General features: G+C 40.0%; 4 protein-coding genes across 6 annotated transcripts in view; 1 reads left to right on the forward strand and 3 right to left on the reverse strand.

The window, feature by feature from the left end:
* Nucleotides 1-1,697, reverse strand: part of tmem255b (transmembrane protein 255B) — a 10,149-nt gene extending 8,452 nt beyond the window's left edge. Inside the window, exons 1-3 of the mRNA XM_076303789.1 lie at nucleotides 1,640-1,697; nucleotides 1,314-1,456; nucleotides 522-584 (exon numbers count right to left, since the gene is read on the reverse strand). Of these exons, the coding sequence (XP_076159904.1) occupies nucleotides 522-584; nucleotides 1,314-1,456; nucleotides 1,640-1,697 (264 nt within the window). The remainder of the gene's footprint in view (nucleotides 1-521; nucleotides 585-1,313; nucleotides 1,457-1,639) is intronic.
* A 17,602-nt stretch (nucleotides 1,698-19,299) lies between these two features.
* On the reverse strand, nucleotides 19,300-28,669 carry grk1a (G protein-coupled receptor kinase 1 a). The gene is made up of 7 exons (XM_076302555.1): nucleotides 27,968-28,669; nucleotides 23,300-23,427; nucleotides 22,971-23,128; nucleotides 22,617-22,700; nucleotides 20,993-21,117; nucleotides 19,861-20,062; nucleotides 19,300-19,592 (listed from the first exon to the last, which is right to left on the reverse strand). The coding sequence occupies exons 1-7, from the start codon at nucleotides 28,667-28,669 to the stop codon at nucleotides 19,300-19,302; spliced, it is 1,692 nt and encodes a 563-aa protein (XP_076158670.1).
* A 2,578-nt stretch (nucleotides 28,670-31,247) lies between these two features.
* Nucleotides 31,248-37,620, forward strand: LOC143141853 (potassium-transporting ATPase subunit beta-like). The gene is made up of 7 exons (XM_076302556.1): nucleotides 31,248-31,359; nucleotides 34,781-34,909; nucleotides 35,037-35,150; nucleotides 35,582-35,793; nucleotides 36,682-36,744; nucleotides 36,830-36,922; nucleotides 37,462-37,620. The coding sequence occupies exons 1-7, from the start codon at nucleotides 31,248-31,250 to the stop codon at nucleotides 37,618-37,620; spliced, it is 882 nt and encodes a 293-aa protein (XP_076158671.1).
* Nucleotides 37,621-44,342: 6,722 nt separating this feature from the next.
* Nucleotides 44,343-60,353, reverse strand: slc9d1 (solute carrier family 9 member D1). Of its 3 annotated transcripts, none has more exons than XM_076302885.1 (13): nucleotides 60,272-60,353; nucleotides 56,932-57,504; nucleotides 56,129-56,308; nucleotides 54,134-54,331; nucleotides 53,514-53,642; nucleotides 53,176-53,268; nucleotides 52,503-52,689; nucleotides 51,853-51,970; nucleotides 48,297-48,492; nucleotides 47,758-47,908; nucleotides 46,725-46,804; nucleotides 45,673-45,822; nucleotides 44,343-45,113 (listed from the first exon to the last, which is right to left on the reverse strand). In XM_076302885.1, exons 2-13 carry the CDS (start codon nucleotides 57,391-57,393, stop codon nucleotides 45,000-45,002), a joined length of 2,058 nt encoding a protein of 685 aa, XP_076159000.1. In that variant the 5' UTR covers nucleotides 57,394-57,504; nucleotides 60,272-60,353; the 3' UTR covers nucleotides 44,343-44,999. The 3 variants fall into 3 exon arrangements, with proteins under 3 accessions (XP_076159000.1, XP_076159001.1, XP_076158999.1); XM_076302886.1 differs by lacking the exon at nucleotides 60,272-60,353 and adding an exon at nucleotides 60,147-60,265 and having other exon boundaries at nucleotides 45,736-45,822; XM_076302884.1 differs by lacking the exon at nucleotides 60,272-60,353 and adding an exon at nucleotides 60,147-60,265.
* Between the last annotated feature and the right edge of the window lie 595 nt (nucleotides 60,354-60,948).

Raw genomic sequence — 60,948 nt, forward strand, 5'->3', positions numbered from 1 at the left:
ATGAGCCAAAGCACAGCTTCAAACCATGCAATAACTAGAGAGAAGAAGCTGTCAGCGGGTACTATTCTGTCTTTATAATGGAGTTTTCCAAGTGGCCTCAAACTTTTGAATGCCATTGTATACATGTATCGTTCATCTGCACCTATCTTGATTAAATGCTTTTAAACATGATTAACAAATACAAACTCATAGTCTAAGCCAGTGGTTCTCAAATGGGGGTACGTGAAGGCACTCCAGGGGGTACATGAGATTTTAAAATGTAAAATATACATACATATATTAATATTTAGCAGTTCCAAAGTTTAATAAATTAGACACTGATGGCACAGTGCTCTGTTTTAAGTCTTTTTTTCTCAACTAAAAATGCTTTGCGCTGGTTAGGGGGTACTTGGCTGAAAAAATATTTCACAGGAGGTACATCACTGAAAAAAGGTTGAGAACCACTGGTCTAAGCCATCATCGGCATCTTCCTTAGGGACTTTTAAAATGCATCACAACAACATGAAGTAAATAAGACTCACCATGGGTCTGCGATTCTCCATAAGCTTAATGCCAAGAATACCAAGGAAGGACCCAAAGCTCAGCTTCGGAGTGAGAGAATAAGTGAGTGGTGATTAGAACTCAGCATTAGAACTCAGAGATTATGGAATGTTGACTAAATGACTAATGTTTCCTAAGCCTACTCCTTAACATGAATGTTATTGGGGAAAAAAAGAATTCTTAATAAAGAAAGATTTATTCCCCCTCTCAACCATTTAGTTTAATTAATGAGTATCAATTGTCTCACAGCATGAGATTGCAGTCCATATTTTCATCTACCATGCTGGTGGTGCTGCAATGACCAACCTAGTAGGCTATTTGTTGCAGTGACATTCTTATAAACTTCTAAACTCAGCATTTTGTCTCATCTGTTGAATAGTTTCAACCACATTTCTTAGTCAACTTTGATACTTGATATTGATAGGCCTATCACTATTATTGTGATATGATATTATTAGCCTACTAGGCATAGTAGGCTACTAGGCCCAGTTTAGTAATAGGCCTAGTGAATGTTTTCGTTTTCTTTTAATATGTGTCATATTCTTATACACACTTTGTTTTTGTCATGTGTAGGCCTATTCTTTACTTTTCTCGTTATTGTTATTCCTCTCGTTTAATCAAATGAATTGCTTTGGATAAAAATAACGGCCTATATCTTACTTCGAGTTTGCAACATAGCCTAATAACTCTGTTTCAGTCTGGCTAAAAACGAGACTGCTAACAGTTTGACATGAAGATGGAATGTGACGGCAAACTCATCGGGTGGCACTTACAATGATTCCCGGGTAGAAGCCAGCCACAGCAACATTGTCAGTGCGCGTTGAAGCCACCAAACCAATTGTTAGAACGACCAGAGACAATGCAAGGAGAGCCAACGTGCACCCGAGGGCCGCCCGTCTCCGCTTCAGGTAATATTCTAACATGGAGGAAGGAAAACGTGCACACAAAAGCTTACAAACGTAGGCTACAAGTGGCCAATGCAACGGCATAAGAATATTTTTCTAGGAAACACCTTGGCTAAATTGCTGGTGTAGGCTAGCAGTTACTGAATGTTCGTTTCTAAATTGGTGACGAAAATACAGTGACTTTTCCATCTTACCCGCAGGGTCGGAAGCACCTGTCCCGGGTGGAACTGGAGGAGTAGGCTGTGGCTGCATATCCCCCCAGAAGAGTTTTTGCGTCCAGCGCAAATATTATCCAAAGGAAATAAAAGAGGAGGTAGCCTATGGCCCTTTCCAGTGGTCAATAAGACTAGAAACCAAACAAACACCTATTGGTTTGTCACAGCATCTTTTGTGGGCCACTAGTTGTTTGGCCACAGCTTAACATGACCGCTCCGACACGGGGAACACGACACCGTTGGTTAGAAATAGATAGCCTGTAGCCTTCTACATTTGTCTACAAGAATCATCTTTCTTCCGCAGTCGGTGGTGGACTGTTATGTTTCACACGCAGGTGTTAGTTGGTTGATTTGTTCTGATAACAACAACACCAACAACAACCATCATAATACAGTAGTCATAATAATAATATGATGCCTTGTGATTGACATAATGTTATAACATTATTATTATGATTATTGCCTATGATTTACATTATTGTTGTTGTTCGACTATTATTAGGCCTACTATTAGGCTATTACTTTTATGGGGGCAAACTAGACACCCTAGGCACCCTAAATGTAGGACTAGTGTAAGTGTGTGGCACCTTAAGTGTAGATTACATTTCTTATAGCTGCCGAGGAAGTGAGCTATTTGCAACCCTTTCATGTACAACTTGAGATCATCTGAAAGGGGAGATTCCAATTGTGTGGTGAAAAGCTGTTGGGAGAAGGGTGAAATATGCAGAACAAACACTCTTAAAACGAATGTGTTGAAAACAACACAACTTGCATTGTTTTTACATCTCTGTGTCCAAATAGGGACAACACAGTGTTGTTTCCTTTTTTTATTTGGGGTGGGGTTTGTTGGAGCTAAAAACATCATTGTTGGTATTATATACCGTCCCCCTGATCAGGCAATTAAAGATTTTAACGAAAGTCTGGAAAATTGTCTTGATAGGATAAATAGAGAGGGTAAAATTTTTTATATCCTTGGTGATTTTAATATTAACCTTTTTAAACATAATTCAGACACCCTTACAGATGAGTTTCTAAATACTCTTTATTCTAGTTATTTTTCCCTCTTATATTTAAAGCTACTAGGGTAAAAGACAATTCATTAACTCTAATTTACAATATCCTAACAAACTCTCTGAGTGAAGAAATGAAGTCTGGGGTTTTGTGTGTGGATTTGTCGGATCATTTCCCTATTTTCCACTTATCTAAAATAAATATTGGTCAAATCAGACAAATGGATAATTCAATGCATAAAAGGTTTTTGTCTAAACCAAATATACTTAAATTTAAAGAACTGCTTGCCAGGGTTTCCTGGGATGATGTATATGAGGATGGTGATGCTGAGTCTGAATATGAAAAGTTCATGAAAATCATTGGCTCTCGTTTCAATGAGAGTTTCCCCTTGGGCAAATCTAAAAAACTTACTAAGGATTTTAAGAAACCTTGGTTTACAACTGAATTATGAAAGCAATTAAGGAAAAAGAATAAACTTTACAAAAAATATATTTCTAATCCTTCTCCTTTAAATCATAGTGTGTACAAATCATATAGAAATACTTATAGTCACTCAATTAGATCTGTAAAAAACAATATTTTAGTGAAAGATTTGTGCAGTATTCAAGTGATATTAAGCTGCTATCAAGGCAAAATTCCACTGCGGGGTTACCAGAGTTTCATGATGGTGATAGGTCTCTTAAGAATCCTTTGGATATAGCTGAAAAATTCAATGATTTTTTGTCAATATTATGCAGGAACTGGCAAATAAAATCTCTGATTGCAACGGGAGTCCCTTGGACTTTATTCCAAAGATATATCAAAGGATTTCTTCTTTAAAGCCCCCTGACCTTGAGGAAATCAATGAAATAATTGACAAGCTAACAACTTCATCAGCAGGTCATGATGGTATTCCAACTTTTCTTGTCAAGGAGGTGAAAAAAAAAATACTACAACCACTTGTCCACATTTTCTCCTTGTCCCTGAAAACAGGCATTGTGCCTCAGGACTTAAAGATTGCCAAGGTTATTCCCTTGTATAAAACAGATGATACATGTTGCTTTAATAACTATAGACCAATATAAAGTCTGCCTTGTTTCTCAAAAGTACTGGAAAAACTGATTTACAGGAGGATTATCCTCCATTTAGATTCTAATGAAATTCTGTATAAATACCAATATGGTTTTCAAAAAAATCATTCAATTTATATGGCACTTCTTCACTTGATAGACAAGGCAGTGTTTCCCATACATTGACTAATCTGTGGCGGGGCGCCACAAAATAAAATTCGGCCGCCACAGATTAATATTTAATTAATTAATTAATTTAATTTAATTTAAATTAAATATAAGGTCCAATCCTTGCATTGCCATTGAGCTGCGCTTTTTACGCACGCAGCCTTTCCTTGCCCCGCCCCGCTCTCTCTCGTAGCCCACTGCCACTCCTCTGCATGTGCATTTAACAAAATATTCACGATTGTTGAAGGATTGTTGTTGCCACATAGAAGCATGGCATAGAAGATATCTGGCTAAATTGCTATTAAATCCGCTTAGCATCGTGACCATGCTGCGCAAATTTGTTCAAAACTGCTGCATTGAAGTGAACTCTGCTAAGTAGTCCATGAGCCCAGAGGCGATTCTAGGGTCTGTGGGGGCCCCAAGCAAAAATTCCAAGGGGGCCCTACCGACAAGTGTTATCACCATTATGTTATATTACTATTAGGTTATTATGTTAAATAATAAAAATACAAAAAGCGTATTATAAAAATTCTTATATTTTGACATGTATCTCACAAAATATAATTTTGAGTGCATGGTGTATGCACTCATAATGATTCTCTACAACATCTTTTTACTGCATTGCCATGAACAAAGTAGAGGCAAAAGAGGGGTTTCTTTGTTGAACAAATTGGGATGCAATGTGAGCCTTGAATTGGATGTCATGCAGGAATTAGCTAGGATCTCAAAAACGAATTATGAACATGCTTTGCCATAGAGAAACACACGATAGCGTTGGATTATAAACATGCTTTGCCACAAAAACAGACAGAAAAATCGTAAACGTGGGGGTAAGTCCAGCTATATGAAGTTATTTTGTTATTTTCAGTTATTTTGCCGTCACTTCGTCTGTTTTATAACCCAGAAGGATGTACTTGATATCAAATGATCCTCTTTCATCTGACGTACGTGGCATATCTATCCGATCACGGGTCCGCGAGTAATTCAAACAAGAGTAATGGGTGTGCAGCGTTGGTTTGTGTACATGACATTATTTTGCAGTTACTTCGTCTGTTTTTATAAGTCAAAAGGATCGATATTCATGGTACTAGTGGATAGCCCTGTGTCTCCTCTTTAATCTGATATGCTTGCCATATCTATGCGATCACGGGTTTGCGAGTAATTCAAACGATAGTAATGGGCGAGCAGGTGAACGCAGAGTATAGACTGTAAATATGATGCAATTTGATTTAATTTCATGATTTTCTTTTATTTTCATACTTGATCGTACAGACACGTGCGTAGTCTCGTTGGAAAGCCCCACTTCTGCTCTGTCACACAATAAAAAAATTTATCTCGCTGCAATGAACAGTTCCGGAGCAATGTAACAAAGAAGAAAGGGTGTGTTTTTTGACGCACTTTGCGTCAATCGGGCAATCTAACAAATCGCGATCAACATGTTATGGCTGACAGCCCTAATACAAACATAACGTTAACCATCTCACTAGTTGTAACTGCCGCTAGCTAGCTGAAGTTTACTGTCGTATAGATGTAGCAAACCATGTTCAATCTTTCTGCCAATTAACATTAGCCTACTATAGCTTCATAGGCTAAAATCCGATGTTGATCCGTCATCACTGCACCCTCAATTGACATTTACCACAGTTGCCTAAATATGTGCAGATTCTTTGAACTTTTTTGAACACAGATCCGCTGTTCATAAGGCCATAGCATAGGGCCTACATATGTACAGATGTAGCCTACTGTTTGTACAACAGGGCAGGAGCACGCAAAATACATCATTCAATCTATGGACGAAATTCTCGCTTGACCCACCGGCAAACGCGCTGAGACCAGGTCGGGGCCCCCTAGCGGCTCGGGGCTCCAAGCAGTTGCCTGGTTTGCCTGTTGACAAGGTGCGCCTCCACAGGCCCAAAAAGGGGCGTGTCACTACCACTTGGGGGGGCAAATTCTCACTATATTTTTCTGAAAGCTACATATCTCTGGAGTATAAAATGGTATGATAGCAAATTGGATCTTGTAGCTTTGTGGCTGTACAGGCCTTCAAAGTTGACCTCTGATTTGAAAAAAGAAAATTCCGCCTATTGGCTTTTTTTTGTTAAACCACTCATAAGAGCCCAGAAAATCATTCAAACCTCATTATTACTGATGCATATGTGGTGTTTGATGTTGGCATACATATTTTGAATCATGTGATTTTGCCCTTCATTTTGGTTGATAAAATTCAAGATTTATGTGTAATAATGAGCAAATCTACATTTTCAGAGACACAACGTGTTGCAGCACTAATTGAAATGCCCACTACCTCATTAATCAATGTATTTATACCTTCCTACCTCCCAGCAGAGACTTGAAATACAAATGATTACATAGGTCTGCATTGCTATGCTATTTACTATTTGTAAATGTACTATTCAGAAAACACCCCAAAATTCAGTAAATTAGTATTTTATTGAAACTACCCATAAGAGATATTACAAGAGGTCAAAACATCATGATTACCAATCACATATTACCTTTACATTCAAGGAATACCATATGAAAATTGTTCACATCGCCACATGTACCCAGCTTAACATAAATATAATAATTTTATAATGTCCAGGGCACATGAAATACATACAGTAATTTCCTGTGTATTAGCCGTATTGTGTATAAGCCACAGGACAGTGTTTTATGCAAGTTAAAAGAAACGAAACCATATACCATATTAACTGCCCCCGTGTATTAACAACATAGCTGAAGAAATTTAGCAAAATCATTGTATAAGCTGCAGCTAATAGTTGGGAAATTATGGTAATTGCATCACAGGTGCTAAAATGATCTACATTATACATTTCAGTTGTACTTTTGACTAGTAAGAATGTGATGGGAATGAGATGTAGATGAACTGGTTGGTGAAAATATTCATACTTTACACATTGTTATCATTATGTACAATTATTATTATTATTATTATTATTATCATACTTAACATTGATGTTAAAATAATTTCCATTAAAAAGAAATAACAACTATTTTCCAAGACTTGATCTACAAGTACATACATTTACAACAGTTTTAAAAATTTTACACAGTTAGATCTGATGAGACAGAAACTGAAATTGGATCAATCCATTTTCAGAGAAACATGAGTTCATTTGCATATCTACAGCAGGCAAAGCAACACGAGGTTAGGGATGATCTGATTCAGGCTCATACTACAGGCAAAGATCATGACATAGAGGCTGGAGTCAGATACACCTAAGCACAAATTCCATGATACATTGACAAAGCAAAAATTAAATACATTTACGAGCATGAGTCAAAAAAGAAAACACAGGCACATGGCAAGACCATCATGTTAAAGACTGGACACGAGAGAAGTCTTTTGTCACCCTTTGGACCTTAACCATGGTCATTGGCGACACCTGAGGGGACCCCAAGGAAAACCTCTAAAGCAGCACTTGCAAAGCATTTGCAGAAACTTGCATCACTATCAGATAATCTTCCAGATGAATATAATACAGCAACAATCATTGATGGAATGTCTCTGGTCCAGAAGGTCAATAACAATGTCTCAACTTATGCAGACATTGCTACTGCTATTCATATATCATATATACCATGATCCGTAAAGAGGCAAAGCAGAGGCAGATCATTTTAGATTAAATTAGATTAGATTTAACTTTATTGTCATTGTGCAGAGAACAAGTAGCCTGGCGGGCCATCCTATATCATTGACATGTATAGTCTGGCATCGAATCATTCACCTGCTTAATCCAAGGGGCGGGCAGAGAATTGTCTTTCAAACTGCCTAGGCATGCAATAGGCCAGCGCTACCACCATATCCGTATCCGGTCGGCAAAACGGCAAATACATCCTTCTTCGAAAGGAATGACTTAAGTGCATTGTGTTGATCTACTTTCAAAGAAAAACACAAGTCCAACTCCTCCAAAGTTGACGCCAACGCCGATTCAAACAACCACTCTTCGTTCGCCATAGCCACCTTCCTTGTTGTTTACCGTCGCAGGATGTCGTTATCCTGTTAAGCCCACCTTAAGACTCTCTAACGAAATAGAGCGCTGTGATTGGCCGTCATCCACGGTGTTAAGCCAATAGAAATTCCTATGGTTCGATACTAGACGTACAAGCTGAGCAAATTAATTTGCCGCCGCTAGGGTGCGTCTAGATTTCTAGGCTAGAGAACAAGTACAGAGACAACGAAATGCAGTTTGTGTCTAACCAGAAGTGCAAAAAAGCAGAAAAGTATAATGTGATATACACAGTATACAGTAGGTGTCACGGCCCACAGACTCAGGACAGGGAGGTAGAGTTCCAACAAGATAGTCTTTTTTCATGGGTAAACCAGAGGTAGGTTGTCAAATCCAGGCCAGTAACAAACAGAAGCTCCAAAGAGTCCAAAACACAGAAGAACTAACTCTGGGGGTGACTCGAGGGGTCTGATCAGGAGGACCCTAGAACTGGTAAGGGGAATCCAGGATGAGTACTCCGTGGGTAAGTCAGGCTGGTGGATAGCACCTTGGTGTCATCACTGACGAGGCCAGACAAAGACTGAGGGGAGATGGGGTTTAAGTAGGGAGTGAGTAGTGAGTAGTAGTAGGGAGTGAGTAGTGAGTAGTAGTAGGGAGTGAGTAGTGATTAGTAGTAGTGAGTGAGTAGTGATTAGTAGTAGGGAGTGAGTAGTGAGTAGGGAGTGAGTAGGGAGTAGGGAGTGAGTAGTGAGTAGTAGTAGGGAGTGAGTAGTGAGTAGGGAGTGAGTAGTGAGTAGTAGTAGGGAGTGAGTAGTGAGTAGTAGTAGGGAGTGAGTAGTGAGTAGGGAGTGAGTAGTGAGTAGTAGTAGTGAGTGAGTAGTGAGTAGTAGTAGGGAGTGAGTAGTGAGTAGGGAGTGAGTAGTGAGTAGTAGTAGGGAGTGAGTAGTGAGTAGTAGTAGGGAGTGAGTAGGGAGTGAGTAGGGAGTAGTAGTAGGGAGTGAGTAGGGAGTAGTAGTAGGGAGTGAGTAGTAGTAGGGAGTGAGTAGTAGTAGGGAGTGAGTAGTGAGTAGTAGTAGGGAGTGAGTAGTGAGTAGTAGTAGGGAGTGAGTAGTGAGTAGTAGTAGGGAGTGAGTAGTAGTAGGGAGTGAGTAGTGAGTAGTAGTAGGGAGTGAGTAGTGATTGGGAACAGGTGCAGGTCATTAGTAGACTGGGGAGTAGGGAGTGAGGCTGATTGGGAACAGGTGCAGGTCATCAGTAGACTGGGGAGTGAGGCTGATTGGGAACAGGTGCAGGTCATCAGTAGACTGGGGAGTGAGGCTGATTGGGAACAGGTGCAGGTCATCAGTAGACTGGGGAGTGAGGCTGATTGGGAACAGGTGCAGGTCATTAGTAAACAGGGGAGTGTGAACGAGTGAGGGGAGCTTCAAGAGAGTGAGCAGTGGGTGTGGCTGGAACAGAACCTGAGGGGTATTTCACAAAACCTAGATAAGGGATTAAGCTGGGATTTTTTGGTTATCCTGGATGAATTTAGCCTAGACTTGGTTTCACAAAAGAGATGGCACATAAGTTACTATGGGGATTTATTCTCTGCACCTAGCCTGGTCCCGACCAGGCTAACAGCCAAGCTAAGTTAATTCTAATGGTAATTATGTGGTCTTATTGGTTCAGCTAGCTGTCATTCACATCAGACCTCCGTGCTCATTTTTAAAGAGCTTTATTCCATTTATACACTATTTGCTAAATGTATTTGCTCGCAAAACAAAAAGGATTGTCTGCCTACTACCATATGGTTATTATTTTAATTGTGATAGCCTTATAATTATTAACATAGGACTAGGTACTCATTGTTTGCTTATTTTATTAGACGTTTGATGAATAGCCTACTGTAGTTGATTGGAAGTGGAGGGGCAAGTTTTCGAAGGTGTTTTCAACTATAATATAAAGGTATATCATACTATGTGCATCTTTGTAATGGAAAGCGCTTTTTTTTAATGACGTTGCGTGTCGAGACAAGGAAGCATTCACACGTGGGTGCATACGTAAATTTGCATTCAGTTGGTCTACCACACCTACTCCTGCTGTTGTACAGAAATAGCCATGATTCCCCATTCCAAAAAGGACAACTTTACTTCATTGTTAGTCTATATCAAAAGCGGCTGTTCACTTTGTGAGAATGACGCTATTTTCCGCGTCTTTTTTTATTCCAACCGTGAGTTCTTTGGGGCAGAAACGAGAACGCGCACACATCCTGAATTACTTACACCTGGCTTGACATAGTCGCTCCTACTGATCCTGGATTGGCGTTAGTGAAATGAGTTGAGCTAGGATGACCAGACAACGCTATGTCAAACCTCGCTTTATCACTTATCTTGGATGTCTTAATTCTGCCTTTGTGAAATACCCCTCTGGTGTGACTGTGACAATAGGCAGGTGGTGCATAGACAGGACAAGAAATATAGTGCAGTGTAGACACTAGCAGTTGTTTTGCAGAAGGTGGTTTAGAGTAGCATAAATTAAATATAAATATGTGCAGTGTATTAGCAGTTACCTTATAAGAGCAGAATAAATATGGCTATGTACTGTAATATGAACAATGTATGAAAAACATGTACAGGTATGTGCAATGTAGTGGCGGTACCATTATAGTAGTAGTAAGAACAATATAGATATATGCAGTATTAACAGAATATATTACAGAAAAACTGAATAAATATGGATATTTAGTATGAACCATATAGACAGATAGGTACAGTATGTACAACTATGTGCAGTGTGATAACAGTACCATTGTAGTGCAGAAACAGTAACACTACAATAGTATTAATAATAAGTGTATGTGCAGGATGAAAAGCAGTAGAATATGGCTATGTACAGTATAAGTGTAATTACAGTATGTACATTTGTAAATAAATAGATGGATGGGATAGATGGGTGGGATAGGGTAGTGCAGTTGTGGGGGGGGCTAGGGGATGTCCGCCTCCTTGTTGTCCCTGTCAAGGTTGCCATGGTCGTGGACATGTCAACAGGCACAGGCAAGGAGGCATCAGGCGGGGGCGGGGCAGGGGGTGATGGGGGCTTAGTTGGTTGGATGTCACCGGGATGCAGAGCTAGAGTTCAGTAGGGTGACAGCCGCAGGAAAGAAGCTTCCTCTGAACCTGCTGGTTCGGATGCGGAGAGACCTGTAACGCCTCCCGGAGGGGAGTGGGGTGAACAGTCTGTGGTTGGGGTGAGAACAGTCTTTGATGATGCGCGCCTTACGCAAGCATCGATTGCCCTGGATGGCTTCGATGGAGGGGAGTGAGGAACCGGTGATGTGTTGGGCAGTTTTCACCACCCTCTGCAGTCAGGGATGGATTACTGCACGGGCCTACCGGGCCCAGGCCCAGGGGGCCAAGTGGTCAGGGGGCCCTGAAGCCCAAGCCTTTGCATGGAATCATTGCCTCAATATCAACAAATCAGGATGTAGGCTATGAATCTGATTGAATTTATTATTGGCAATCCCCAACATGCACCAGAATACAGGAAATCACATCAAACAAATAAAAAAAATTCTGGGGGAGGGCCCCCAAACCCCCCCTCCCACATATACGACAATTAGTGGGGGGCCCTTAATACATCTGGGCCCAGGGCCCCAAAAGTTCATAATCCGCCCATGTCTGCAGTGCTTTCCGGTCGTGGGCAGAGCAGTTGCCATACCAAAATGTGACACAGTTGGTGAGGATGCCTTGATGTTGCAGCGGTAGACGTTCACCAGGATCTGAGGAGACAGATGGACCTCAGAAAGAAGAGACGCTGGTGAGCCTTCAGGGTAGAGGTGTTGAGGGTCCAAGAGAGGTCCTCAGAGATGTGGACACCCAGAAACTTGAAGCTGTTGACATGCTCCACCTCAGTCCTGTTGATGAAAATGGGTGTGTGTGTGCTAGCTTTAGACTTCCTGAAGTCCACAATGAGCTCTTTGGTCTTCTTGGTGTTGAGAGCCAGGTTGTTATCAGTGCACCACAATGTTAGGTGCTGGACCTCCTCCCTGTAGGCCGTCTCATCGTTATTGCTGATGAGCCCAATCACCATAGTGTCATCTGCAAACTTGACAATGGTGTTAGAGCCATGTACAGGTGTGCAGTAGGTGAAGAGGGAGTAGAGGAGAGGGCTCAGCACACATCCCTGTGGTACACTGGTGTTTGATGGTTGAGGAGGTGAGGTCTCAGGTGAGACTGAGGTCTGTTGGTTAGGAAGTCCAGAATCCATAAGTTTGGTTTTTCTTTTATCACATACACATTGGTAGATGTTTTTTCTTTACCTTGACATGTTTCGACGTATACTTCCGTCTTCATCAAAAGGTCACACGGTGGAGTAGTGTGACGCGTGTTTATCAGCTGATGTTGTTACGGAGGTGTGATCCACCTGTCAGTTTTTTGACAGGTGGACCACACCTCCTGCATGCCAGTCATTAAGCAGAAGAACAACCGATACCACCGCTGGATAAAGGAGGCGATTGAAATAAGAAAGCGGAGCCCAAAGACGATGAACAGAGATGAGGGAGCATATATGCTCGCCCATACCTGGAGTGCCGTCCTGGGGGGCGGCTGACTGACAGCAGGAGGTGTGGTCCACCTGTCAAAAAACTGACAGGTGGATCACACCTCCGTAACAACATCAGCTGATAAAAACAAGTCACACTACTCCACCGTGTGACCTTCTGATGAAGATGGAAGTATACGTCGAAACATGTTAAGGTAAAGAAAAAACATACCAATATATGTGTATGTGATAAAAGAAAAACCAAACTTATTTATCTCAATGAATGCAATACAAGTAGTCCAGAATCCAGTTACAGAGAGAGGTATTGATGCCCAGTTCACTGAGTTTGGTGATCCGTTTGGAGGGGATGATGGTGTTGAAAGCTGAGCTGAAGTCAATGAACAGCATTCTTACATAGGTGTTGCTATTGTCAAGGTGGTACAGGGCAGAGTGAAGTGCCATAGAGATGGCATCCTCTGTGCTCCTGTTCTGACGATGAATTCAATGAATAGATTAAAGATCCTTTGTACTCGTTTCAGCTACAATTTAAAAAACATTTCTACTGCAGACCTATGTATGTCATCATTTAACATTAATTTCAACTCGCAATTGAAAGTAAGGAAGGTAGAATAGTAATGATCAATAAGGTCTGCATTCAGGTATTACCATAACATGCTGCTCTGAAAACTCAAATTAGCTTTTTTTTTGCACATAAATCTTGAATTTTATCAACCAAAATGAAGAGCAAAATCACATAATGAGTCAAAATATGTATGCCAACATCAAACACCACATATGCATCAGTAATAATAAGATTTGGATTATTTTCTGGGCTCTTATGAGTGTTTTAACAAAAAAAGCCAATAGGCGGAATTTCCTTTTTTTTCAAATCAGAGGTCAACTTTGAACGCTGTACAGCCACAAAGCTACAAGATCCAACTTGCTATCATACCATTTTATACTCCAGAGATATGTAGCTTTCAGAACAATATAGTGAGAATTTGCCCCCCCAAGTGGTAGTGACGACCCCCTGTGGCTCATGGACTAAAGGTCTTATCACAACATAGTAGGCTACATTTAAGAGACTAAACTAAGTTAAGTTATGAAATCAAGCAGTATCTCAAAGCTAACGTTAGAATACTGTTTGGATGTCGAATTTAGCATGCTTAGCCTACTTACAGCTGCTTGCCAATTTCGTTGAAGGGCTCATTTTATTGACTCTGACACTGAATGTTTGCAAAATCCCGATGTAAATGGAAAAGTGTTTTCCAAAATTCAAAAGTGCTTGTCCCCAGGAGAATTACGTAAACCTTTATTTTAACTATGTAGAAAACGTTATAAATTGCATCCACACATCAGCAGCCTTTCCACTGTGTCACAATTGCAAGGGTTCCCTCAAACGTCTAAAAATGACAGGCACTCAATTAGACCTATTAGACCCCCCCCCCCCCCCCCCCCCAAGTCCAAGTCAGCTACCGCCACAAATTCAATCCAATTCTGTGGGAAACACTGGACAAGGTTACCTTGGCTCAAACCAAAAACGAATACATTTGTAGTATTTTTATAGACTTGTCAAAGGCATTTGATACTGTTAATCATTATATTTTATTGGAAAAACTGCATAAATATGGCTTTTATGATCTTACATATAAGTGGCTAAGTAACTATTTATCTGATCGAAAACAGTTTGTCTGTGTAAAGGGTTGCAATTCCAACATGGCTGGATTACCCTGCGGTGTTCCACAGGGTTCTATCCTGGGACCTTTATTATTTCTTGTTTATATTAATGATTTGGCCAATGTTTCTAACCTTCTTTCTCCTATTATGTTTGCAGATGACACTACCTTGATTCTTTCACATTCAAATTTCAGTGTTTTAATGAAAGAGGCAAATGCTGGCTTATCTGAATATGCCACTTGGTTCAAATTAAATAAACTATCTTTAAATCTTAAAAAATCTAATTTCATCATTGTTGGAGGTAAAAAATTATACCCTAATGACATATGTAAAATTAAAATTGAGTCTACAGAGATACCGCAAGTTTCATCAACCAGATTCTTGGGAGTTATTGTTAATGAAACCTTAAAATGGAAGGATCAAGTAGACTGTGTTAGTAAAAAAGTAAATAAATCAATTGGGATAATTAGGAGGGTTAGTCATCTTGTCTCTAGAAAATGCCTCCTCACTCTTTATTATAGTTTAATTTATCCATACCTTTCATATTGTAATTTAGTGTGGGCAAGTACTTTTCCTTCAACTATTCACAAATTACTGGTCCTTCAAAAGCGTTTTGTTAGAATTGCAACCTGTTCTGAATGGTGTGCTGCATCTACTCCGTTATTTAAAGAATTGAAAATCCTTACTGTGAATGATATTAATGTACTTCAAACCTGTGTTTTTATTTATGAAATATATAATTGTAATGGAAAGATTCCTGAGCACTTTAAGTGCTATTTTAAAACTAATTCACAGGTTCACTCATATGGAACGAGGCAAGCTAATGATTTTCACCCTCCTCAACTTAAAACATGTCAAGCTCAATTTTCCATACGTTATAGGGGTGCTAAAATATTGAAAAAAAATTCACATCTGGCCTTGAAATGTTTTACTACTAATCATTTTAAAAGTTGCCTAAAGGCTAATTTAATTGTTGGTCTATAGCTGGTTCTCCTGAAGACTTCTGTCATTGTAGTTTCTTCTACTGTAGTGCTTACACTGTTTGTTCATACTTTTTCTTTCTTTTTCTTTTTTTTTTAATTCCTTTTCATTTATATTGTTTAGATACTTTTTGTGGCTCTTGTTGTTATGTTACTTTTTTAGGTGGAGGCATCATATAAGCCTGTCTGGGCTTACTGCCTCTTCCTGCACGGATTTATTTTCTTTGTTTGTTCTCTGATTCTGTCTTTTTACAAGTGCTAAATAAAATAATAAAAAAAAAATAATAAAAAAATAATAATATTTGTTACAATATGTGTTGAAAATAACATAACTCATGTTATTTTTTAACACATGTCTGTGTCTAGCGATAGGGACAACACATTCGTTTTAAGAGTGTACTTCGTGAAATCAGTCCCTTTAAACTATCATCACTGTTATGATATTTAGGCCTACTATCTTTTTCACAGCAATGTAAATTAGGCAGTGCACCTGCGAAGCATTTTGAAGGAAATATGATGGTCTCAGGCTGTGGTAGGCCTTTATCACAGCATCTGAAGCAGGGCTGTTCAGTTTCCTGTTGGCAGGCAAACCACAGGTGTTCCTAAAAACATTAACGAGGCCTCTGGTTGAAGTAACTGTGGCCGAATCTGACACTTAATTAGAAACACCTGTGCTCACACAGGAGCAGGGCTGTTCACTTCCTACTTCGGCTGCCGTGATAAAGGCCTATTAAGTGAGATTAAGTAATGGTTTGACCCAGATCCATTTTAATGTGTGAGGAAAGTGTATTACATGTAAATCATGCGAAGCATTGAGTTTGTGCATGACTGCAGGCAAAACTGTTGGACAAAAATAGATTAGGCCTATATACGGTAGATATGTCTCACACAGCAAAGGCTCTAGTTCTGATGTCCAGAAGAGGCATGTCTTCTCAGTGACAAATAACACCAAGTTCCCAGCGCAGACGAAGATGTGAAGGGTTTTAAGGTGAGTCTTAAAAGTTGAAGACAAAACTCATTTTAGGTACGCTAAATGATCACAACATGAAAATATGTTTTTTTCTGGGAAAATATTTATTTGAATATACAAAGACTATCAATATGGGGATGCTATTGAGTATGATACAGAATTTCTGGAACTATACATATGAGCACCTCTTTTACTCAACAATGCTTTTGTGTGAAGCAAAACAAAACAAAAGTGCACTCAGCAAAAAAGTAGCAATGCATTTAGAATGGACTGTCTCTTAGCAACACATTCCAACGTTAACACAAGGCATTTTACATTTTCTCCAATCAAAACAAATTACATCTGTTTGCATTACCTTGTAAGTACCTGTTCCATGTTTCACAATTAAACCTTGAATGAATGAAAAGTCATCAACTGAACCAATTGAAATGTCAATATGGTTGCCATGCAACACAGATCAGAAGACCACAGGTGTCAAAATTACACCACACCCCTTCTGCAAAACTCACTTTCATGGAACAATAACAATTGATAAATTTATCTGTCAATTTTTTAACTGTTGTAATATTAATGTTCTTCAAGTCGCTTTGGACAAAAGCATCTACTAAATACTATTACTCATGTCTTGGGACATGGACATACTCTTAGGCTTGGGAATCGGTTCCAGGTTCCGGTTTGGAACTGGTTCCAAACGTTCCGATCCATCGTCCACACGTTAACGATTCCACTAACGATTCCGAACGTTCCGTTCCGTCCATTTCCGCGTTGCGGTATGACGTCACAGTATGTGAAATTTAGACATTTGAAAGCATTCAACTTCTGTATTGATATTGCACACTTGGTATTCATTCTTTAAAACCACTTTAAATTAAACATTCCAAGCCAACAACTCTCAAAGCCATCCTAAAAGTGTTCAGCAAATGGTACAAGAATTGATATGGGAATCGATAAGGAATCGCATCGATAAGCAGACTCGACAATGGCATTGATATTGATAATTTCTTAACAATGCCCATCCCAGTGTTCTTATTTTGATTTTCGTCCCAAATCTTAGAAACATATTCCTTGAGACAGATCAAGGAAACTAAAATTGCTTTGGAGACAATAATTTTGTTATTCGGGGTGAGCCAGCCATCTTCAGGTAAAGTGGTACACCATTCTTTAAGAAATGAAAGAAGATAGTATAATTCACCTTAATGGTGCAGTGTTGATACAACTCTTGGTGGAGGACCTTCACACCATGCTAGGCAAGCTGATGACTGATGACGGAAGGGACAGGCACTGAGTTGCACTCCATTTCCTCCATAAGACTTCTCTCACTCTTACAGGGAATATGTTCAGCTCCTCCTCTGGCTGGGGCAAACTCTGTACGAGCACCACTGAAGCAGGTTGCGTGTAATCTCCAAGATATGTATAGAAGGACCACTTCATTTGAACCGCTCAAATCTAAGTCAGAATTACTTTCATCCCCCCTACCATTTAACCTACCATGTGTACAAAAAAGCCCTCTCAATCACGCTATCCTTTTGACCTTCTTCCTTTTCTAGAGCTCATCCACACTCTCCCCATGCATGCTCGCTGTATCTCTATTCAACTGCAAACCCCATTTAACATCATTTTACGTTTTACAAATACACTTAAGCATAGCGTAAATTACTGTAAATATACCCTTTTTGACAAGTTATGCTGCTCTACACCTGATCAGGAGTGAGGGGGACATGGAAGTTCACAATATAATTGGTCAATGGATATGCCTCTCTTTAGTTCTTATTCTTCCTCCCATGTTATGCATCTCCCTTAGTCTTGCCCTCTGTTCTCTTCTCCTCTCCTCTCTTCTCCTGTCCTCTTCTGATCTTTATCTCTATCTCTTTCATGGGCCAACCCTGGGCATACGTCCTCCCTTTCTGAGCTTGTCCTTGATCAAGATTTCTGAAAGTTTTAAGAGTAGTTGACAAATATACTTGAACTGAGGTTTAGGCTTTGATTTCTATAATACAACTTATACAAAAATGTTCATTGTTAATAATATTATATGTGTATAACAAAATACAGTGAAATTGGTGGAGGCCTAATGGCCAAAATGTTTGTTTGTAACCTCTGTCGCTACTAAAGGAAATATCAAAAAGAAAACAAAAGTTTTTTAAGTGCAACCTTTTTGGATTTTATTAATGTTATAGTCGAGGAGACCTTATTGGAATTTAATTGTTCAATTCTATCAGTTTAGAGCCCAGAGACCTGGTGAGACCTTGTGATGTATGGGTGCCATATTGTCTTGTTCTCCTTGTCCTCCAGACACATAGAATGCTCAACAGGAAATATCAACATGACCGATATGATAATTTAGTCCAAATTATCATACTTTTCAGAAGGAAAGGATTGTTCATTTTGCACAGTTACTTTAAGAAAGCTGATATGAATACTGTTTAACAATCAACCGCTTTATTCATTTAATGCGGTCAACAAAATGGGGTCATTAATTCTAGGCACAAATATTCTACTTCCCTAATTCCCTAATATCTAAATTAACACTTAAATGTGAATAACTTTCACAACACCAGTAACAATAACGCTCAACTAAGTCAACTTTGTTCAACTTTTGTTGTATAAGTCAAAATTATGTCATTTTGCCAAGTGTGTGACAGTGGAGGTTTATTTTTCTGTGATTAAGAGATTACATCTTTTGCTCTCCTTTTTTTTTATCCACTTTCCTTTGTTTACTGCTTGGGCTTTTCTGAACCACTGATTATTTAGAACACATGTGATGGTCTCAAAACTCAAAATCAGGACTGTAGGTCGTCTGGGGTTCCAAACAAAGTTCCAGAAATGTCACCATGGTGACATGTTGTGGTAATCACATCTGAGGGTTCTGAAAGGGAATATGCTGACTCCATGCCTCCAACTAAATAATTTGCACAGGGCAACCTGTTGAGAGGCCACAGCCTTACAAATCACAAATGCAACTTGTTACCAAGTTTACCTGCTATTATTTCCAGTTGTTTTCTCTCTGGAGCCCAGAATCTCCATTGTTGATTGTGTCACATAAGTACAATTTTAATTTTGTATTTTCAGTCAGTATTCTTGGCTGTCAGCAATATACTGTTCCTCTACTAGGACCTATGAAGAAAATAATATTACCTCAGAATGAAAGATATTTCAACACGTTCCACATTGATACAACCAATCCCCCTCTCTCTCCAAATACAGTAGATGGATGAGATATATATATATATATATATATATATATATATATATCGTAATGACAGGATGGAGAGTTCTGCTTCTATAGTGCTGTTTAAGACACACAGCAGGTAGAGGACTTTGGTGGCAGCTCGTGGATGGACTCGCGGCGGAGGTCGTTGGGCAATGCTCCATCTGCACCCCAGATGTTCAGCTCCCCATAGATGCCAGTCTCTAGCATCTCCTCTTGCCATGGAATAGAAATGTTTCCTGAGGCAAACTCGTCAAAGAACTCCTTGTCTGGTTCATCAAGAGCCACGCCCTTGACAGTGGAGAAGGCCCCCACGTCATCTAGGTCCTTGGCATAGACGGTCTTAGAGCACGGCACGAATGGAGGTGGAAGGATTCCTAGTTAAGAAAAAGAAACTATTTTATGTTGTGCTGGTGAAAGACTAAGAAAGAATCAGATGACACTTATGTGCTCACTTTCCTACATTGAGAATTTCTCGTTACAAATTGTCAGTCACACACGGCTATTTAATCTTACATAAAGCCTAGGCGTAAGGTAGTGTGTGACACACCTCAACCACACCTAGTCTAGTCTTAATTAGACTTTAGACTTTGTACTTTACCCAGCTTTTAAATGAAGGCCCCTAGGAATCTATCATCACAATACCTGCATCCAGTTTCCTCCAGTTGATTTCAGCGAAGAAAGGGTGAGCACGCAGCTCATCACATGATCCATTTTTGAATCCCAAGCGATCGTCTACAGACTTGGCCAGCAGTCCCTCACATATGGACTTGGCGTTCTCACTGAACTTCTCATTGTAAGTGACTGGATCGTTTAGTATTCTGTTTTTCACCTCTTTGTTCTCCACCTGCGCACAGAATGCAGAATCAGAATGTCAGAACCCTTGGGAAGACCATAGGCAGTGAGTGTAATATCTAATATGAAGCAAGCAGCTCGGGTATGATTGTCATTTAAGAAGAAAAAGGCCGCACTTTGCATACAAAATGTGTAATAAACACGTTTGTATGCATGGGCGGATTATGAACTTTCGGGCCCCTGGGCCCAGATGTATTAAGGGCCCCCCGCTTATTGTCGTATATGTGGGAGGTGGGTTTGGGGGTCCTCCCCCAGAATTTTTTTAATTTGTTTGATGTGATTTCCTGTATTCTAGTGCATTTTCCGTGCAGTAATCCATCCCTGTTTGTATACAAAGTGCGGCCTTTTTCTTCTTTTCTTTCTACTTATACGTTTGGCCAAGCACTCTAAAAAAGAAATAGGAAGCTGAGTGAAGCCTGCTCCTACCACACAATTCTATGATTATATTTTTGCCTACATATCGCATACAAGTAAAATTCCACCCATATCTGTCCACAAGGTGTAAATGGAGAAGAAATAACACTACAGAAACATAGCCACAAGGAGGCACTATTGAATCACTATTTAATGGCTCAACGACAAAATAAAAAGTGCTGCCAGAGAGCTGAAACTGGCTGTTTTCCAATTCCAATCACTTGATACATTTACACAGCAGTCAGCTATTCATGAAATTTGTCACCTACAACACAGTCACAGAAGGAGCTACATAGCCATTTCACCACTGAGAGAATGGTGCAGAAAATCTAATCAGCGAAGCGCAATTCAGTGAAACACAGAGATAGTAAGTAAGTATGTTTTTATTTATATAGCACATTTTTTATGTGCTCCACACACAAACATCAAGACACACACAAACGAACGATCAAATAATTAGACAGGAAGGTAAGAATAACATATTGCAATGAGAAAGAGAGCAGGTTACCTTTTCACCTCTAGTTCTGAAAGGGCCTTTTGCAGCGATGAACTCGAATAGTGTGACGCCCAGAGTGAAGTAGTCCACAGAATAATCATACTCTTCCTTTTTCAGCAGCTCCGGGGCCATAAACCCTATGGTGTGCAAGCCAAATGGGTCAAGGAATAGCCTACGTAGGTACCTGTATTTCATGAGCAAATAAAGAACTAAAAGTCTGCCCGTTTATAATCCATATCCAGTTTTCTAAATGTCTAAATGAATGTTTAAATAGGAGATTGGTGTGCCTGTTGCTACATGTAATCATTGCTGTGCTCAAAGACAGAATAGCTTTCTTTCATCAGTAGTGCCAATGATGCAAAAAAGGAGGAAAATACAGTATGACTGAGAGTCAGGATTGGGGTGCAGCGGAGGGCATCAACACTTCACTGCAGCCTAGCAGCCATGGAAAGTAGATGTCACTGTTTCGAGGGCGTTGGTGTTAGCACTCAAAGTATTGATGTTAAACGATCAAAGATTAGCCAAAATATGAGCTCACTTTCCATTTGGAGACTTTGTTGCAGTGCCCCAATGTGACAAAATGGTTTACTTTTTTACACAACCCCAGGCAAGAGGCCCTGGGTCCATATACCAAGTTGAAATATTTTAATAGACTTTTAAACCTTTTGATTATAAAATAATATGGCCACATCAATTAAACTGACATAAGAAGTTACCATGTCTCAGCCTGGGAACCTCCAGCAATACTACTATATATACTGTAATAATATTTTTTTTAAGAATGAGAGTTACTAGTTATGATAATGATTTTGATCAGCATCCCTTAGTCCTGGTCAAATAATGCCAATCATTTTGTATGTGCTTCCTCAAAATGGCCATCCCAAGTCCACACACTAAGTTTTGTTTTGATGCAATAGCTCGGTTTACAGTAGCCTCGTTTACACTGGGGGCAACCAGCACAGGAGCTTGAGCCAGGAAGTGTGTCTGGACTACAGCCACCCGCAGGGATACTCAGTTACTGATGGGTTTGAGGGCCATGTAATCAGCAGCCAAAGGAGCGCAGCGCTCTAGAGTCTTTAGCCAGAATTGCTGCCATAGAGACACTGAGCAACATTCCATGCTCACATAAACAAAATGGGGTGTGTGGAAAGTATTACACATAAAACAGAAATCTTATTTATTACAGCCATCATGTACACTGCACACTGAGCCTGTGATACACTTTTGGCCTCTGGGGAAAATTCTGGTGCTGTTGCAAGTTTCCCTTTTCTATTTCCCACTCAACATGTTTTACCTCATGATTCTGGAGGCCGCCATAGACTCCAACAACAGAGGGTGTCTACTAGAAACTAGAAACTGTTTGGCCCCTATTGACTAAAAAGACTTGTCTTACCATTGTGAAAAATAATATTTTTCTTTTACAAATGTACAAATTACTCATATTAAGCATTATGTTGTTGCCACATGTAAATGTAAATAAGGTTTCTTGGCCAAGTATACTATCCCATCCGTGAATTAGTGAACACACAGAGCACACAGTGAGGTGAAGCACACACTAACCCGGAGCAGTGAGCTGCCTTGCTACAGCTGCGCTCTTCTAGAAGTGAGTGTGAAGGTGAGAGTGTATGGATCTCACCTGGAGTTCCGGCATAGCCCTTGGTCTTATTCTCCCCATCCGGTAGCTCCACTGCCAACCCAAGGTCAGAAATACGCACGTGACCTAGAAGCAAACAAGAATCCAATGACGGAGACAGAGTGACGAGTGTGTGTGTGTGTGTTTGACCAATATGTACATTACAAACAAAAACCAAAGATAAGTTTGATAAGCCTTCATACTGTCCAATATAACAACAATTATATTAACGCAAAAAGGTCACGGAGCATTCCTTTAATAGTGCATGTGTGGAGGATTATAATAATTTAAAGGAGGAAAATAAAGTGTATGTGTTTCTGTTTGTGTATAGACTATACTAGGGCTATGTCTCTGTACCCTCATTGTCCAACAGAACATTTTCTGGCTTCAGGTCTCTGTAGATGATCCTCTTCTGGTGCAGGTGCTCCATGCCCTGGATAATCTGGGCAGCATAGAAGCATGCCCTGGGCTCATCAAAGCCTGGGTTGTTCTCATCCACGTTATATATGTGAAACCTAAGAGACATGAAATCATGATCAATTTTACATTTTACGTCTGGCTGTGAGCAAGACATTGTACAATAAAATCGGCTGGATGACTATTCATATAACGGTGTCTGTTATCTACATGCCAAGGATTAGGCATGATTACACTCATGCATCCAGCAAATGGCCACACTTGATCACCTTAGGTCTCCTCCATTCATGATGGTCATGACTAAGCATAATTCCGTCTTGGTCTGGAAGGCGTAGGCCAGAGACACGATGAATCTGCTATGGACACGTGCAAGAATCCTCTTCTCTACCATTGCCCCCTACAGAAAAAAACACAATAGAGTTGGAAACAGAGGGCCCATGCCAGGCAACACAACAACAATACTAACAAAAATAAAATAAAAACAATAATAATACTAATCATGTATATTCTTAACATGATAATAATAATAGTATTAATAATAATAATACATATTTGTTTAATCTAGATAGATAGTAAACTGGGATCTGATATACAAATGACAGAGTAATTTGGAGGAATGTATGGCTAGTATATTGTATAGACATGAGTCATGAAATTTAGTTACACAGGTGCACTTACAGTTGGGTGGTTAGAGACAATTCAAAAAGAAAGAGAAGTTCAAGGGCACAGCGGACAACATCAAGCAACCATTTGAACTGGCAATCCTCCAATCGACAGGCCAGCCCTTCAGTTAGAGCTATCTGCTATGTGCTCTACTGGTACACTTCTTACTTTGCACTAATGGTGCAAGCTGATTTTTTTTTTACCAAACCCCATTGGCAGTAAGGCAACAATATTTTTGGCCTCGGTGAATGACTAAACACACCCTTACACATCTGACTTCAGCTCTTTGATGTATGATGTATGCTAGCATTGCTACCACTGTTTGTATTCCTGCGTCTACTGTAGCTCTACAGCTACTGCCATTGTTGTTACTACATTTCAAACAGAAATTTCATTTCAACGTCATCAGACTTAACCAATCTCATGGGTTGCTGATTGGTGGGTCCCTAAAAATGGCCCATCATTTGGGGGGCAATGTCATGTAACTTATTACAGTGCCGTACCATATTCAGGTTCGAGTTCGCCCATCTTTACATCAGTTCCACACAATGAAAGCTGAGTTTGGAGCAATAGGTAGATGGAGCTTTGAGTCAGCTGATGTGGTGGCTGATCTGTAAACATGCATTAGTGAATTACCACTACAGGGCCACTATAGGGATGCAATTGGAAGTGTTGAACAGTGCAGTGGCACGTGTCCTCTTTTGCTGACTGGCGACTCCTGCAGAGGTCAAGACAGGGGTGACCATCATGGCCTGAATGGGGAATTGAGCAGCAACTCTAGCCATGTTTGACTTCTGGGCTATATCTGTTTACTGTAAACAGCACAAGTCAAGTCTGACTTTGATCTAGGCATATTGTCCAAAAATTGGACACAGGCAAAAATCTGGGTGTGTGCGTCAACATGTGTAAAGTCAACATTAAATGTTAAACTACTTAAACACAAAATTAACAGTGAAAAACACTGAAAGTGTTGTAGGCAATTGTTATTTTTACGGCAATTGTTATACGGGATAATGAGAGGTTGAAAAAGGTGCCAGTCTCCTCCATCCCCACAGACGACACAAAGTGTTGTCAGAGACTTGTCATTGTTGATTTTACAGTATTGTTTTTTATATACAACCCCAAATCAGAAAAAGTTAGGATTTTGTGTAAAATACAAATAAAAACAGAGTGTGATAATATACAACTCTTGTAAACCCATATTTAGCAGCAAAAAGGACATAGACAAATGATCAAATGTTGTACATGAAAATTTGGACTATTTCATGGAAAATATATGTTCTTTTGAAGTTGATGCCAGCAACATGTTTTTTTTTTTTTAAGTTGGTACAGGGAATGTTTACCACTGTGCTGCCTCACCTCTTTATTTAACAAAATTCTGTAAATGTTTAGGAACTGATAAGACCAGTTGCTAAAGTTTTGATAATGAAATGTTGTCCCATACTCCCCGATATAGGATTTCAGCTGCTCAACAGTATGAGCCATTTTTAGTCATGTTTTTCACTCCATGATGCACCTAATTTGACAAATCTGGACTGCAGACAGGCCATTTTAGAACTCCTCCTCTATGGAGAAATACTGTTTAAATATGTGCAGAATTCATTGTTTTCCTGAAATATTCAAGACATTGCCAGGATGGCAGTACAGTATGTTGCTCAAAACCTACTGTAGGCTATATACATCATTCAGAATTGATTGTGCTTTGCGAAATGTGCAAGATTCCCATGCTGTAGGCACTAATGCTCATCCACACCGTCATAGATGTTGGCTTTCGAACTGAGCACTAAAACAAGTTGGATAGGTTGGATACTTGGATAGGCCCTCTCCTCTTTAGCCCAGATGAGTCAATGATTTCCAAAAAGAATGGGAAATTTTGATTGGTCTAACCACAGGGCCCTTTTCCATGTTACCTCAGTCCATTTTAAACAAGCTCAGGCCCAGATAAGACGGTGGTATTTTCTGTATCATGTCAATACAATTTTGCTGTTACAAATTTGGCTGCAATTTTTGAATTGAGTATCAAACTGTGCACATAGACAATGGTTATCAGAGGTTTTCCTAAGCCCATACAATGGCAGGTCTGGAAACAGGTCTGGTTTTGATGCAGTAACATCTGAGGTCCAAAAGACCATGGCCATTCAATTTGTTTTTCAGCTCTTTCCCTTGTTTGCAACATTCTCTGAATGTTTTAATAATATTATGTCCTGTGGATGATCACTCCCCAAATACGTCGGAATGTCATGTTCAAGAAGCATTAAGATAACATTGTTTCATCATTTGTGCACACAGTGATGAATACCTAACATCTTTACTTCTAAGAGACCCTGCCTCTCTGGAATGTTCTTTTTCATACCCAGTTGTGTTGCCAGTTTCCTTAATTACTTATGAAACATTCCTCCTTTTGAAAGAATTACTTATGAAACATTTCCAACTTTTCCAGCATTTTGTTACCCCTGTCCCAACTTTTTGTGAAACATGTTGCTGGTACCAAATTCAAAATTAACATATATTTTCCATGAAATAGTCAAATTTGTCATTTTCAACATTTGATATGTTGTCTGTGTCCTTTTTGCAACTAAATATGAGTTTACAAGATTTGCAGATTCTAACATTCTGTTTTTATTCACATTTTACACAACATCCCAACTTTTTCTGATTTGGGGTTGTAGAAAGAGGTTGAAAAAGTCCCCCAGTCAAGGTAATAATGTTCCTTTTGATTCATTGTGTTTGTGCTGTCTGTTCTCCTGCCCGTCCTTTGGCAGTCACATTAAATCTGTTCCATATATAAATATGTTGGAGTTAGCACTTCCTAATGAGCTCAATAGCAGCGCTAATACTAGGCTAACAGCACACATGCTAACGCACACTTGCTAACACCATTTACTGCACTATCTAATGAGCTCAATAGCAGCGCTGATACTACAGCACGCATGCTAATGCACATGCTAACGCCGTTTACTGCATGGTTCTAACTGTGAAGGCATGCTACTCATGCAGACTTTCTTCAACAATTTTGAATTGTTAAAAAACATTTTTCATTCACTTGTGTTGATGAAATGAGCTTATATTTAGACTATAGTCAATTTACCAGATGTAAATAAATCTCTATTTATTTATTTTTTATGATTTTCAGAACACTCATAGCTCACTCACTCACAGCACTGTTTTAATTACATCTAATGTGTGTACATAGAACATCATTTTATTTTGGAAATATCTAAACTTTGTAACATATTTAACCAGATTTAAAGCTAATTGTTACCCTGTTACCATGCATAACATTCTTGAAATTATCTTAACAATGTGCCTTTCAAAGTCTTTACACAGCTGAGCTAATCATAAGCTAGTAGGCTACTGATTTAATTTTCTTTAAATGCTAATTCCCATATAACATAGGCTACCTACTGATCAGTCACCTCTGGCTGAATATTGCTATGAAGTAATTTCCAAAAACAAGAAATAATTTAATATTTTAATGAAACAAGATGAGTCATTCTGATAATTTAAGGGAGGCGTGTGCAGTATAGGCTCCAAAGTCTAGGCCTACAGACCTTTCAGTTTTGCTCAGGAAACAGCTACAAATCTTTACAGGGTCTCATGTCAACCATTTCTGTTTGTGACCTATTTATGACCGAGTTACCTCATTATGACCGAGTTAATATGACACCAAATTAATAACTCATATCAGAGTGTGTCTGTTAGATAACTGGATACAAGTTCCCTCCGAAACGATTTAAGTCTTATGTAAGCATGAAACGTAATCTGGGTGCCAGTGACATTCAGATGAAGGTGAGCGGCTTTGGTTGTGAAAATATCCCAGTTAAGTGATCATATGTTTCTGGAACAGCCAGGATCAGCACATATGGATCATCACATGTGATCTTTTTAGAAGAGCAGATATAGTAGTAGTAGTAGTAGTAGTAGTAGTAGTAGCCTAACAATCGCTGACTGATCTTTATAGAATGGTAAATGGACTGCATTTATATTGCACTTGACTCCGAGCACTCAAAATGCTTTGCAGAGTAATGCCTCACATTCACCCGTTCATACACCGATGGCAGAGGTTGCCATGCAAGATGCCAACCTGCACATCAGGAGTAGTTTGGGGTTCAGTGTCTTGCCCAAGAACACTTTGACAGCCTCGAACCAGCAACGACTCTTCTACCCCAGATAAATTGTAGCACTAGTAGTAGTAGTTGTAGTAGTAATAATAATAATAATAATAATAACAATAACAATGCCTACCCAGTGCACATCTGAAGAGCATCTCTTACCTCAAATCCTTTTCTTTTCTTCAGTCGCTTCTTGTTGAGTTTCTTGCAGGCGTACATTTTGCCTGTGGCCTTCATCTGGCACGCTGACACCTCTCCAAATCCTCCCTTTCCCAGCACACGAAAGTCCAGGAACCAGTCTTCTCCCATAGGCTGCATCTCCAGCCACTTCCACTGGAGGAAGCGTTTGAGGTACATGGTCTCCAGATAGAATGTGTATGGAACCTCTTTAAGGAAGTCCATTACACAGTTTTGGGTCTGGTGGAAGAGATCGTCGCACGCTTCCTGATGTTTCTCCTTCACCTTGGTGATTTCGTTCTCAGGTAGAAAGGGACAGTAGTATTTGGCAGTAGGCTCCATGTAGCGTTCGATGATCTTAGACGCCTTCCTCAACCTGTCTTTGTCCTCGGCTGTGTCATACTCTTCAATGTCCTTCCACAGGCGACAGGGTCCTTTGTATTCGTTGGCTGTCTCCAGGTACTCTTGAAAGAGACGCTTGCCGATGGGTTGCTCCACACAGATGCTCTGAAACGAGAGGTCTAGCGTCTCACGGAGGTCCTCGCACACCGTGATGTGTGGCAACTTCAGCTTGGCATGGTACTTCTTGTCACGGCTAGTAGCTGGGTTGGCAGAACCATCGAAGCTGCCACGTGCAGAGATGTAGGCCGAGTTTGCGACCACTGTGGTGAGGCTGCCCATATCCATGGTGGCAACAAAGGATGGAAAAAAGGCTTCAAAAAAAGGAAAAGACGAGAGTACAGACTATGAAAGAGGTGTTTTTCACACCTCACGGGCAGAACAGAAGAAGGGTGCCCTGAGTGAAGAGAAGACAGAACGAGATGGCATAGAAATATGCCACTCAGAATGCCCCACACAGTGAGGGAGGGGCAGAGAAAAGCAACATGTGTTACGTTCAAAAACCAAAGAAGGGGATAGTCCGAGGATTACTGTCCCTTGGCTTCGAATACTGGGAACACACGGGCCCCCCTGGACTGATAGAAATCAAAACAGAACGTGTTAGAGAAAGAGACAGAGAGAGGTTGTGGCCAGATACGACACTGTAGGACTTAGCTGGGCACGGCATACAGTCCCACACATCCCCCTGACTCAACACCTTTCCCTAAAGCCTTTATCTCCTAACGCCATAATACCTTCCCCATGTTAACCCTTCATAAGTCTTATACAAGAGAGAGCGAATGCAGATAGATGTTCATTGTGGGTTCTTCTTTCCTAAGCGAGACTGATGGTGAGAGCTTCTCTGAGATGTTTAACTAATCAAGATCGCTATGACAACGTCAGTGATGGTTTGACAGAACTACTAGAATCTCACACAAATTTCCAAATTGATTACTCACCGTACTGAAAAACATAAACTGCCTGGTATCACAGGGCCTTTTCTCTACTGTTTATCAATACATTGACCAAATTAATAGTTAATTAGTAATAGATATCTAAACATTTATAAACAACAAAAAGCACAATGAATCAAACTAAATCTATTCTTGTGTTAAACAAAAATGTAAAATGTCCAAACAACCTCTCATTTTCCATTAGACTACGCTACAACCCCACTCATACCCCCCCCCCCCCCCCCCACACACACACACACACACACACACACACATGCTCTAAACTCTACTTTGGGATGCTGCTGCAGTCTTCCCACCAAATCTACTTGCCTGTGTTAACTATGTTTATGGCTACCTACTACTGCTATCAAACCATTATGCACAAACTCTGCTCATAATACAGCCTATCTGATCATAATACTGCCTATCTATCCATCTTCGAAACGAATGCCATCATAAGGACACTATACCCACTAAACATACATATAACTAGGGTACTGTTAAACTAGGGAGTCTGCTAAATCCATAACCATAACAATAACCATAACCATACTATGTAAATATTTAAATATTATTAAATGCATATTTATTAATACATCACTAAATGCCACTCAGACCAAAATACCTCTCAGAAATGTTTCAGCAACATACCTGCAAGACCTTTGATCGGTTGTCAATACCATAAGGAAATATGTCAAAGTGCCTTACTGCTGCTGGAGGTCTGTTGGGAACCAAATTACTCATGACATCAAAGGTGTACAAGCTGTAGTCACTGGCCAATTCCAAAATTAGACTCGAAATCCAAATCATCTTAGATGGGTACAAAAACAAAGGAAGTTCTGGATGAAACAAAAAGTAAACACACTGTCAAGATTTAACTCTTTAATATTCAAGAAAGCATGTCACAAGAGTTGAAGCTTGACAGTGCGTTTACTTTTTGTTTCATCCAGCATGAAGTGCTCTGGTAGAAGGCTGCATTGACCCTGGACTTGATAAAACACAGTGGACCAACACCACCAGATGACATGTGATAGAATCTGATCGGAGGACAGCTTGTCAAAGTTGCAAGCGCCTCATGATTAATCACCCACTATGTGGATACTGTTTTTAGGCTTGATTTAGATTTTGTGTTATTTAGTATAATTTGTATTTAAGTATATTCTTTATCTTCTACTACTTGCTAAGCAGTGTTTTTTATATTATATACTTTTAATTACTTTTTTCTGCTGTTAGTGAATGTGTGTGTGATGTCTGTATGCTACTGAGACCTTGAATTTCCCCTTGGGGATCAATAAAGTATCTATCTATCTATCTATCTATCTATCTATCTATCTAAAGTTATTTTCCCACTAAATTGTCCCAGCTATGAACTATGTAATTTTAATCTGCTAATTTGTAAAGCAATATACTGTATGATTTATCAACATACTGTTTGTGTTACTCCCTCTTGAGAGGAGGACACTAATCTTTGAAGTCTTTTGAGTAGGCCTATGATATGGATTGGGAAGGATTCTGAGATAAGACATTTTGATTTCAGGCCCTCTGTAGTTTGGTGTGTGGCGATCGTATGACGGACTGGAAGGACAGCACAACCCTCCAAGGTTACCTCCACCGCACTCGCCTTCTCAACAGCCGCTTCAGCCCGCCCAGTCTGTGCGTATGGAATTGGTCCTTATCAGAGCATATAAAGTTGTAGTCTGTGGCCAAAGACATGGCAAAGGCATTCACCAACGTGCTCAGAGAAGAGTACAGAAAGTGGACATCTATCTCAAATTAAAAGTGGGTAGGAGTGGTAAAATAGCAGTATGGGTTAACAAATATATATATATATATATGTATGGATGGAATATATGTATGTATGGATGGATGTATTTATGATATGACAGTTAGATTGCTTGTTTTCTCTTTTTAAGATATAAATCTGACCAGCTAAGATGGCCACACTGAAGGAGAAGAGAACGTGTGGGCAGCGATGTGAGGACTTTGGGCGGTTTGTGTGGAACCCAGACCAGGGAACCTTAATGGGCAGGACCCCGATCAAATGGGGTAGGTATGACCGAAGAGAGTTCAGATAGAAACTGTATAGAATTTGAGTTTATAGAAATGTAAGTGACAAGTCATGAGTACTAAATTACTGTCATGGGCTTGAATTTCCAAACAGTCCTACGATGATGTTAGGTTAAAAAATAATTTGATTGTGTAAGTCAATTTACCTTGCAAATACCTAAATGATTTATTCCATTTAGCCATACTGTAGGCTAGCATAAATCAGTCAGTAAATACAATGGCATATGCTCCGTAATCCCAATACACAAAAATTAAAGCTGCATTATGTTTTTTTATTTGTACTACTGATGAATCCTAAATACTAGACACTACCATTTCTACTAAAATAGATTTCCATATTCCAAAACCACAATGTGCCTCATTCCCTAATATCTTCAACAGTGGCGTCATGCCCATTGAAGTTAAGGGGGCACGTGCCCCATCGGATTTTTCGTCCCTGATAATTTTTTTGATCATAACTTTGTTCCTATTATGCTTCATAATAAGCTAGAGCCTATAACGACTCAAATGTATTCTTTTAAATGTGTAATAAACCGTAGCAAAATAGCTGAAGACCAGTCAACAGCCCTTTTCCTAAAATTGGTGTCTGTGTATGTTCCCATAACAACTCACACGTGCATTGAGCTCGCAATGTTTTGCTTGTGTTGAACTGTTACAGTTCACTTTAGGCTACAGTTTGAACAGTTAAACTGTTACAGTTACAGTTTAAACAGATACAGTCAATGGTATTGAAGTGGTAAGTAGTCTAGCTAAGCAATAAAAAGTAGTGGAATTATTTGTAGTTGACCAGGAAATTTTGACTTGATGATCAAATAGTTAGAACTATGGATTTGATGTTGGCCGCGAATTCAGAGCATTACGTTAACGTTGGCCTACATGGTGTCAGTATAACGTAGCCTAGGCTCTTACAAATATTACGAATATTTGGCAAAGTCTCCTGGTTCAATTGTTTCCAGTTTCATAAACGAGGGTGTTAGATTTGCAGTGACTACAAAATCCAACCTAATAACATTAGGCCTACCAAGGCATTGCGTTGGATGTTTCTCCACTTGTTCTCTTCACGTATCTGGCTGCTAATCCATGTAATGAAAAGGGATAGGCTACCCGTTAAAAAGGAGGCTTAAAGTTGTTTTATATAATTAGGATCGCTATGACCGTGATGTAGAGGGCAAGAAAGTATAATAGTCTCTCTCGTGCTCATAACTTATTATCAGGTCACTTGCTCATGATTTGCAGATAGCAACTTACAAATGAGGTAGCCTATTAATAATATAATGGTCATGAAAAATATATTAGGCTACTAGTAAAATATTCAAATACTTAGGGTTAACCTTACTCAGCACTGAAACCTGTCAAACTTCTTTCAAAGTCCTTCATCACATGAATTAAGATTAAAATAATTTAATTTCTGAGCACCACAAAGTCAGACCTCAGCAACTTTTTTAATGTAAGATTGTTCTTAGGTCACATATCAATCAAATCATAACAACTGCAATTATGCTGTTTTTAAAATCATGTGTAGTAGGCCTAAGTGTAAATGTGTGTCTAAACATGCTTTAATGAGCTGAATTTGAGCTTATAGTTCTTTCACCAACCTATGTGTTTTACATTAACTTACAAAATAGATACTTTAGCTTAGTCCTCAGAGAGGATGGTTGCTGCTTGCTCTGTTAAGGTATTTCTGTCCCTCCCAAACTGCATTGAAATTGTATGTTTAGCAGCCAGAATTTCAAAATCTCCTGGGGGAGAAATCACCGGCCCCCCTCCCCCCCCCCGAAAAAAATTGCCTGATTGTGTCCCCTCTGAATTTTGCCTTCCATGACGCCCCTGATCTTCAATTTGTTCTGAAGAAGTTACCACAAAAACTGGAAAATAATTGTAACGGCTTTTGCTGTTTTTACTGAGGCGCCACAATCTTTGTTTCTATATGCACAAGAACATTTGATGACCATGATGATGATGGCTGCTTTAAAGTGGAGGTACTATGCAGGAAGTGAACTGCCACATTAATTAGTGTCAGTATTGGGTATACAATTTAAAAATGATGCACATTTGGTGGGAATTGAAGTGTTATTTGTTGTGTTTATTTAGAAGATAATGCTTTGTAAAATGACGAAAATTAATATTCAAATTATTTGACATTTAATTCCCATAATATTTTACATCTGCAGAAACAATAAAAATGCAGTAACCAGTTATTTTGCACAAATATGTCAGCTCTCAAATGTGCACGAGAGTGCTGTTGAGTGTGGTAAGGTTTTTACCAAAGGACACATCCCAGATAAGAAGACTGTGTAGAATGCCAAAATCTTTGTGAAAACTGTGTTTTATGGTTAACATTCTTAGTTAGAATGGTTGGTAAACGAGGTCCATCCTTTTTCTTGTACTCTCCATCTCTGTTTAGCCTCTGTCAGAAAAGTGTTGTCCTAAAGGTATATGAAATATGAGTGCTTACTTTAAAGTTTTCATTCATCAACCAACATATCAATGGCCAGTGGCAGTTCTTGTTCGCTTGGAGCCACAGCAAACATACTGTAACATTGTCGCAACCTTGTGATAAAGACCACTTCTCCTTATCACCATTACAATGTTTAAAAGGTGTGATAATAACTGTTAAGTAATGACTGACCAGTGTCCTCTGAGCAATACAACAGCAGAGTCCTCACCTTGGAAGAGGACAGACTTCGGGCTCTAATTTAATTAATGCTGAAGGTCAGGTATTTAGCAGACACTTTTAATTGATAACATCATACAGAGACTCACAGCGTTCGGGAATCTAAACAATCACATGCAAACCTGCAAAGTTAACCACTGTACCACCACACAATAATGTGGCAAAATAATGTTGCTAATGTGTGTCAGTCACATGCTTTGCATTGCTTGCTGCTTTGGTCATGAGCAAAAACATTTAATTAGGGCCCACTATCAATAAAGGGTTACACTTTACTTGACAGTATCGACATAAGAGAGACTGACATGACACTGTCATGAACGTGTCATAAACAAGTCATAAACGTTTATGACATAACATTTCTGTCATTAAGTGTCATTCGGTTTTTGTCATAACAAGTTAGGGTTAAGATTAAGGTTAGGTTTAGGGTTAGGGTAAGGGTTCATGTGTCATGACAATGTCATGTGTTCATGAGAGTGTCATGTCACTGTTACAGTATGTCGATACTGTCAAGTAAAGAGTTACCCAATAAAGTACCAGTTGGCCTCTTAACAACTAGGCCCCCACATGTGATATCAGCAAAATGGTCACCTTAAACTATCCACTCTTTGCTTGTTGAAGATGATGGTTTATAAATGTTTATACATGTTCCTTACAAAATGGCTGCATGCTCTTCATAGCCTACAGTATATGTCTGTCATAATTAATAAATGATTTTCCCTCTGCCAGTGTACATCAGCCTCTACTATGTGGCATTTTATGTGGTGATGACAGGACTGTTTGCTCTGTCCATCTGGGTATTGATGTACACCCTGGATCCATATGCACCAGATTACCAAGACCGGTTACGTTCGCCGGGTGAGTACATAACAAATATAAATCTTTGTGAGCTAAACTGGAGAGTAAAAATGGCAATACCATTATGCTTATAGTTCTGTGAGGCACTTTAATAAACCTTAAATGTCTTAAATGAATTCATATTTAGGCGTAATGGTTTGGCCGGACTCATACAACGAAGAGGACCTTGAGCTGGTTTACAACATGTCTGAGAAGAACAGTTGGAGGAAGATGTCCAAGTGCCTGGAAGACTTTCTCATCCGTAAGGGTCAAATTAGTAAATGTAATGACTTAAAGGAACACACCAAATTTAGGGGAAATTAGCTTATCTGTCATCTTCCCCAAAGTTGGATAAGAGGATACAGACCCAGACTAATACTGTTAGCCTAGTTTGCAAATTATCTAGCAGCGCCTCTGACTGGAAGTAGGTTACACCTGTTAGCCTGTAGCTAAATGGGAGCTGCAAGCTAACTGGTATAACCTACTTCCAGGTGTTCCAAGCACAGAAAAGAAAAGGGTATGTATCCTCTTATGCTGGGGTAGATTCATCCTGAACTTGCCTTTAGCTTCATTCACATAAAATGGGTATATTATATTGTTGAATGAATTTAGCCACATGAAAATACATAGTGATATCTACTAACTTGATTGTTATGATTCATTTTATCCTTGTCCAAATTTTTTGTCTTACAGCTTACAATTACACCAAACAGGAACACTGCAAAATGATGAACAAAGACTGCAAGAAGGGCACATACTATTTTCAGAAACATTTCGAGGCTCCTGATCACAGAAAGTATTCTTGCGTCTTCAACCCAACTGTGCTTGGAAATTGCTCTGGTCAGGATGATGATACATTTGGCTACAATGGAACACAGCCATGTGTAATCATCAAAATGAATAGGGTATACATGGATTTCTATGAAACGTCACGAAAACATGCGTGCGCAACCAAGAGGCAGAAAGCACCACAGAACAGCATAGAGCAATGCAAAAGAGCAAAAGAATAAAATTAGTTTTTGTGCTGAAAACTGCACCAATTCAAAATCACGATGGTTAGAGAATGTTAAATATGTTCAATATCCCTAACGGAATGCATGTCTTCACCAAAAATGACAAAATACGATGTTATATTAATAATGCAAATGAACGGCAAACTTTGAAATATAGTCTAAAATGAGATGTTATTATCATTGAGACAACAGGGGTATACAAAAAAATCCGATTATAGCTAACAGCAGCCGACTATTTAGGTTAAGTTTATAACGTTGTGGACGGCCACCAAGCGTCTTCTGCCCCACGGCTGCGCGCGCATCTAGTTTTGTTGGTAAACGGGAAACCCGTGTATACAACAACATATCAAGATACCACAACAAATTGTAAAGGATAGTTTTACAGATAAGTGAATATAATATTTTAAATCAAGGGTAGCATTCAACAGTAGTCTACTTTTTAATCGATACATAGATGTTTCGGGCCAGACGCCCTTCTTCATTGTGCGCTGGTTTAAAAATAGTCTCTGGCCTGAAACATCGGTGGGGCAATTCAAAAGTTGAAAAAGACTGTTGAGTGTGATCGTTGATTTAAAAACGTTATAAAAACTTTATATTCATTACCTAAAGGATTTAGTACCACGTATAGGTGTTGAGTGTGATTGTTTATTTAAAAACATTATACATCCATTACCTTAAAGAATTTAATACCAAGTCTAAATGAGATTAAGGTATTTAGTGCGATAGTAAGTGAAGAAATATACTGTTTCAAATAAAAGAATTTGTGTTGTTTTCCCATAGATAATTAATTTCCTGCCCAACAACGGAACCAACATGGCACCCTATGTCAACTGCACAGTATTGGTGAGTGTGGTGACAATGAACCGTTTTCTGTACACATCTTTATTCAAGAGTTATATATAGAATGTCTGGAACTGTTCCAATACAGGAGGGACATGAGAATGTGGGAAACATTGAGTACTTCCCGACCAATGGAACATTCGACCTGTCCTACTTCCCTTACTATGGACGGAAAGCACAGGTAGATGCCATCTAAATCAATAATTTTTTCTTTTAAAAAAAGTATATTTTTTGGACGTTTTGCCTTTATTAGACAGGACAGCAAAGCTCGACAGGAAATGAGTGGGAGAGAGAGACGGGGTGAGATAAGGAAATGTCCACAGGTCGGATTCAAACCTGCGGGTCCCTGTGGATATTTGGACCCTCGCATGGAATGGCTGCTGTAGCCACAGTTTTCTGAGTGCACATACAGCAAATGGACTGCGAGGAGCAATTTGCTGAATTTATCAAAAAGTGTATTGGATGAGACTGTGTCATAAAGCATGATTAGAATAGAGCTCTCAGCCTTAATTCTGTCACTCAAGCTCGTAGCATGTACTTCCAGCTGTAGCAAAAGAAATCCTGAAACTTAATGAAGACCCTGCTAGTTTCCATCAATACAAAATTCCTGTTGAAACATCCATATTGCATGTATGTAAACACAGGTCACAAGTAAACACATCTGAATCTCAGATTAATGGTTATAAGACGTACTGACGATCTCTTGTTCTTTTTCTGTAGCCAACTTATTTGAATCCCCTAGTGGCCGTGAAATTCCACCTGATTGAGCAGCGTTCGGCGAAGATCCAGTGTAGGGTTGTGGCCCACAACATCTTCTACGAGAACTTCTATGAGCCTTACGAAGGCAAAGTCATCTTCCGCCTTGAGGCCACAAGCTAAACCCTGGTGACAACTCACAGCAGTGACACCTGTTAATGTAGACTATGCACACATTCACATGTAAATTGTACTTTTGTAAGTCTTACATAATATCGTAAAAACTCGATTAAAAGCCTAGTCCCAATTAACTGGCCTGGTGTGGCTACAGATTTGGACAAATAAAGGTAGGTCCCAATCAGAAGCCTTGTCTAGTTTTTATGGAAGTATATGAAGTGTTGTATAAAACCTCTTATCCCATCAGATCTACCGCTTCAGCTACTGTAGTTCTATGCTGTTTCGATCACACACACACAGAAGTTAGAGTAGATGGCCCTGTCTCTGATGAAAGGCAGGCAGTGTTAGCCAGAGTTCCTAATGTTTAAACTTCTGTCTATATGGACATGCTGTAAACATTGTTAGATCGGTTTGATTCTCGATTGGTCAGTTCATTTTACATACATACCACGAGCACCAAAGTAGAGTACAGCCAGATTTACCAGTACGGTAAAGAGAGGCGAAAGAAAGTGCCGACTCCCTACATTTGGTGGCCATAAAGTCTGAATATGTGTCTATTCCTCGACTATTTATACCGTAATCAATTCGATAGTATTTAAGTTAGTTTTGTGGGAAACTAGTTAAAGGCATGGCCCATATAGACATATGTCCCAAATATAAGGTTGAATTCAGTGATTGAGGCAAATAAAAGCTACTAATCAGGCCATTAATCGAGTTTTTACAGTAACTGCATATTTATCTAACAAACATCACAATGAAATAGTCTGATACTCTTCTGTGTTGTTTTATTGTATCCTGCTGGTTTGTGTTTTAGTGCCTCTTAATTACCGTAGTTCAGTGTTTTAGAATTCAGTCTAGTAAACAAAAAGTAACTTCATCATCTTCACTGATAGTTTCTGATTTTCCTGTATAGTAATGTTGAACTCCTTCTCTTTAATAATCTTTTTTTAAGTCTGTATATAATTTGGCTGACTCCATTACCTAAAGATCGAGTGTTAGATCTTGTGTTATGACATCAACCATCAAACTCCCTTTTAAAACATAAACATCTTCAGTGTGTTGTGGTTCATTGTGCCTGCGTGTTCAATATGTAATATTTTAAATAGGCCTATTAAATATTTTTTATTTTCTTATATTTTCTTTTTAATAATTGATCATATTTCTATATTCTGCAATAACCCTCTAGATGCGAAAATGACAGTAGGCAGTGCCGCCGCTAGTACCACCACGCACATCACACACTGTGGGTAGGCTACCAAGGGACAGAGGAGGCACCAACATTTAGCCAATAAATAGCTTAACTGCAAACTGCTTTTTAATCTTCTTAGAGAACGTTTACAATGTCAATATGTACCAGCAGCATGTTACATAAGGATAATACTTTTCGGGTTCTCTCTCAACCTACATTAAGATCTCACTTGAACGTTATGCTACTCCATTTAATTGGGAATGCGTTTGAGCGTGCAATGCCCATTATCGCTGCAAATGTAGACTCAGACGCAGGCAGTAGTTCTTGACTACTTCACTCACTGGCTGTATGCAGGCCCTCATTTCATCTGGCGCATAGATTGATAAACTTAATCTGTATGGGATAGGCCTATGCATCAACAGTTGCATAGGTGGGTTTAGCCAAAAGATCATTTGGGGCAGAGGGAAACACTGACCAATCACAATTCACAATCGGTTAAGTTTTGCACAAAGCTGTTATGGAAATCCAGCTAGTGAAAAAGGATGGAATTCAATACTGGATGCTGAGCCAGTTGAGGGAAGATTCTCAATATTGCAGCCACTTCCGGTTTGGGACAACTAGGTGAGAACAAGCATGGACAACTGAGGTGAATTAAAAAATTACACATATTATTTGGGTCATTATTCTGTCATATTCCCATCCCACAACCAGGATTCCAGGATTCCACAACGTGCCCCATAGTGTTTTATATAATTGGAATCTTTTATAAGTCTCCAGCTGATCAGGCTCTTCTGCTTTACAATAGTGCTGTGGAGTGGATGACACTCATTGTCCAAAATGTTGATCAGTTTGTTCAGGGTTCTTTTGTCAGATATTGAAGTGATGCACTCCAGTTCAGCTCCCACTACAGAGCCAGCTTGAGTCAGTTCAGCTCCCACTACAGAGCCAGAGCCAGAGTGCCTCTTGTCCAGATCAATAGAAATGAATTTAGTTAATTCGTTTTACTGGACCTAACTGTTGTATAAGTAAAGATAATTGAAATGCTCGGTGTAAAACTAACTTGGGTCATTTTTGGTTATAACAAAATGAACCCGAGCATAATCGATTGTGGTAGATGACATGGTCTATCAGTGTCCTAACGTTATGCCATTCAAACTTACCACTAACTAAGCAGATCAATGCTCTGAGCAGCATTTGATCTTCAGATGAAGGCACTCTTACACAAAAAGCTCACAAGAAAAGGACGACAAAGAGAGTGACTTGTGTATCGTGTCTTGAGCCAGACTGAGGATTGCAGTTTAATTGAGCCTCATCTTTCTTTCCCCTTACTCCTCCTCTTACCTCCCACACTCTGCAACTATGAATGTGGGTGTTGAATTAGATCTTAACCAAAGAGCCTCAGCCTCCGATCCCACAGCTGAGTGTAGCCTGTTTCATTAAGAGGATGACAGTGATGATGTGCGCGTAATCCTGCTGACTGCAGCCTTTTTCTGAGCAGCTTACGTAGCCAGGTCATCCTACCCCCCAGCAATGATAATGAAGATGTTAATACCCATGGAAACCTTATGCAAATCTAGACCAGGAAACCCTGCATGAGTAACACTTAAGATTGTACCATAGAATTGGATTTATATTGCTGTGATCTGTCAACACAGTCTGCAATTCCTCTTACTTAATTAGAATTTGGCAAGCTGTCATTTTGTACAAAATGATTTTGTAATGATTTTAGAGGTCAGGTATTAAATACTGTACATGTCATGCATTTCACTTTTAACCCTTTGTTTAGCAGATAGGTATTGTGTGGAGAACTCTTTGAAAAAGTTCAGTCTAGGTCATAAATATGAATAATTCCCCCCTTGTTATCAAGTTGTTAATTAAATACATTTGTTTATTTACATATAAATTCAAATTTCTACCAATATTGTTAGAGTACCGCAGTAGGCCTACTTAAAATCATCATGACATCAGTGCTTAAAATCAATACTTAAAATCATCACTGTAACCTGATATAACCTTACATTTATTTAAATAAATTCATTTTTGTTTGGTAATGCCCGTAAGAATAGTACACCCATTTATCTGCAGGAGCTGCTTTACTGAATGAGACCAGACTGGCAAACCCAGCAGTGACAGAACTTGATGCCAGTTCTCACCAACCACCAAATTCCAGCACCCTGCTGTGAAATCCTAGCCTGGGTGCCAGCCGAACTTAGTCCCGCCCACAACATTTGAGGTCGGGAAGTTCGTTCTGGCATTGCTCCATTGCGGAGCAACTATGCTCGCCTAAAATCTGGCGGACCAATCAAATCGGCTTTACGATGATGGACAGGTGAGCAACAGTGGCTCGTCTTTCACGTCATTGGGGCACGCTTGATTCTGTTTGCAACAAAAGCGCTGTGGCTAGAAGGAGACAGATGGCTTCTAAGACCCCATATGGAAAATGCATATTATTTCAATGAGATTTTATCACTGAAAACGATTATTTCTGAAAACTTTGGCCAAAGTTGAGATGTGGGAAAACTCATGGTTTCACTTTCATTAGGGGAAAACAGCGTGTTGCATTGTGACATGTTGTTCCCTCATTCGTTTGAAATCTCTGATTGACCACCTGTTCGAGGGATTTGCGACAGCCTTTCCCAGCTGTTTATAACAGTATTTGTAGCATATCAATGTTCAACAGAATTATTTTTAAAAACGGAGGGGAGTAGCCTACCCTACTATGTATCTCTTAGATTTCGCTAATGAGTGTTGTAGGAGATATTGACGGCACAATAACTTTTACAAAAGACCAGAAAACAATGTTAGGGCATTTGTGGAGAAGAAAGATGGTTTGTGTGTTCCTCCTACATCTCACGTAAGTTATTTCGTTGCTCTGATTGGTTAGGTCTATCCAATTGAGTGCAGAGGCATTCCCCCCCTGTATCGGTTGAAACACGCCCCATAATTACGTCCCAATGGAGCAGTATCAGACTCATATTCTGACTAGAATTGAGTATGGCTACGTCAGGCTAGTGAAATCCCGTTCATTCACCTACAAGAACCAAGTAGGTTATGTTTGATGATGTGTAGCATACCCTTAATCTATTTTTAACTTCCCTTCATGTTCCTTGTTCAAAATTACATACACCAGAAAGCCCTCTATAGGCCACGCATATGGTAGGCCAGTCAATCTAACCCAAAGAGACAAAAAATTTGCAACAGAAATGACTCATAGTTTTTTATTGGTCCTGAATCATATACTAAAAGTCTACCGCTGTAGATGGAGTGGAACATATTATTTTCGAGATTAAAGGCCAAAGCTGTGCCCAACACTCTTAAGTCAATTGAGGAGAATAGGCCATAGGCCATATGCCTATATATGCATATAGCCCTATAGCTCTCATATAGTACTCTTCAGCCCACATTTAGCCTTCTATAGCCCTCATTCATCTATCATCAGCTGTGTTTGCAGTGGCTCTCCTGCGTCAGAAACCATAGACTGTATAGAACCGGACAGTGTGGCTGCATTCAGCAGTGTTCTATGGAATTGAAGCCGCCGTGGCGACGCCATATATACAGTCTATGTCAGAAACCCTCAACTCCTCGTCAAGGACACTGATAGGACACTGTTTGGAGTGTGTCTGAAGCTCTACCTTACACACAAAAATCCAACAGGAAGTAACTTGATTTCATTTTTCAAACACAATCAAAATTCCACACTTAATCACCAGTTATTCACTCAGTCCCTTAATGTAAAAACACTCATTACTTTACTGAACACCATCCGATCATTGCCTTACAATACAGTAGGCCTATGAATAGATATAGAGTGTACTCTTGGGAAATTTGGGAAAAATCACTATTTTTGGTTTCAATTGCTTGCATGTTTACTGTGTATTTCAACTTCTCTCTGTAGATGACTTTCACTCTTGTATGGAAATATACATATAAAGCCTATAAAAGACATAAGAGCTTTAGGTTTTGAGCAACAGTGTGTACATAATGTATCCTAAATGTCATATTATGACAAAAGTGTTTATAATGTGAGGAATGTTTGCTTTAGGGATGTGTTTAAGACTATTTTGAATTCAATTTTGTTATTCAATTTCAATTCAATTTATTGTGCTTATAGAGCGCCAAAACATAACACATGTATCATGGCGCTTTACAGAATGTAGGCAATCAGAGAAAGAAGGAAAGAAAGGAAGAAAAGAAAAGCAAGAGAGAGGCCCATGGGTAACAGGGGCGAGGAAAAACTCCCTAGAATTGGAGATATATACAGGAAGAAACCTCGAGCAGATCCACGACTCAAGGGCCTGACCCATCTGCCTAGGGTCAGTACATGTTATGTGTGATTTTGCTGGAGATTTGAGGCATTTTGCATTTTGTGAGTTTTGTGTGTAAAGTTTAGAAAAATAGACAGTCTTGAAAATGGAGTTGTAAAAACGTATACAAATCTGTAACAACACGCACACATTATGCTGCCATGAATATCCGGCAGCTAAATCTTTAGCTAAATATTCATGTGTTTGCAGAATTTAGTGTGTGATGTCTTATGGCAACTACAGTGTGCTATAACTTTTTCTATCTGTCTTAAGGGGCAGTGAAAACAGTTTATACCTCATCTGACTGTAACATGCCAGTGGCAACTGTGTTGCAGAACAGTTAGGACAACAGGTCATGATATCTTGCACCACTATGCCACTTGCTTACTTAGGTCAAACAGAACTACCTCAGCCACTTATTGGCCTGACTTTGCACTATTGTATTGACTGTCTATGCACAATTTCAACCCAATTTTGCTGCTCTTATTTCTTCATTGTATGTGCCTTCTTATTTACTCATTTATTGTTTACTTGAATGTTATGTTTGTCTGTGGACTTGGTAAATTGGTAAAATATGTCTCGTCTTCACCGTGGGATAGTGAGAAACGTAATTTCGATCTCTTTTTATGTCTGGGCATGTGCATGTATGTCTGGGCATGTGAAGAAATTGACAATAAAGCAGACTTTGACTTTGACAAGAGAACATTCTCAAGCAGCAGGACAGAGACAGTTTTCCTTTGGCGACCTCTGCAGGTCAAAGCGTGCAATTACACTATTGAAGGTCTGGGCATTCAATGTCAGAACTAGCCTAGAAATCTAGACGCACCCTAGCGGCAACAAATTACATTTGCTGCCAGGGCTAGTCTAGCAACTCTCCGTTGGCTTGTGAGCTCGAAAAATTAAACTTCTATCAGGCCAATCAAATTGTGTATAGAGTCGTTAGGCGGGCTTAACATAATGATTGATGGCAGAGTTGCAACGGTTTGGCTTGAATTCCCTGCTACTTGAAAACAAATAAGATAATGTTGCTGTTGGCGAACAGTGTGACACGAGTTAAGCTTTTATTAAGTTGGCAAAAGTTTGAACTAGCCAACTAGCTCTGTTGGTGGGAAACGCATGGGACTCATAGCGCCGTCCTATTGCGTGCAGATGGAATTTGAAAGACAACGATTATCCCGCCCCTCGGACTGAGCACTGCAAACGGTGAATAAATAAACAAATAGATAGGTACACAGTTCTATGAATATATGTCACTGGCCTTTTTAATCTGATTCCCAGTTAGATTCCCATTTTATTTCATATTTACATACATTTGGAGGTATTTCTCAGGGGTTCACAAACTTAACAGTGAGCAGCAGCTGTACATGTATGACTATGGATACTGGCAAAGCTACAACTGTATTCACGGCTATAAATAATATGTTAACATACAAGTTATGCTAACATACAACTTAATAACAGTTTTAATGACCGGGCCTTTATTTCCAAAAAATGTAACCATTTATGTCTTGAAAAATGATCTTAAACATCTTTTTTGAAAATAAATCACATACTTCTGTGAACAACTGCTGAAACACAGCATTGACCAAATTAAATATAATAATAATAATAATAATAATAATAATAATAATAATAACATATTTTACCCATTTTACTCCTTTTGACTTGACAGAGCCAGATTTGTCCAGGCAGTGACCTTCTCTGTACCTGAAGGGCGGGGAGCATCTCCAGTTTTACCCTTACTTGCAGATCATGGCATTCCCAATCTCTACTCTCTGGCATTCCCAATCTTCACTGTCTGGCATTCTGGCGATCCTTACTGTCTTAATAAGGATGGACCCATCTTCCCAACTGCCACTGCACTGGCCACTTCTGGCCAGCAGAGCAGAAGTTCAGGTGACCATCTTGCGGTCCATGTGAGGTATGAAGCGAAGCCTGGCGGCCCACCATAGCACTGGGGCCAACAGGAGGCTCAGAGTGGTCACGCTAAGGACCAGCAGGTAGACCTGCAGGAGGAGACGAAGGGAGATAAGGACGGTTCAGATTAGTAGTGTACGGGGGGCGCTCTGGCGCAACTGGTTGGTCACCCCATCTCTCTCTGCCACTTGCTTCCTGTCACTCTCTCTACTGCCCCACCCCCCCCCCCCCACCCAGCCTCCCCGAAAAAGATTATTAGTGTACACTGTGCAGTGACCAAGAGGCTGATAAGACAAAAATGGCTGCAAAACACTGTAAAATGCATCTGATGCACTATACTATAATAGCATACTATAATGTACTATAGTACTATAAACACTGAAGAGAAAACGGAATGAGAACACAGAGAGGAGGGAAAGAAAGAGAATCTAGTCGATAGCTGATGTGATTTTCATGTGTTTTATGTGTTGCAGAACAGGAACCTGCTGTAAACCAGTTTAAACTCAATCAGGCCCATTCCACTGTAACTGAATCGTAACCTTGAATTCTTTCCTGTATAAGAAATGAAATGAAATTCGATATATAGGATATCAAATAGGATATGATGATGATGATGATGATGATGATGATGATGACGCCGCTGCTCACCTCTCGTGAAATGATTCCTGTGCGACGGGCTTGGCTGCCGAGCACGAAAGAGAACTCACTGACCTGCGCCAGGCCCGCTGAGACCAGCCAGCAGATGTGACGAGAGCCGCGCGGTAACAGGGTGGACAGAACAACCACCGCCATGAGAAACTGTGTAATCACCAGGGGGAGAGGGACAAACAAGGATGTTAGCTGAGCAAAAGTAGAAACTGTTGTTAAAGTCTAGTTATTATGCTGTGCGCAAGGCATGCTGTACCGTGAAGGGAAAAACAAGGATATTCAATTAGGAAAATAAAATATTTTAGTAAAATATCTAGTTACTATACTGTGCGCAGGCCATGTTGTACAGTGAAGGAAGGCCTGTGCGGGTCACGGGTACAACATGGGGCACGTTTGGTACAACATGGGACATGTTTGCGACTTGGCAACCATATGCTTGGTTGTTGATCGGCCACTGTACCGGAACCCTGTAACCCTTAAAGGGAAATTTTGCCATTTTTAACCTGGGTCTTCATTTTGTCATCTTTTTTCCAGCCTGGTCTATTTCTGTAGGGATTCCTTCCATGTTGTCAGACACTTTATGATTCTGATGGTCACTGTGCGTCAGTCCCACCGCGTGCATCACACAGTGTGTACTGTAGGGCATCGACTGCCGGAGGGGTAATACAAATGTCTTTATTCACATTCACACAGCACCTGTCCGTAACAGGCTGCTTTGGTGACGTAAAATACTGTAGACTACTTCAGACCCTGCATTGTCTATGCACATTCTATACTGTGTAACAAAGCTTTGGTTCAGCTGATGTAGTAATATTATTAACAGTATATTATTTTAGGAGTTTTAGCATTTTATTTTAGTTAACACATGATACCTCTCTGTCTGCATTCCAAAGCTACATTAAAATAAATTAGATGGGATGAAAAATATTAAGTTAAGTTTCAAAACATGAATGAAATGTGAATGAATTTGCCACTATTTCAACAATGAGTGGGTTCACTATGGTTCAGTAGCAAAGGCCTTGTATCGAAGTGCAGTCGCAGAGTTTACTCACCTTTAAAATGACCAGTGACAGAGTTAACACCAGCAGGATGGTCAGCTCATACAGCACAAAGGTAGGAAACACATGGAGGCCTGCCAACAACAGAATAAATTCACCATCATAGAGATCTAATCTAAACACATGGAGGCCTGCCAACAACAGAATAAATTCACCATCATAGAGATCTAATCTAAACACATGGAGGCCTGCCAACAACAGAATAAATTCACCATCATAGAGATCTAATCTAAACACATGGAGGCCTGCCAACAACAGAATAAATTCACCATCATAGAGATCGACTAAACTTTGTTTCCCATGTATAAAGAAGGACTGTAACAACTGAACCATGTTGTTGAAACATTTAGAGTTTCTCAACATTAAAGGAACAGTTGTTAAGATTTAAGCTTTAAAGGAAGCGATGAGCTAACAGGAACAACCCATTTCCAGTGAATTATGCTAAGCCAGGTTAACACTGTAAAACTAGGTTATTGCAAACACAAAGAAGAGAAGGGTATGTATGTATCCTTTTATCCAATTCTGGGGTAGATGGTAAATGAGCTAATTTCCTTTGTTGCTTTACGTGGCGTCCTACAATATACTGCTTGACCCAACAGTGGCCTCACTCGGCAGGTGAACATGTTACACTATGATCAATGGGATTTAAGCAAAAGGTCAACAGTCCTTCCTGAGTATTGTATTGAGCTATAATTAGTGTGCCAAAGCAGAAGCAAGGGAGGCGTACTGTTGTACATTCTCTTCATGTTTAGTTTGATTGCTTGTGAAAGCCATTTTCTTTCAAAGCAAGTTTTCTTTCTTTCTTTCTTTTGTTTGTTTGTTTGTTTCTTGCCCTGTGCTGTACCAAAAAGAAAGGGTGACCAACTGAAAAATTATTCTGGAGTCCTGATGTGGCTTTTCCATATTTCATTTTCAAAATCTGAAATGCTGGGCAACAGTTGCTGCCCTTCAACTGTCATTGAAGTCTTTAGAACAGAACAACACAGAACAGTACACATATTATTGCCCATAAAAGAACATCGCTCACCAATGGAAGCAAAAAATATTATTGCCAAAAAGTCTCTGATTGGCTCCACACAGCGCATCACCTCCGAAGTGACCATGTGGCCCTGTGAGGAAACAAGCGCCCCCGCCAGGAAGCAGCCAAGCTCCATGGACAAATACAGGAACTCAGTCACCTGGAAATACACAAAATACATCAGACCATCCCTCATTTTAAAAAAGACACTGAAATAAAAAATGATTAATGACACTACAAAGCAAAGGATGACGAGGAATGAGGAAATCCTCATCTTTTATAACTCTATTATACTATATTAATATATATTATATTATATATCATAATTGAATTCTTATATTGTTTAATATTTCTGCTGTTTATTCTTATTTTTGCTGGATCTATCTTCCCTGGCTATTGTAACAAGTACATTTCCCCGGTGTGGGATTAAATAAAGTCTTATCGTATCTTATCTTATATTATCTCATACTGTAAATGCTGATGTTGTGAGTATCTTATAAAACTTGAATTTGAGACTTGAATTGCTGTGGAAGGAGAAGAGCCCCTACCATTAGCATCAGGAACATGAAGGCCGTTGTCCCCAGGACCATGATCTCCTTGTTGCCCCGACATTCGGCATGGAGCTTCCTGTAGAAGGGGCCAATCAGGAATGACCGCAAGAAAAAACATAGCAAGAGTACTCCTGCCAGGCAGACCAGCACCTGGACCAGCAGCCACAGCACGTGGACCACACCTGATACAGAGCTGAAGACAAAACACACAGTCAGTTAGGGAAGCTGCTCAAAGTTATTTATCGATTTTAGATTATTATTTATCTTTTTTATTATTATTATTAGTGTGGAATGCATGTGTGTAAGTGTGTCTAACAACAAATAAAGTTCTCTCATGGGAAAATAATAAAGTTCTCTATTGATTATCAAACATTTAACTGCTTATACCCAGCAAAACACATTGTGGGTAAAACAAAAGCAAAAATTCCTGTCAATGCGGGTAAAAGACACAACATAACCGATGATACCCGTGATACTGTTGCCACTCTTATCCTAATGTTGCCATTCTTATCCTAATGTTGCCATTCTTATCCTAGTGTTGCCATTCTTATCCTAGTGTTGCCATTCTTATCCTAATGTTGGCACTCTTATCCTAATGTTGGCACTCTTATCCTCTAGTAATAGTAGACAGAAGCAGTAGTATTTCCTAGCTAAAGTCTCCTCTGCACTGTAGCTTGGATGTTATCGTCTTTCTGTAGGTCGCTTTGGATAAAAGCATCTGCTAAATAAAGACATTTAAATGTAATGTAAAAATGCATGATGATGTAAATGGATTCACTATCAAACCAAAGCCAGGGTTCAATAGAAGCACTGGCCCGCCCGCTGGCTCAGGTCAAGTGAAGAGAGCAAGAAACACTGGCCTGCTGGCTCAGGTCAAGTGAAGAGAGCAAGAAGCACTGGCTCGCTGGCTCAGGTCAAGTGAAGAGAGCAAGAAGGGCACTTTGGTAGGCCAGTCACTGGTCTGTTTTTTGGTCCATTTTTCTGCCCATCACCGCCATGAGTCATTGAATAATCATGTTTGTAAAGACATATCTAAACACAAACAACATAGATGTTTTATGTTTTGGCCCACTATCGCAAAGCACTGCTCTGCTCTGAGGGAACACCCATCATGACTGCCATGAGTCATTTCAGTTCACCTCTGGTGCTAACTTGTTGAAGTTAAGTGTGTGGGACTAATAACAGGGAGTACATTACAATGTTATAGAATAACAGTTTTATGTAAAAGTGAATTTTTGTGGATACACTACTTTTCAAAAGTTTGAAGTCACTTAGAAATGGCCCTCGTTTTAATCATTAATGTTGTAAATGACTGTTGCAGAAAGAAATGGCTGATCTTTCATGCAATATCTACATCCATCCAATGTTCCAAAGGCCCATTCTGTTTACCAATTGATTGAATCTGATCATTTTAAAAGGCTAACTGAGAAAACATTGGAGAACCCTTTTGCAATTATGTAAGCACATAATGTAATCTGAAAACTGTTGCCCTGATTAAAAAAGCAATGCAACTGATCTCAGCTGGTATTCTGTCTATAATGGAGAGGAATGGAAATGTCTAAGTGACCCCAAACTTAGACGAACGGCAGTGTAGAAATATATGAAGGGCCAGTGGAAGGAAAATCTGATACATACACATGCTATACGCACAGTGCAACCATACAGGACATGCATAAACTATGCACTGTCACAGTCCTTAGTTTTGTTATTTTACATATGAAATATATTTTATATTTTAAATATATTAAATACGTGCTTTCAATTATGATGTTCTCTTACATTTCTGTGAGTTTAAGACATGGCATTTCTAAAGTCACTGTCTGCAGTTTCTTTACAATCATTGAGGTAATCACAGGATTACATTGTATTGCCATTGTGTTCCATGCCGTTTCATTGCGTTCTACCTCAATGACGAATGTTTTGGCTCCCGGTAACAATCTGGACTAAAAACAAAAGAAGTCTAAAAATAAGACATAAGACAGTACTGAAATGTGTCCCCTGCAGCACCCCCTGGCCCTATGTATTTTCAAAACATTTGGCATACTTCCAAAGCATGTAGTAGTGATCCATGTTGTGAAAATTTTGAACGTGCCAAAGATAGTGGCAAGTTAAGTGCTACATTTCTGCTATAGTTAGGCAATAGTGAGGTTCCCCCTTCACTGTGAAGCGCGTTGGGTGTTTTGAAAAGTACCATATACTGTAAATGTTGCTGTTGTTGCTGCTATATATGTACCATTTACTAAGTGGTACCAGTCATCAAGGGAAGTCCCAGAGGAACATTTTGCTGACTACAACAGTCTTGCCATAGTAAAAAGACCTTAAGATCTGAACTGGACTCAGGCTGAGAGAAAAGGGAGGTTATATCTTAGTCATATAATAATAAGAATAAGAATAATAATTAAATATAGTAAGAATAAGTAGAAGTAAATAACAAGTAGTAGTAAAAGAAGAAGAAGAAATAGTAGTAGTAGTGGTGGTAGTAGTACTACTAGTAGTAGAAGTATAATAGTAGTAGTAATAATAATAGCAAGTCATAGGAGTGTAGCTGCAGGTTATAGGAGTGTAGCTGCAGGTTATAGGAGTGTAGCTGCAGGTCATAGGAGTGTAGCTGCAGGTTACAGGAGTGTACTGTAGCTGTAGGTTACAGGAGTGTAGCTGCAGGTTATAGGAGTGTAGCTGCAGGTTATAGGAGTGTAGCTGCAGGTTAAAGGAGTGTAGCTGCAGAGCTGCAGGTTAAAGGTTAAAGGAGTGTAGCTGCAGGTTAAAGGAGTGTAGCTGCAGGTTATAGGAGTGTAGCTGCAGGTTATAGGAGTGTACTGTAGCTGCAGGTTAAAGGAGTGTAGCTGCAGGTTACAGGAGTGTAGCTGCAGGTTAAAGGTTAAAGGAGTGTAGCTGCAGGTCATAGGAGTGTAGCTGCAGGTTAAAGGAGTGTAGCTGCAGGTTATAGGAGTGTAGCTGCAGGTTAAAGGAGTGTAGCTGCAGGTTAAAGGAGTGTACATTAGCTGCAGGTTAAAGGTTAAAGGAGTGTAGCTGCCGGTTACAGGAGTGTACTGTAGCTGCAGGTTATAGGAGTGTAGCTGCAGGTTAAAGGTTAAAGGAGTGTAGCTGCAGGTTACAGGAGTGTAGCTGCAGGTTATAGGAGTGTAGCTGCAGGTTACAGGAGTGTAGCTGCAGGTTACAGGAGTGTAGCTGCAGGTTATGAGTGTAGCTGCAGGTTATAGGAGTGTAGCTGCAGGTCATAGGAGTGTAGCTGCAGGTTATAGGAGTGTAGCTGCAGGTTACAGGAGTGTAGCTGCAGGTTAAAGGTTAAAGGAGTGTAGCTGCAGGTTACAGGAGTGTAGCTGCAGGTTATAGGAGTGTAGCTGCAGGTTAAAGGTTAAAGGAGTGTAGCTGCAGGTTACAGGAGTGTAGCTGCAGGTTACAGGAGTGTAGCTGCAGGTTATAGGAGTGTAGCTGTAGGTTACAGGAGTGTAGCTGCAGGTTACAGGAGTGTAGCTGCAGGTTATAGGAGTGTAGCTGCAGGTCATAGGAGTGTAGCTGCAGGTAAGATTACCTGTCTGCTTGTCCATCCCCTGCCTGAATGAGGGTCGGCATAATGGCAATGAACAGACCCAACTGGACATCCTGCATCACCAGCATGCCCAGTAACACACTGCTGGGCTCCAGTTCACCTGTGAACACATTCCCGCAGAATTAATCCCAATCCTCAAATCACCTGTGAACACATTCTCGCAGAAGTAATCCCAATCCCCACAAAAGACAAGTATACTCCAGTATCCAACAGCACTGGAGAGACAATTATTCCAGTAGCACTGTGTGAATGTTCAGGCTTTTTTATACCAAAAAGTACAATGATCAATGATCCATGAAGTACAAGGAAAATCAGGAAATGAAATTTAGGATAGTCAGGAAAGTCTATACATTATATTCCATGTTTCGGAACATGACACACACCTTTCTTCTCATACAAGATAAGGGGCAGTGAGTGGATCATTCTTTGACACACACACGCACAGTGTTCATCTTTCCCTCTCTCTTTCTCTCCTCTTCCTCTCATTGCCTGCCTCACACACACACACACACACACACTAATAAAAATGATGAACTACATATGTTTAAACTCACTACAGTCTGCTGGGCAGTGGAGACACCGACACACTATTGATAAGTTAGCAATAAAATAATTCCTTTATGACCACTTACCCTCTTTTTCCGCACGTGAAGCGCCAGAGAGGAACTTAGACACCAGTGGGGTGCTAGACAAAGACAGACAGCTGGACACAAACACAGTTTGTGAGACATTAAGCCTCAGTAGCTGCCCCCATACCACCCCTGCTCCAACCATCAGCAGCGTTAGGCAGGAGGTGCCCTGCACAGATATCCTCCAGACCTGTTTAAAAACACACAACTGTCAGAGCTTCTTACCGACTACACAGAGATGCCTACAGAGATCCTTTGCCTCGTAATTAAATCATCACTATTCAAATCAGCAGTTTTGTGTGTGATGATTTTAACGCATGGCATGGTGCATTGCATGTTGTACAAAGTAGAGCGATGTACTGTATATGACACTGGTGTGACAGGAAAAGGTCACACTTGAAAAACAATTAAATATTCAGTTCATCTCTTCATCAGACCAAGATGCTTGACAGTGTTTAGTGCTTGAATGGTTATGGTGTGGTAAATGGACAGCATTCAGCATTTATAAAGCACTTTTCTACTCCTCCAAGCACTTTACAATTTCATGTCTTACATTCACGCACACGCACACACACACACACACACACACACACACACAGATGGCAGAGGCGGCTATGCAAGGCGGCAGCCTACACATAATTAGCATGTTCTTTGAAAAGGGAAATCCAAACGCTACCTTGTGAAGTTGCTCTGGTGAGAACTCTAGGCCCACCACAAAAAGTGTGAATAGCACACCAAACTCCCCAATAGTCTCCACCTGAACCATAGACTGACACAAAAAAACATACTCATGTATACTTAAAACAATGAATTATTGTAGAACATTATTATAGTGCTTGGTGTTGTTTTGTTGTTGTCCATGCCTGGTGTATTATGTCCTTTCATTTCCATATTCTGTAGATATGCTTTGCTGTTACAATGTATTATTGTAGAACATTATTATAGTGCTTGGTGTTGTTTTTTTATGTCCGGTATATGTAATTTAATTCCCATATAGAGTTGCTTTGCTGTTACCTTGATACTGTTCATCCCAGATGGCCCGAGCAAAACCCCACAGATTATATAGCCAAACATGGGAGGCAGGCCCAGCTGGATACACAGCCAACCGCAGGGTAAAGAGAGCATCACTATTGATATTATATCCTGAGTGAAGCACAACACACCAAGTTAGAGACAACTGACCTGAGACATACATCATATGAGTATAATGATTATTTTTTACAAGGGGAATAAAACATTATCATTTACATAGTGCGGTTATTGCCGATAGAGGGCCGCGAAGCAAATGCAGAATTGCCGTTCACCCTGTTACGAGTTGATGAACCACTGAAACGATTTTGGAAAGATTATTTTAAGGTATAAAAAAACTCTTTGGTGTTGCTTTAATGTTATTTAAAATGTAATTTTTTGGGGGCGTTTGCCTTTATGTATAGAACTCTAGAGAGAGACAGGAAGCAAGTGGGAGAGAGATATGGGATGGGATTGGGAAATGACCACATGTCGGCATCAAACCTGGCTCCCTGCGGGCACTTGGAATTTGGTAGGGGTGCTGCAGCTTGCGCCAACGCTCCCCCTATTCTATTGATTTTCTACCAGTATTTATTAGCAAAAATCAAATTGACCTGGACACTGACCTTAATGAAGTGGTGATCAGCGCGGGACATGGTGGAGTCCCTGGGTTTGGTCAGGACGTACTGGTTGTTCTGGGAGTCGATGAGCATGCTGAGCCCCAGGCTCCCCTCACCCTCAGACAGCTTCCTGTGAGAGATGTTCTTGCTCTTCGGTTTCTCCTCATCATCCTCCACCCTCAGCACTGCTTCAACATTCATCCCCTTTATTGAATGAGAAACAGTTTACAGAAGCCAAATGTGAGGGGTGGGCGATCAGGGTCATTTGAACCAAAGATGACAAAGGAAATGTTGCTTAAAGAGTTGAGTATGGTGAGATATTGTTAGTGTTTATTTTCCAATGGGATGAAATGGAATGACACAAGAAAACATTTTTGAATGTGCAAAATTAAGCATACTGTAGCTGGCAGGCAATGGAGCCACGCTTATTTAAGCTGCTTCAGTGTATTCTAGCCTAGTCCACTCTTTCAACATCAAATTCAAGGACCTCTCAAGGCTTTTTCAAGGATTTGTCAGACCCTTTCCCTTCAGATTCAAGAACCCAACACAGCATAGTTTTAGACACAGAGGGTACATTTACTGTTAATCAAGATGACTATTGGTAAGGATCCATGTCAGTGGTTAGGATGCACTCAATGTGACCACAGCATTAGTGGCACAGTGGTTAGCTTTGCTGCTTAACACACAGATGACCCAGGACCCAGGTCAATTTCATTCATTATGGTGATCTGGGGCCGTATTCACAAAGCCTTTTATCTTACCACTAGGAGCACTCCTAAATCGCACTAAAAGATTTTAGCTAGGAGTTTTCTCTTAAAAGTTATTCACAAAGCCTTTCAGACCTACTCTTAGTAAGGAAAAATGACAACTCCTAAACTAAGAGTGAGTCTTCGTTGCTATGGATGACGTCATTACTCATGCACGAGCTTGACTGAAGTGACCACCTTGATTGGCTGATGATTGTAACGCGGAATTAATTCCAAACACCTCCTTTACGATGATGAGTGACAGGTGACAGGTCTGAGAATGTGTGCGCTACACAAGTAGTGCGAAGGACGGAAGATGATGAATAACTGAATAAAAAGGCCTAGCCTAAATGAATAAAGAGTAAGGCAAAACAAATAGCCTAGTAGCCTAATGAAACATAGGCCTATGGATTGATGCAGTAGCCTATCTTTGCAACATTATTACATTAATCTGTCACCATGCCTACGTTTGTAAAGAGGAGAACATTTTAATTTGATTCACAATAAAACGTTATATTTAATTTACATGTTGACAATGAGTAGTTTTGGTTGTTGTTGGTGGCGTTATTGCATCCCTTTTATGCCTACAATGCAAAATTGTTCCCTCGCGATTGGAAGCTCCTGTTGCCGCATACGCATTTCAAAACATTGCGATGTGAAATGCCGCAAAAAGCTGTTTGTGAATAGGTCTTAGTGAGTTAGGAGTCCTCTTGACTTCTTTTAAGGTGTCCCAGACTTAGGTGCTACTTTTAGGTCTAAAATGCTTCGTGAATTACTTTTAGTGAAAAAAATTAATTTTTTTAAATTCGCCACTTAGGAGCTACTTTTAGCCTTAAAATTCTTTGTGAATACGGCCCCTGATGATTAATTATGATATTACTGAATAGTGTTGCTGATGCTCAAAAGGTGTCATGATACCATTAAATAAAACAAGTTACAATACACCATTTTGTTAGTATTAATACCTGAAGGATGGTGATTTAATTCAGAATAATTTAATCAGAATCATTGTTCATATATCAGTCAATATTTTTTTTTATTTCAAATTCACTAATTTTGATAATGATTTTTTTTTTTTATTAGTGCCATGTCATCTAGGCCTATTCTTATTATTAGTTCTGTTATTATTAGTTTTGGTTTTTGGTGTGGTATTATTTCAGTATATCAGTAGATATCAAGATACTTTGGCTCAGTATCGTACCAATGTCATAATTGTGTCATTGTGACAACACTATTACTGAACGAGTATCCACACCTCTTTCTTGTAGTCGAAGGCATGTTCCTCGATGTCTTCCTCTAGCCGGTCAGCAGCTTTTCTCACATCCTCCAGAATCCCCTCAAGAATCGAGAGTGTCCGGTTCTGATCCTTGGCACTTTTCAAGGCTTCCTGCTGGTGCTTTTCCGCAGCTAACAGGTCCAAATACTCTCTCTCCTCCTACACGAAAATGGTCATTAAAAACAAATTATTAATAGCCTATTTTCCAAGATGATTCTGCTGCTAACAGGTTCAAGAAGTCTTTTTCCTCCTACACAAAAATGGTCATTAAAAACTGAGAAATACTAGTCTATTGGCCAAGTTAATTAAAGAAACACCGGCTGTAATAAAATCTAAACATTTTATCTCAAAAACGTACAATGTGTGGTTATGCTTATGGTTATAGGATTTGGCAGACACTTTTGTCCAAAGTAACATACAAATAACAGTAAACATTTTAATATAAGAATAATGTATACTGAACACAAATGTAAACTATATATATAAGTATATATACTCTTTTGATCCTGTGAGGGAAATTTGGTCTCTGCATTTATCCCAATCCGTGAATTAGTGAAACACACTCAGCACACAGTGAACACACAGTGAGGTGAAGCACACACTCATCCCGGCACAGTGAGCTGCCTGCATCAACAGCGGCGCTCGGGGAGCAGTGAGGGGTTAGGTGTCTTGCTCAAGGGCACTTCAGCCGTGCCTACTGGTTGGGGTTCGAACCGGCAACCCTCCGGTTACAAGTCCGAAGCGCTAACCAGTAGGCCACGGCTGCCCAAACTTTCCCTTACCTTAATTGCAGCCTCCCTAAGTGCTTCCAGCCTTTGCCTGCTGCTGTGTTTCATGCTGACTACATCCCTGTAATCGCCGTGGAGTACTCTCTGCAGTCCCAGTGCGGCCTGGAAGACCGAGTGTTCGCTCTCATTCAGCTCTCGCTGGAACACCTCCAGCGTCTGCACCTGGTACAACCGCTCGGAATCCGAAAGCGTCGGGTCGCGCAGCGCCGCCACGGCAGCTAATGACAGCTTCCTGATGGCGGTGTTTTTCTGTCGTAGCAGCCCCGCCAGCATCTGGCAGTTCTCCCGCACCCATCGGTGCCCAAATGACGCCCCAGGTCCGCGGCCGCGGTACAGCTTAATAGCATGCTGAGCTACGGGGTCCTGCTTAATAGCATGCTGAGCTACGGGGTCCTGCTGCTGGCGTAGTGCCACTGCAAGGCCTACCCACCACAGCAGCACACAGAGAGCTCGCATCCAAAGCCCTTCTGGTGTCACCTATAGGACACAGAGAACTCGCATGCAAAGCCCTTCTGGTGTCACCTATAGGACACAGAGAACTCGCATCCAAAGCCCTTCTGGTGTCACCTGAAGGGAATAATGGAGAAAGGTGTGATGGAGGATTAACTATGCAGATACACAACAGGAAAAGCAAGATTACAGAGTAATTGGTGGTGCATATAGTAGCAGAGTATAGCTCCATGTCAAATCAGCCTAGAAAATCGCCACGTTTCATTTTCCGTTGGTTTTATTACACTTTCTAACTTGAGAAGAGACAAGTTTTAAACAGGAAAATTACCGGAAATCTTTTAGTCATTTTTTCTTTTAGTCACTTTTAAACGTGATGCTAGCAGGCAAGAAGCTAATGGTCTAATCAGATTCAATGATCTATGCTAGGCTGGAGCTAAAACTGGTATCGCCAGACTCAGAGAACGGCTGGATGAATTGGAGAAAGGTAAAAATCAATTATTTAACTCAAGGGGAGGTGGAAAATGAATGTAATTCCCCAAATGTTGGAATATCCCTTTAAACAAGCTGGCTTTCAGGTCAGGTCACACAGGTTAAAATGGCATTAGGTGCCATGACATCATGATCCAGTCATGTTGAAAAGCGTAATGACAAGTTGACTTGATATGGACGGAATAACAGAATTCAGTATTTAAAACGCGTAAAATCACATTGTCCATTTACACCTTTTGTCATTTCAGAGCTCTGCTGAAAAAAAAAAAATAGCTAGAAACCAGTTTATGCTGGTAGCTGGTTTTAGTTGGTCTTTGCTGGTTTTCTTCCAGCTCTTGCTGGTGTTTGCTGGTTGGGCCACCAGGTGGACATGCTGTTGTGATCATCTGAGGAAGCTGGTCATGCTGGTGTGACCAGCCCATCATGTGGGATACAGCTGATGTAAGGAGTTCATGCTGGTGACCAGCCTGCCAAGCTTAATATTGCTGGTGTAAAATGGTCATGCTGGTTTCCTTGAATGACCAACATAAGCTGGCATGGTCAGTTAAACCAGCAATGTAAGACCAGCAACAAAATGACCAGTTTGAGGTGGTATGACCAACTGAATTACCATTGAAATAAATGTATATGACACACAGAACGAGACACACAGAATGCGCAGCCTTGTTTAGGGCTACATAGGAAAATACTATACCCAAATGTACAAGGACTTCATGAACATTATAGCCCAATAATCTGTGTTTATTTTAAACTATAGAGCTGTTGAAAACAGTGTGCTCCCTTTCAAGGCTGCCGTTTGTGATTAACTGTATTCTATTACTGACACGTCTATTTATCAACGTCATCTTCTTCTCCATAATAAAACACATCAATTGCATCGACTGGCACCTATTTTTTTACAGTTTTCTTCATATAGATATTCTATTACTGACACGTCTATTTATCAACGTCATCTTCTTCTCCATAATAAAACACATCAATTGCAATGGCACCTATTTTTTCACAGTTTTCTTCATATAGGCTACAGCTCTGGGGGGTATTCCAAGTACGTGCTTTAGTGACAAGCCTGGGTAAGTCAACTCAGAGTAAGTGGTAAACCTCCTAATAGAAGAGCTGTATGGCTTCACTCTCCTAACAAAACACGGCATAGGGCTCTTGTTGTAGGAGATTTACCACTTACTTTGAGTTAACTTACCAAGGTTTGTCACTAAATCACATACTTGGAATACGCCCCTGGCATAGCTTTTTACTGCTTGCATATTGAAATAGTCTAATTAGCAATATAGGCTATGTATGTGAACAAACCTGTTTGAACTAAATTCCAGGCCCAGGGAGAGTTTATTGCATGGGCCACTGGGCTGGGCTTAAACAAGGATCAACCAGGAAATGAAGCCCTGAAACAAGCCCAGCTCAACAGTAAACAGTAAGGGCCACATCACCACAGACAGGCACCACCCTGTGCATTTTCTACACAAGCAAGTTAAAATAACTGACACCATTCCATGACATTTTTGTGACCAAAGAGACTAAGACTAAGAGACTTCAGTAAGCACAGAAAAAGGCAGTTTTCTTTTTGTTTAGGGTGATTCAACCATGATCTTTACGTGTCCTGGGCACACCTGTGTATCCTGGAAGCTTAGGGCTATGACATGTCATGTTTTCAGCGAGTCCCAATCACATGTTGAGTGAGGACATGGCAAATTCATAATGAAATAAGCAATACCTTCACCACTATTACAGCAGCTTAGCACATAGCCTAGGCTAACGGCACTGTGTGACCATAAGTTTGCTATTGTAAAGTTAGCCTTGCTTTTCACAACGTCTTCATAATCATTTCATGATCCACCAAACGTACAGTATGACACAAACTTTAGGCTACATTTCAGATCACTTCAGACTGAGCAGTCAATCATTATCATTCAGTAGGCTATCCTATATCTGCCTGTTTAAAGCGATGGGAAGAGCGCATCAGCAAGTTTTTCCTTTAACTCATAACCTCTCATAGACCTGAGATGATGATGCATTGATACATGTAGGTGACAGTTCACAAGAACTATAGCCTAACGTTAACGATATATCACGACTTGGCACTAACTAAAAGAGGAATAAACTGCAAGCAGAATCACATCTTCGGGTTTAATTTGAACGCAAACTAGCCTAAACTTCATACATAGCCTGCTCTGATGATTCGAGAAAACGTTACAGCAGATGAGCAAAGCTAAATCTATGTTATGGTAACAAGCTATTTCAAAGAAGAAGCACGACTTTACCGTAAAAATAGATGCCCATATGCAGACGAAAAGTCTAACATTTAGTTGTGATGAGGTAAGTTATAACAAAAATATCTTGCGGAATGTCACAGGTAGGAACCACATCATCAACAAACCAGGATTACCTGTTTTGCTTCAGCGTGTTCTCTTCACGTCTGGGTGAACTAGCCTCCAGGAGGAGCAGGAGCAGCCAGGCTGACAGAACAATCAGGGTCTTAGAAATTATGCCACTCCTCCACAGAAACCTCAGTTTGCCTTACAGAGACTTCACTGTAATGAACTAATATGGATCGAGTCTGTGGACTTGCCCACTCAGGGCACGCAGTAGTAGCCTAAACCAGGCCGTCGCATGCTTTAATGTAGCCATATTTGCTAGTGAAAGGTCCTTTAATAAATATAGCCCAGGCTACGCGGTTTATGAAATAATCTTCTAACTTTTAATGTGAATTGGGCTTGCAGACAAAATTGCAGTCTATTGCAGCCTTAATTTGACCTAATAATCACATTTATTATAGCCTATTCAATAGACTGTTCCTGAAATTATAGAACAAAGTTTATTTAGCCTATAGGCTATAATGTCCACTGTTTCATTCTGGACCCATACCCATTAAAAGAGGTGATGAAATGCTCAGCAGAATTTCGGACCTCAACCGATGGCTGTCAAAGTGGTGTGCCAATAACAATGTGGGCTTCATAGATAACTTTAGCTCCTTCTGGGGGAAACCTGGACTGTTGAAAATAGACGGTATCCATCTCACATGGGAGAGTAGGCCTACTGCCCTCCTTTCAAGGAACATAGACC

This window comes from Alosa pseudoharengus, unplaced genomic scaffold (assembly GCF_046254945.1).
Source record: "Alosa pseudoharengus isolate Yale_2024_CS ecotype anadromous, Long Island Sound unplaced genomic scaffold, YU_APseudo_1.1 YU_APseudo_1.1_scf_24, whole genome shotgun sequence".
NCBI classification, from domain to species: domain Eukaryota; kingdom Metazoa; phylum Chordata; class Actinopteri; order Clupeiformes; family Clupeidae; genus Alosa; species Alosa pseudoharengus.

What these genes read in the sequence shown, in the direction of transcription:
- grk1a (XM_076302555.1), bottom strand. Translation starts at nt 28,669, where the DNA reads ATGGATATGGGCAGCCTCACCACAGTGGTCGCAAACTCGGCCTACATC. An exon ending in TCAGAACTAGAGGTGAAAAG is followed by an intron (nt 20,063 to 20,992) that starts GTAACCTGCTCT and finishes TTCTGTGCGCAG; the next exon opens with GTGGAGAACAAAGAGGTGAA. An exon ending in CTGGAGGAAACTGGATGCAG is followed by an intron (nt 19,593 to 19,860) that starts GTATTGTGATGA and finishes TTTCTTAACTAG; the next exon opens with GAATCCTTCCACCTCCATTC.
- LOC143141853 (XM_076302556.1), top strand. Translation starts at nt 31,248, where the DNA reads ATGGCCACACTGAAGGAGAAGAGAACGTGTGGGCAGCGATGTGAGGAC. An exon ending in CCTGGAAGACTTTCTCATCC is followed by an intron (nt 35,151 to 35,581) that starts GTAAGGGTCAAA and finishes TTTGTCTTACAG; the next exon opens with CTTACAATTACACCAAACAG. An exon ending in TAATCATCAAAATGAATAGG is followed by an intron (nt 35,794 to 36,681) that starts GTATACATGGAT and finishes GTTTTCCCATAG; the next exon opens with ATAATTAATTTCCTGCCCAA.
- slc9d1 (XM_076302885.1), bottom strand. Translation starts at nt 57,393, where the DNA reads ATGCGAGCTCTCTGTGTGCTGCTGTGGTGGGTAGGCCTTGCAGTGGCA. An exon ending in GGGGATGGACAAGCAGACAG is followed by an intron (nt 48,493 to 51,852) that starts GTAATCTTACCT and finishes TTTTGTCTTCAG; the next exon opens with CTCTGTATCAGGTGTGGTCC. An exon ending in AATATTTTTTGCTTCCATTG is followed by an intron (nt 46,805 to 47,757) that starts GTGAGCGATGTT and finishes TGTTGTTGGCAG; the next exon opens with GCCTCCATGTGTTTCCTACC.